At 42.2% G+C, this 72,089-nt stretch overlaps 1 long non-coding RNA gene across 1 annotated transcript; it reads right to left on the bottom strand.

Annotated features, from left to right (window-relative positions):
* Positions 1-43,615: 43,615 nt before the first annotated feature.
* On the bottom strand, positions 43,616-54,063 carry LOC309526816. Its single transcript, XR_014216954.1, has 3 exons — positions 54,002-54,063; positions 52,281-52,942; positions 43,616-43,882 (listed from the first exon to the last, which is right to left on the bottom strand). It is a non-coding gene; the product is annotated as an uncharacterized lncRNA (long non-coding RNA).
* Positions 54,064-72,089: the final 18,026 nt, after the last annotated feature.

The following is a 72,089-nucleotide window of genomic DNA, read 5'->3' as shown; positions in this document are numbered from 1 at the left end:
GCCTCACAACCTTCTTCTCACCACTGGCTCGTTCTAGCCAAGAGGACGGTGGGGTACGCAGGTTATATGTAAAACAACGATAGGGTGACAGTTGGCTGGCTTTCCTCTGATATATGGGAAGAGAAAAATTGATTATCCTGGAAGAGGAAGTGACAGGATGAAATATGAGTTTCTTTCATTCATGCTTAAGAAAAAGCTCCTTTCCCATTCCGAAAAGCACTCTAAAACTTCCAGCTTCTTTTAAAGCAGGGGATAGGTAGGGAAAACCAAAAGTCCCAAGTTGCAGGTCTAAGGAGCACGCCCGTGTGCCGACTGTACACTCTGTACTCAGCTAATCAGGACGTGCTGAATGCAAAGACCTCTACAGGAGCCTTTTGTTGAATAGCCAAAACATTCTGCTTTGAGGTGGAGCTCTGTCAGTGTTGGTGTATTGCAGCAGCATAAGGAGCAGCCGTGGAGTCAGTTGAGGTGAATTCTGTCAGGGACACAGGTATTGCGTTATCAGGGTAGAGCTTTCCTATTTATGAGCAACCTGTTGAAAGGGGACAGAAACCTATTGACCAATCTAGGCTTGGGAAATAGCCACTTCTTGAAGTGCTGTTCATCCACAGCAGGGGGCAATTTTATCTCAAGATGGTCCATTCTTTTCACTCCCTGAAAAAGTATGCAAAAGTGACATGATCCCGTCTTCCACAGTATTTATAGAAAGGAATAATATGTGATTGTCTTCAGTAGATGCTGTCAAGTAGAGTTAGGAGTGCTTTTGCACATGTGTGGAAGCTATTTGGGTGGGGAGGCGGTTTGCTGGCAATTAGATGGGATGCCTAATGCTAATATGAAAGATCACTGTAATCATAGGTGGAAAGAAACTAAGCGCACCAGTTCATGGACATAAATTGGATGGCATCTTTTCAAAAAAATTATTTGGGGAGCTACAGCAACTTCTGTTTTGTTGGAACTTATGAATCAGCGCACTTGAAAATCTTCTATGAGACCACACACTGTTATCCAGAAGCAGGGCTGGTCCTACCATTAGGCAAAGTGCAGTGATGGCCTCAGGTGGCAGATGGGGGCAGCCTCTTGGCTGCTTCTCCTAAGGACATAATTGTGCATGCTACCTGGCTTGTCTTGTGAGGCTACAAGCAGAGTAAGAGGAGTGTCAGAGCTAGGGTATTTGTAGTATGAATGACATTTTGGGCACTGAGAAGCTCTAGGTTTTCTAGCTGCATTGCTGCGATGGCACCGAGGTCAGCAGACTTTCTTGGCCTTGGAGAGGACTTTGTGGGAGTAAAACCAAGAGTTTTGTAGCTTTCCCTTCCCCTCCATGTAGCAAAGCACCTGTGATCACTTCCCAAGAGCCTGGCATCTCATGCAGTAAAACATTGTTGGTTCATATTTTTAAAATCACAAAAATATTTTAAAATGCACATATTGTGAGAGCTGTAGCATCACACAAGTCTTATTTTAATTTCTTGTACAAAAATAGCTCACATTTTCTAGAAACTTGAGAAGACTCATTTACCAGCCTCAGGATATTCTGCATTTTCTGTGGATGGTTTCTAAGATGGCATCTTTTTGTTTGTCTCTGATCTTAATAGATTCTTGATTTGGCCACCCGACACAGTGTGACTTCTGAAGATAGAGAGAGAAGTTCCCAGTGATGAAATTGATCCTCATTTTACACATAGTATTGGGAAAGTATCTAATGGGTGTGGTGGTGGCCTTGTTGAGGGCTGCATTCTCTTGGTGGTGCTCTGTTGGGATACCATCAGTGGGTGGGGCGAGAAGGTGGGGCCTTTCTTTTTCTGCCACCCCTTTCCTCTCTCTCTTTCTTCTCACCTAGTGGACTGTGTAAGGAGGAACGAGCCATTCTTTCTAGAAGTCTGAAGTTGATCCCTTGCAGGTCAAAACTGCATGAAATGGGGCCAAGGGCACCAGTGTGACCCTAGGTCCACAGGTTTCTCACCTCTCTTTTACATATGGACCTTTTGATGTTGTACAGGTGTGGAACAATGCAGAACAAGGGGCTTTGTTTCTCCAGGAATGTACGGTAATTAAGATTCTGCAGGAAGCCTATTGCTTCCTTACTGTCTGCGTGCACGTGCTCAGATCTAAGAGAATGTACTGCCAAGTCTAGTGAGAACTTCTTCCAGTGCAAACAAAGATGAACCACACACCAGGATGTCTCAACTAGAGACATGCACTGCATGCATACAATGTACTATACATCTGAGAACACTCAGGATTCTGATGGACAAATAATAGCAAAGCTGTTTTCAAAAGGACTGCTGTGGTAAAAGATGCAAGCAAATGTTATGTACTCTTGCTGTTTCTTAAGAGTCAGATAAACATGGCATGCCACTGTGTATGTAGAACTATTCATTAGTACCAACATCTGACCAAACAGAAAGGGTATGATGAATCAGATGTGAGCCCTAGTCCTTCTTTCTTTTCTGCAAGATTAGCAAGAGAAAGGTGCGTGTGCATGCTCAGGGCATATTTTCACAGTGTATATCACTAGAAGTATTTTAGGGAGTGGTGGGGCCACCCCAGCATCTATAGCTTGAGGACACTTCCATATCTGTCGCTTGAGGCTCAAGTGGCTTGGGAGGCGCAGTGTGCCTTCCATCAGCTTCAACGAGTGGCCCAGCTATGCTCCTATCTGGACAGGGATAGCCTAATTTCTGCTGTTTGTGCTCTGTTAGGTTAGAACATAGGTTAGATTACTGTGATGCGTTATATCTGGGGCTGCCTTTGAAGAAGGTTCAGAAACTGCAGCTCAGGACCTCAAGAGCCACCTCTTCTCACATGAACCAACTCAGATCTTGCATTTTTCATCTGAGGCCCTTCTCTGTGTTTCTCTTTGTAGGATGGTGGCACAAGAGTGGGCATTTTCATTAGTTGACCCCCGATTATGGAATGTTCTCCCTGGGGAGGCATGTCTGGCACCATCATGAGCTCTCCTTAGGCTCCAGGCAAAATGTAGTTGTTCACCCAGGACTTTGGATCTTAATTTTAGCAGGGGTCAGGGAGTGGGGTACAGCTGGATCTGTTTTAATATATATTGTTTGTGTATTTTAGGCTGTTATAGCCTTGCACTTAATGTTCATTTTTTTGTAAGTCATGATGAGTTTCATTTTTTTGGGGGGGGGCAGATTATTATTATTCTTATTAATAGATCACACTGCACTTGGGGGCCAGGGTGGAAGGTTGCCAGGTCACTGCACCAGCCTGGAGCTGACACAGCAAAGAGGCACAGATTGGCCCCAATACCATCACGTAATGACAGCACTCAGACCCCCCCACACTCTTGGAATACCCCATTTTGCCCAGTCTATACACAGGCAGTGGCTGATGGGAAGCCAGCAGAGGCCAGCAGCCTCAAGACATCATTTATCGCATAGTTCAGAAAAAGAAATTAAGCAGACTCTTTTCGGCTGCAGTCCCATACACACCTACTTGGGAATAAGCCCCACTGAACTTAGTACAGCTTACATTTGAGTAGACATGCATAGCCTTATGTTAAAACATTTCCCATATGTTCTTTAAAACTTCCGTTATTTTGTTTAATAAAAATAAAACTTCCAACTGTTTTTAAAGCTATTATCAGAAGTTCAAACGTATTGTTTGTTTGTTTTCTAGTTGTTGGGTACAGATGCAATGAAAGATAGAATCATAGAATCATAGAATCATAGAATCATAGAATCATAGAATCATAGAGTTGGAAGAGACCACAAGGGCCATCGAGTCCAACCCCCTGCCAAGCAGGAAACACCATCAGAGCACTCCTGACATATGGTTGTCAAGCCTCTGCTTAAAGACCTCCAAAGTAGGAGACTCCACCACACTCCTTGGCAGCAAATTCCACTGTCGAACAGCTCTTACTGTCAGGAAGTTCTTCCTAATGTTTAGGTGGAATCTTCTTTCTTGTAGTTTGGATCCATTGCTCCGTGTCCGCTTCTCCGGAGCAGCAGAAAACAACCTTTCTCCCTCCTCTATGTGACATCCTTTTATATATTTGAACATGGCTATCATATCACCCCTTAACCTCCTCTTCTCCAGGCTAAACATGCCCAGCTCCCTTAGCCGTTCCTCATAAGGCATCGTTTCCAGGCCTTTGACCATTTTGGTTGCCCTCCTCTGGACACGTTCCAGTTTGTCAGTGTCCTTCTTGAATTGTGGTGCCCAGAACTGGACACAGTACTCCAGGTGTGGTCTGACCAGAGCAGAATACAGTGGCACTATTACTTCCCTTGATCTAGATGCTATACTCCTATTGATGCAGCCCAGAATTGCATTGGCTTTTTTAGCTGCCGCGTCACACTGTTGGCTCATGTCAAGTTTGTGGTCAACCAAGACTCCTAGATCCTTTTCACATGTACTGCTCTCAAGCCAGGTGTCACCCATCTTGTATTTGTGCCTCTCATTTTTTTTGCCCAAGTGCAATACTTTACATTTCTCCCTGTTAAAATTCATCTTGTTTATTTTTGCCCAGTTCTCTAATCTGTCAAGGTCGTTTTGAAGTGTGATCCTGTCCTCTGGGGTGTTAGCCACCCCTCCCAGTTTGGTGTCATCTGCAAATTTGATCAGGATGCCCTTGAGTCCATCATCCAAGTCGTTGATAAAGATGTTGAATAAGACCGGGCCCAATACAGAACCCTGTGGCACCCCACTAGTCACTCTTCTCCAGGATGAAGAGGAACCATTGATGAGCACCCTTTGGGTTCGGTCAGTCAGCCAGTTACAAATCCACTGAGTGGTAGCATAGTCAAGACCGCATTTTACCAGCTTCTTTACAAGAATATCATGGGGCACCTTGTCAAATGCCTTGCTGAAATCAAGGTAGGCTACATCCACTGCGTTCCCTTCTGTACTGTAGGGGGGCTGCTGCCGTGTTTCTGTGATTCACACATTTCTTCCCCGCCACTTCCCAGAAGAATATTCCTCTGCTCTGCTTTGATCTGATGCTGCTTTCCATGCAAATCCCTCTTCTTTACTTAGGGAGGGTGTTAAGGTCCTGATACCATCCAGGATGGGAGCCAACACTTCTCATTGACGTAATATCTGACCCCTGCATGATGCCAAGTGTCAGTTTACAGTTCAGCAGCATTTTGCCTTATAGCTGCTCCACACTGTGCAGAGAAGCTTTTCAAGCTGAAGGAACCAGTGCTCTGGGAATATGCAGTAGTGGGTCTATCCAAAGGGACGAAACCATAGTTTTTAATTAAAGAAATCCAAGACTTCAGTGGCTACTAACAAGTACCTACCCTTTGGAAGCATGGAACTTCAATACTGAACTTGGTTCTCACTGGTTTCATTTTTATCTTAATGAGCTGACTTCAAGTCACAGGTTCAGGAGCTAATCTAGAAAAAAACCCCAAGAGGATTCTGAAACACAGCTTCAGACAATACTCAGGCCACATCTAACACTTCCAAGAACGTTGACCAACTACATTGTATATATTCAGCATATTGCTGGATACCAATCTGAATCTTCCTTTGTTTGCAATCCCGGCATCAAAATCATAAGAACATGCAACCATAGGAACAGCCTGCTGGGTCGGGCCAATAGTCCATCTAGTCTTGCACCCTGTGGCCAACCAGATGCCTGTGGGAAGCCCACAAGCAGGATTCGAGCACACGAGCACCCTCTCCTTCTGTGGTTTCCAGCAACTGGTTTTCAGAAGCATTACTGCCTCCCAACTTGCAGGCAGACTAGTTGCATTTTTTAAAATGTTTAAAAACTAAAATGAACTTTGCATATGAAATAATATCCAAGTGGAATCAGGGGCTCGGCCTTTGATGCTAACATTGTTTTTTTAACCCCCTCAGCCACTGGGAGAGTTATCTATCCTAATCACAGTACCTGGGTGTCTGAAATGTGTGAAAGTGGTTACGATAGGTTCAGAAGCATATTATCAGTCCTCCTCCTTTGGTCTTATATACAGTATGGGTTCTTTTGCAAAAGTCTGTGACAAAGAAAATTAGTGAGAGACAAGCTAGATCCACAGCCAGTAAGTTTCCCAGGGCTTATTTATATATAGATCACGGGCTGAAGTCTCTCTCCAAAACAACATTCTGCACTAAGTTCCCTAGGTAATACTGGGGGGTGGAGGGGAGAGAGAACTTTGGTGCCTGACTGTTCATCATATGCTGGTTTAATCTTTTACTCTAATCCAGATAGGTTCTCTTCCAACTTATGGTTATGGAACAGCTGCTATTTTGGTGGAGCATTTGATGTCTTTCCATATATGTATCAGCATCCTTTATTGGCTCTTGGGGCAAGTTTATGATAAGAGAGACTTTTATACCCACCAGCTGCCAACTAGGGATGGACAAGTCGGTTAGTTTGTTAAGGGTGCTGAGAGTTATCTGCCCAGATTGCTACAGTTCCCAAAGTTCCCAATCAATCCATGTTCCCAGAGCAGTCTGAGAGTGATGGCTTTCTGAGGGGGAATAGGGGTCTCCTAACAACTCTCAGTTGGGGGAAGCCATGACAGTTAAAATGGTATAATGCTGCTTTAAATGTACAGTTCAGATGGGACCCAAAATGCTTAGGAATGAGGTATGATACTCATCACTCATCACTCCCCCCCCCATAACATCTTGTTTGTGCTTATGTCTCTCTGCTCTGTTGGGGCCAGTGCTAAAAAGGTTCTGGCCCTAGTTGAGACCAATCTAACCTCCTTGAGGCTGTTGTTATTTATGGACCTTAAGGTCCTCCTTGGGGCATACCAAGAGAGGTGGTCCCGTAGGCATGTTGGTCCTAGGCCGCATAGGGCTTTAAAGGTCAAAACCAGCACCTTAAACCTGACCCTGTACTCCACCGGGAGCCAGTGCAGTTGGTAAAGCACTGGATGAACATGATCCCATGGCAAGGACCCCGTAAGGAGCCTCACTGCAGCATTCTGCACGCGCTGGAATTTCTGGGTCAGCTTCAAGGGCAGCCCCGCATAGAGTGAGTTACAATAGTCAAGCCTGGAGGTGACCATTGCATGGATCACTGTGGCCAGATCAGGGTGAGAAAGGTAATGGACCAACTGCTTGATACGGCTGAGATGGAAAAATGCCACCTTTGCTGTGGTTGCAATCTGCGCCTCCATAGAAAGGGACGTGTCAAAGGTCACACCCAAACTCTTGACGGAAGGCACTGGCACTAATTGAGCCCCCACAAGAGATGGGAGTTGGCCCCCCAACCCCATGTTGTCCCAACCCAGCCAGAGAACCTCTGTCTTTGAAGGATTTAGCTTCAACTGGCTCCCATGCAGCCATCCAGCCACAGCTAAGTCAGGGCGGCTGTCCATCAACAGATAAAGCTGGGTGTCATCAGCATATTGATGACAACCCAGCTCAAAACTCCGGACAATCTGGGAGACAGCAGAGACAAAGCAGAGTTGGCTGGGATGTGGACTAGAGAGAGAGAGAGAGAGAGAGAGAGAGAGAGAAAAGGCAGTTTGTTAAACACAGCAAGTTGAGCAGAGGGACAGAGAGCTATGTTTTGTTTCTTTTTGGATCCAAGGTTGCAGCAATGGGAAAAGCAGGACCCTACTGGAGTGTAATGCTGTGAACCCCTCCATCATAGGCTCAGGTTGTATATATGTGTAAAGAAAACCATATCTCATAAAGACACCACAGTCTCTGCTGTGCCTCATTTACAAAGGAAACATGAAACAGGAATCTCATGCCTCTCAGAGACTGGGGTAACATGTAACAATACATAAGGAAAGCCTATCCACTTGCACCCTATAGATTTGGGAAGGTATGTTGTGTTCCCTTGTCTTACAGCTCAATCCAAGCAACATAAGCATCTCATTACTTGCATATTGTTAGACACCCATGGTTCCTTTCAGCATCTCTTGTCAATATTTCTGAGAATTGTAGCATGACATTTGCATAACAGTACTGTATTTCTTTGAAACAGTTTCCATCTTTGACTGATTTAGGCAGATGTGCAGCTCCTAATGAGAGGACTTGACAAATGAGATGTCATCAAGAACTGTAAACTAGGTCCTGGGCTCATTGACAGCAAAAGAGAAAAAAAACTGCAAACTAATGTCTGGGCCTCTGGAATGAGTTGACTTTCAGAGAGACAACAAGGTGGCAAAGGTAGAAATTATCCTGTAACAGTGAATGGCTTCATTTAACACAAATGTTTATTGGCTCCAATGTCATCATTTTTCACTAGGATGTTCCAGAAGTGGAAACAGTCATATTCCTCAGAAATAAAAGACATGCAAATATGCCCTGTGACACAGGTAGGCAAAGGAAACTACAGTTTGATGTGACCTGGAACAGTGTGCTTTATTGATGGCCAAGCCAGAGACAGCCAGTTTGAGACCTGGTGGCTCCGGCGATTTCATCATCAGAACAATCATTCTTAATATGCTCTTTATTTATGCCAGTATAGCTGTGACTCGGTCCACATTGTCAGACAAGAAATTCATATTCTAAAAGACTTGCAGTCAAAAGAGCAGCACCAGCAGATGTATTTATTAACAATATTTATACAGCCCAGTAACAAAATTCTCTTCACGGCTTAGAGTAGCATTAGAAAACATAAATTTAAATGATAAACAATAAAATATAACCAAGAATAAACTGAACATATTTTAGATTTAAAAAATAAGAGTTTAAAAAGCCTTGGAAAATAAATGTCAAAAGTCTACTTGATACTGAAAAGCCCAAAAAGTAGGTGCTAGATGATTCTCTCTGGGATCAGTCACGAAGCCACCACTGAAAAGCCCTTTCACCTGTAGCATCTTACTTGGCAGGGACATCAGGAGATGGTCATTTCAAGATGACCCCAGGGTCTGGGTAGGAAGATATGTATGTGTGGGAATTAAAATAAAATAAGAGAACATTCTTCAGTAGCCTTGTCCTAAGCAGGTCAGGGTTTTGTAAGCTGATGCCTCCACTCTGAACTGTGGCTTCTTAGAAATGGATTGGAAGCCAGTGCCATACTATCACTGAAGTGCCCATACTCAGTTAGCAATTTTGCAGCCCTTTTCTATCAGTTCAAGCCATAGTGGGGCAGAAGGATGTGAACTGGGCAGATTGTCCTATTGGCTTGCACTGGCTGGGGACTTCCCTCATTTCAGCATGGATCCTTTTGTGTGTGTGTGTGTGGTAATTTCCTACCATTAATTCAAGATCTAACAATATTTTTAAGGTTAAAAGTTATTTTACAAAGTAAATTCCACTAACTTCAATGGTACTTGCTTTCTTGTTAGTGGGTTTAGGATTGCAGTCTTAGAGGGCTTCCACACTAGGCAGTTAGTGTGGAATTGCCATGCTTCATTTCCAGACTTTTTAGGGGGCAGCTACATGATGCTGTCATCCAGGTATTGGCATTGGGTATATTCCCTGCAGTTCTTCCATCTTTTCTCAGACCATAAAAGTTGGTCTTATTTCATAAGAATGGGAAAGTAGCATAAGCTCCACAGGTGCAGAGGCCTTTAGGCTACCCTTCCACCTTCTTAAAAGTGTAGGGTTTTTGACATGAGAAGTGATGTATCAGGAAAGTGAACCTATTATGACTCAGTCCATGTTCCTTATATAGAGAATGTGCCAGATTTACATATAAGCTAAACAAGCTATAGCTTAGGGCCCCACTTTCTTGGGGGGGGAGGAAATTTAAAGGAAAAAAACCTGGATGTACATTTCCAAAATATAAGATAAAAAACAAATAAAATAAAACCTACATACAGCAACAGTGTTATGTGTTGTGTAGGCTCCTGTGATGTAAATAATGGGTGCCACCTGCTATATAAAGGGCCCCATTACCTTCAGTAGCTTAGGGCCTCATCAAACCTAAATCCTGCCCTGTATAGAGGATGTGCTCTGCCACTCAGCTAAGTCCTCTCACTTCCATTTTAGCATTCCTTAGTTTCACCAGCTCTTTAGGAAAGACTGAATCTTTATTCAAAGAACCTCTTGATTCTTTCTCATTTGACATACCTTCCTAATACCCTAGTTAAATATAGCTTATTTCAAGCCTACCTAAATATTTTGTAAATTACATTTTCCAGTAGCAATGGTGCTAAAATTGGCATGCTCATTTCAGTGGATTTTTGTACTTTTCAAAAGTGGTGGTTCAATAAGTTTGCATTTCCCATGTCTGTAATTTGACGGAGGCTAGAAGATAAGTTTGATTTAAAAATATCTTTGCTCGGTTTTGTATAGACACATTTATCATTTTCATATGCGGTACAGTCTGAAAGTTGTATTGACTGTCATTCATGAAACAGCCTGTATAGTTAGGTTAGAGCTACCTCCCCACTTCTCCCTCTAAAAAGGACTACTATATTGGTACTATTGCTGTTAATCATTTAAATAGCACCCACAATGGTCTGTGTGAATGCATTATGTGAAAATTTGGGTCAGGAACTAAAAAAATAACCTCTGTTTTTACCCTTTTGGGTGAAGACTGTGGCTGATGAGGCGAGAAAAGTTCTTCCCTCAAAATGGAGATGCTGTGATTTTAACCTAACATCATCTCTGTTAGTTTTCAGTGATCATTAAGAAAACAATAATTTTCTTTCCAATGAGAAATCCTTTAGGATCTGGGTTTGCTCACATTGCTGTGTGTACTGAAAGAGGATGCTATAGGTATTGTTTTTAACCAATGACAAAAAAGAACCAGAATAAAGCAGAAAACAAGCTGTTAATCAATTAGGAAAGCCTGAGTCAAACTAACAAAACATGTTTGGCAGGCAAGATGTTTGAAAGAGGAGTAAACAGGTTGTATTGTGTTTATGGCACATCTGGCAGAAGGCAGTTTATATGTGAGATTTTACTTATAGTTGCGTTATTATTCCATAGACTTCTGCCAGCATGCATTTAAATGACTGGTGTGTGTGTGTGTGTGGGTGTGTGTGTGTGAGAGAGAGTACATGATTGGCTCCAACAAATATTGCCTTGCATGAAATACTTCTGTGAGGTTAAGTTGATTTAAAAGCATTCTTGCATTTGACAAAACATTTGCCACATTATGAAGCATGTTCATAAATCAACACAGCTGAGAAAAATTGGTCAGAAGGACTGAACACAATTCATTTTATGATGCACTGCCTGAGCCCTTTCCTTTCCCTTTTATTTACTGGTACTTGGTAATTTGCAAATTCATTCATTCGCAGTAAACAGTGTGACTTGCAGGTGTGTGTTCATATATAATCTCCCTGTAGAACATTTAGTCTGCCCGATTTCCCCCCTGAAATGATTAAGGACTGAAGATCTGTTGGCTGAGCCCCTATAAGATACAACAAGAGTAGGGACAGACAAATTTGTCAATTTTGTTTTTGAGCATTCTCATTTTTCCAATCTTAAGTTCAGTTCTTCACATTTCCATACCAGTTTGTGAATTTTTAAAAAGAAGAGTCCTCATGAAAATTCACCAGCATTTTAGTGTTAATTTCTCCCAATAATCACATTTCTTTGTATGTAGTTTTGCCCGATATACACATTTGCGTATCGAGGCCCCATGACCACCCTGTTCCCTAAGGTGCAAATAACTAGACACAACACAGGATATTGGTTTGGAATCAAATAAAGCTACAACTTTATTGGTTACAGATGTGAGATTTGGCATTGTGGTAAGCAACTGTGCATGTCACTCCCGCCTGTCCACTGGGAGTATTTCTAAGGGTGAAGTCGGTGTTGGGAGGGGACTAGCGTGGCAAGAGAAAGGCCGGACGGCCCCACTAGCTGGGCATTTAAACTTCCCCTGGGTGTGGTGCCAAGGGCCGCAGTTAGTTGGTTGGTCTTGTGCCCAGAGGAATGCCCATTAACTCTTGCCCCCATTGGTACATTTGGTGGTAGGGATGTGATCCAGCCTGCGACAGGCTGCTTTTCCAGGGAGGCCCGGGGCCCACTCACAAAGCTGCCCACCCAAAAAGGGGGCAAATGGACTTTTGCAAAGTGATTTCCCCTAATGCATATTTGCATGTCATTTTCAAAAATATATGCATTTTCCTTCACATTATTTGGCTGGAGGACTGCACTGCAAAATTCAGAGAAGTGTGAATTTCAAAGAATCAATGTGTTTCAGTTCATGTACTGTTTCAGAAACAGAAGATAAATTTGCCTTTAAATGGAAGCTGAATTTAATTTCTGCCCCATGTCTGTGTGAGGGTAGTTGAAGCTACCAATTTCTACAGCGTTCCCTACTTGGAATATCTTCTTGATTCTCCATCTCATGATCACCCTGAACATTTTGGGTAGAGCACTCCCCAAACCATCGTGGCACACCATGTTAGCTGTATGATCTGACAGTAACATGAAAGACTACCCTGAAACACCCTGTTATAAGGGGTATTCATGGTTGATGGATATGCCTGCTAAATGCATTGGGAGTCCACTTTCAGAAAAAAGTATTTTCATTTCTCCTTTAAAACCGTACTAACCTAATATTACCTATTGATGATAGCTGTGCAACTGTGTATTAAAACCTGAATTATTTTTTATTGTAAATAAGAAGGCACTATGAATTAGGACTGGGGGTAGAACAAGTGTGGCAACATCATGCTCTTTGGCACAGCATTGATAGGCCTTCTTCCTCAGAGGGAAAAGGTTCTTTGTTGTCAGAGGCTCTGATAAGATTAGACAAGGTGCTGTGGATCTTAATGCTCCATTGTTACTATAGAGCACTAGCTTGGCTGCTGCCAGAAGCAAATAGCAAGGTAGTTGCACTAGCGGAAAAGGCCACTATCACACAAGATGAAGATGAAGCAGGATTTAAAGTGAACTTGACTCCTGCTCAGTAGGCTGAACTTTTCAATAGCATGTGGCATGAAGTGGAAAATGGGGTTCTACCATTCATCAAAATCCACAGTATGAGCCAGTCTCAAGCCTGAGATATTTGATGATAGGGTGATTTGCTCATTTTACAGATTTGCACCACAGAATGCCATCTCGAGCCTAGCATCAAACTATCTGTTTTCATAATTTGGATCACTGATGTCTGGTGAGAGAGCCCAAAGCTCCCACTACTATCTTTTACATAATTGGGATATATCAAAACTCTTTTGTCAGGCTATGATAACTTGACCAAGATCCAAGAAAGAACAACATCACACACTGGGAGGAAAATAATGTGTAAATAAATAATACCGAATGTATACATTTCCCCCTCCACCCATGCTTATTTATTACATTTAAATCTCACCTCTTCTCCAAGGTGTCATTCATAATCTCCCTGCTCAATTTTATCCTTACAATAAACTGTGAGGTGGGTTAGAATAAGAAATAGTGACTGGCCCTCAGTCGCCCAGTAAGCACTGTGGCTCAGTGGACATTTGACTTTAGGTGTACTCAGTTTGAGCCCAGTCTTCTAGCCGCTAGAAGCACACTGGCTGTCAGTAGTGATACCTGATTTTCTATCATGTGTCTCTAATGACATCTATTTTTATGCCTTTTCAGACATTTGATTTAAGACCAGGTATTACCAACCATGAAGATATGTCTAGCTCTAGGTACTACTTTTTCTTTTTAAGTATATTGGGCATCAATCAGTGCTTGAGGGAAAATATGTAGCAGCAGTGACACTCTATTTCTTACATTTTGAGTCTGGCATAGCAAAAACTACAGTTAATAATAATAATAATAATAATAATAATAATAATAATAATAATTTATTACTTATACCCTGACCATCTGGTTGGGTTTCCCCAGCCACTCTGGGCGGCTTCCAACAGGAGATTAAAAATACATTAAGTTAGGGAGTTCCAACCCCCTGCAGTGCAGTGCAGGAAATCACAGCTACAGGATCCCTGAAAGGTTGCCATCCAAACTATGTTTAAAAACATCTAATGAAGGAGAGTTCAACACCCTCTGAGGTAGTCTGTTCCACTCTTGAGCAACTCTGTCATAAAGTTCTTCCTAATGTTTGTTGGAATCTCCTTTCTTGTAATTTGAATCCATTGGTTTGGGTCCTACTCTCTGGAGCAGCAGAAAGCAAGCTTGCTCCTTCTTCCACGTGACAGCCCTTTAGATATTTGAACATGGCTTTCAACCTTCTCTTCTCCAGACCAAACATACCCACTTCCTTCAACTTGATTTCCAAATGCTTCACCATCTTGGTCACCCTCCTCGGGATTTGTTCCAGCTTGTCAATATCCTTCTTCAACTGTATTTCAGTGTAAATAATTCTGCCCCAGTCCTTAAATACTCTCTCACTAGAGACCTGTAAGTTCATCATCATCTCCATAGCCCAGCACAAACATCTCATTCTGCTTCTTCCCTCGAGAGTGGCCACTTATGGATAACAAAAAAACAAGGACACTGGTTTGCATGACATTTGCACATGCTAATTTATATGTATAGATTCAGATTTAGAAACAATTAGTATAATTTAAACAGCAATATAATGTATCTTGCCACAATGAGGACTACTAAGGCCAGTTGACCTGTGTGTCTTCTTGGTTTGTTGCCCTGATGCTTTAAGGCAATTTTCCCCTATCTTCTGATTCTTTATATTTTAAGCAGGATTGGACTGGACAGCCTTCAAATAAATGAGTGGCAGTCCTTTGATAGACAGCTTTCCTTTGTAAAATATGACACTTGGCCACCCTGTTCATCTGGCCCAGATAGCATGGTAATATTAGCAGGGCATGGTGTACTCTTAGTTCCTGCTTTGCAAAGCACAATGAGGACATTTTTTGCGCTTTCCAGATAGGGTTGGTTCTTTTAATGTGATGCTGTGACTTCTTAGCCCCTTCTTTTAGCAACAAGCCTTGCAAGATGTGTCAAGAAGCCTTTTATAATTGGGAAGCCCTTGCTCTGGTAAAGCCAGTGCCAGAATTCTCAGAATTCACTGTGTTCAGGACTTGCCTGGTGTTCTGTACTTTATGCTGTGGCCAAGCACACACTACGTGATGAAACTCACATAGCCAGGTTCATCTGGAAATTGGCATCTGGGCTAAACAGCATGTGGCCTGAGCAAAACCATTGGCAGGTCCGGGAGCAGTCGCAGTGTGAGAGTGTGCCCAATCCTCTAATTGTTTGTACCCAAGCTTCCCTTTCTCAGTGGGACCACCCCGGAGTAAGCGGCTTGAGATTTGTAATCAGGACTAGAGTGTGTGTTCCATTGATTAATGGCTTGATTAATCTGCTTCAGCACAAACACAGCAAGGTTTGCCAGTGTTTACAAAGCTGGTGAGATTGATGTTGGCTTTTTATATCTTGCTAATTAGTATTTCAGCTGCTTATTGAATTAAAGAAAGATATATTGCTGAGCAAATCCAGAATCCAAATGCCAGGTTAGTCCCGGATACAAAATTGAGAGATTTAAGCCTTCCTTATAAACAGAGAACAAGGGAATTTCCCTTCAGTTGTGGAGGATTGGCAGCCCTTCGCTCTGCTAAATGAAGGATCGGTACTCTTCCAAAGCCATCTATTAGAGTATTGGCTGGAGGATGAGTTTCAGGATTAAGGACTGAGGAATAGCATTCTTAAACTGTAGACTCAGGCAGCTTCCACTGAAACTTTGAAAACTGCTGTAATGTAAACTCTACTTGTGTCTGCACCAGTCAACCCCACTGTTACCAGTTCAGCACAAACAGTTGGGCCTGGTGAGCATTTAAGGTCCCCAACCCTAATCTGCGGGTTGCCATCTGATTGGATTTTATTCTGATCCTGATCTGATTTGAGGACGTATTTTAATTGATTGTCTGATTTTATGTTAATGTGTTATACATTTGATGTTAGCCGCTCTGAGCCTGGCTTCAGCTGGGGAGGGCGGGATATAAATAAAATTTATTATTATTATTATTATTATTATTATTATTATTATTATTATTACTACTACCAACATTTTTTGACCACCTGCTGCTCCTATTTTTTTAAAAAAGCAATTTGATCTGCAGGCATTAACAGGCAGAAATGAGGGGGAAATGTTATATTATTTAGAAATAGAGTTAAAATGCAGACAGCACACACTAATGCAACAAGATAATGAAAGGAATAAAGAAATGCAGTGATAACAGGGTTTTTTTGTATATCATGCTTGTGTGTATAGCCTGTTCTTTTATATTCCTTTATTTAACAAAACTTCCATATCGCTTGATTGTAACAAAACCTCAAAGTGGTTTATGAAAATAATCATTCTATTTTATTGTGTTATTCTGCCTTGCCCTCACCCCAAGTGCCATCCAGGTATGCTAAGACAGTGTTGGTTTCAGGAAGCTGGCTCCCCAGGTCTGCTGCACCACACCAGCCACTACTGCTGATTTCAGCCAGGGTTCCCCATACTTGGTATTTACTTTAAAAACTGATTCACACAGTAGCCAATTGCAGGAATAGAATCACCTTGACACTTAAGAGAGGAAGCTCTGAGTCTGATGACATGACAGCACACATTCTCTATGGGACTTGGGGAGTGACACAGAGGCCCTGTTTTCAACAGCAATTGTACATCTTCCACAATGTGTAATTCAGCCATTGCACACAGTGATTTACTAAAGTTGCAATGGCCATCCCCAAACCCTCTGCTGCTGTAGAGCTGAACTGATGTAGCTGCTGTGTTGGCTTGGAGTTGAGGCGATGCTTCTCTGGAATGCGGAAAGCAAGCCAAAACAAACAAAGCTACAGGCAGCGGTCCTTTGATGGCCAATAACTGGTGTGAGGAGGACAGAGATTACACATCGGATGCACTCTGACGAAATGTTTCCATGTGTTCTAAAGAAAGCATTGGCTCACACACTCCTGAAGCATTCGGCAAACTTCTGCTTTCAGGGAGAGAGGTTGGAAAAGGCCCTAACGCTCCTCAGATCTTCTCAGCATCTGGGGGAAATGGGAGCCTGGATGGCTCACGCATTTGGAATGCAAAACCCCACCTAGAAGAATTCAGATGTAATTACTAAAGAATGAACCTCAAGGAGAAACTCACAAGTTTTGCCAGGTATAAACAATAGAAGTCTCTGACATGTTTGTATGGCATTTCTCCAGGATTCATACAGCAGTTAGTTTGTTTTGCGGGTCAAAACAACCTGTCAGAATTGAAGCCCACATTGGATCCTGAAGCTGGGGTCTGGTTGATGTCATGTAGCATCCAGATTAACCAGGGTTAATGCAGAATGAAACTAAAGAGAAACTCATAAACAAAACAGGATACTCCGAATCCGGCTCATTCTGGATCTGATTCAGAAAATTCAGTTGGGTAAATACTCTGCGAACTTTGAAGAATTAATGTTACTAATATTTTTGTAGCTGGAAGAATCTGAAAGTTTCAATTCTGTTGGTTAATCTTTTTTCATAGTCAAGTCCTGTAACATTACACTGTGTTTTTGGTAAACTAGTGAAGTGAGACAATGTAAATCAATGGGACATGAAACAAGGAATATTCAAAGTCTCTGAAAATTAGAATGTTGTTAAACTGAAGGAGGAATTAGATATTACAAGAGACACGGATACACCTGCTTTTTAATTTAGGTATTGTCCTTATCTGAGCATTATTTAGTTATTAATCTACTTTCCCCCTATTTGAATTAGACCAGCATAGTCCATACCCGCATATGTAGTTGTACCTTGGAAGTCAAACGGAATCTGTTTGGGAAGTCCGTTTGACTTCCAAAACATTTGGAAACCAAAGCACGGCTTCTGATTGGCTGCAGGAAGGTCCTGCAGCCAATTGGAAGCCATGGAAGCCCCATCTGATGTTCGGTTTCCAAAAATAGTTCACAAACTGGAAAATTCACTTCCGGGTTTGTGGCTTTTGGAAGCCAAAATGTTCGAGAACTAAGCTGTTTGAAAACCAAGGTACAGCCGTATTTGAATCTGTATATGAGGAGTAATTTGGTCTTTACATTTCATACCAGTAGGCACCTGCTTTTGTGTTTCTCTCTACCTTCTAATTTGTTGACTCTATTATACCACTTAAATACTTGACAGGGCATCCTTGCAGATATCTGTGCGCACACTTAATTAAAAAAATCTCCCTGGCCAATATTTTCCTGGACACATCCAGAATACTGCACTCAGCAGCAGTGTCTGGGCAGAAATTGGGAAAGTGTCTGGGAAAATCTGGACATATGGCAGCCCATGTTGAAAAAAAAAACCCTCAACAACTTTTGCCAAAAAAGAGAGAGCGACTTTTCTGTCCGGATTTTCACTGTTTGAAATATGGCAACCAAATAAGCATGCAAAAGCACACAGGCAATTGTAAATTTGCTCTTATAGTTTTCTGGCCTTGTGTAAATCTAAAGATAAAAAGAAAAGACATATAAAGCCAGTGCCATTTACTTCTGCAGTTTTCTGGTTTTGTGCAAATCTGAGGGATCAAAATGAGAGAAAAAATACTCATTCAGGAGTGCAAATAGTCTTTGCTGTTTTGAACAGACGGAGAATCTGAGAGACTGAGAGACAGAGGGCTGAAAGTTTCTTATGAAGGTAGAATTTCTTTCCCTGCTTCCAACTAATGAGAGATTGTGGATCTGCCACCTTGTAGCAGGACTGTCTGCTTTTGCCTTCTCTTCTTTAATATACTTTTATATTTGTAAATGAAACAATAGTAGAAAGACACTACTAAGTGCTGTCTCATCCAAAGGAAATCAGACTCCGGGCACGCTATCCCTGGAACTATTTAAGAACTGCTTATATATGGAATACTTACTCAACTGAAATTTGAGAGAGTTAGAGTGGGGCAGAGGATGTAATGGGAACTATTTCTCTTTCTTTTGGTTTTTAACACATAACCTTATAGGTTTGTTTTTTTAAAACTAACCAGCAATGCTGATTTATAGCAGAATAAAAGTTTGTTTCTAAAACAAGGGGAAGGAAGTTTGTGAATATCTGTAAGTATTCCCTAGTTCCTAATCTTCAGGTGCCTTGGGCTGCTGTAACATGCCTAAACTGCCTTCAAAATGATTGTTGAAATGCTCCCTTTGGAAAAGAACAGAGAGAGAAAGCAACTACAAAAAGCTGTGTAATAAACAGGAGTAATGGACAGGAGTCAAGACATTCACTCTCAGAAGTCATCATGGTGACTTCAGGAAGATGAAGAAAAGCTTGCAGCATCATGCAGGTTTTCTGTCATGCAAGATGACAAATATGTTTGTGAACAAAGCAACTGATAAAAAGGCAACCCTAAAAAAAACAGACCATCAAAATGCATCTACTGTATTCAAGCTGTAGCCCAACCAGCACGAGGAAATGCTAGTAAGTGATACAAATGAAAATAGAGAGACAATGAAAATGTTAGAAAAAGTGAAACTAGTCAATCAATCTAAGAACAATAATTCCATATGCACTTACACAATTCAGGACCAAAACCCTTTAATGAAGGAGCAGCCCAGCTTCTATGTTCAGGTCTACCATTTGGGTGGCTGTATATCTGTAAGATACTTTCTGGACCAATGCAGCTCACCCTTGCCCTTCTTTGGCTTGCTTGTTGAACTTGATGAGGAGCCAGCAGAGTGGAATGGTTTGACAGGATGCCATGTGGCATCAAAGGGACTACCCTGTTCCCTCAGTTTCATTTCTTAGGAAGTCCTCCTCATATAACAAGATAACTTCCAGAGCACAGCAAAGGCATGGGGTGCAGCTGTTTCCTGAGACACAACATTTATCACATGGTTGGCTAACCCGTGGCCTTGCTGATGTCGTCAGACTCCCATCAGCCCCAGACAGCATGATCAATAATCAGGGATTATGGTAGTTGTAGTACAGCAACTTTTGCAGGGTGACAAGGTTGGCCACTGGGCAGTGACTCTCACTTGAAAATGACTTCCAAGTATGTATAACCCTCATGCTGTTTTCAAACATGACAGTGTGTGCATGGGTGCACTTGTTTCTTTCCTACATAACTATTTGGGTCATATGTGAATCAGACTTAAGTGCCCTAAAATAGTGTAAACATAGGTTAAGCAAGAACAGTTTAAGGTAACACTAATTGGAGAAAAACAAAGAACCTCCCTTCTGACAAAAGAGTGCTTCACTTTTTACCCCATCTCCCCTTGATGAATATCTCTTTTGGATCAAAAGATGAGCATCAAGAAATGGATACTAGCTTTTCAGTTTCAAATGACACAGGAGTGTCCTTATATACTCATGCCTGTGACAGTTATGAGAAAACAACAAACATTTATGAATATTCCCTTAAGACATGTTTATACTTTCTCACAGCCATCTCTAACACCATGCAGAATTGTTTTGTGAGGGTGGCCATATTTCACATCCCTATGTCTATATTTCCCTTCTATTTGTGTATGACACTGAACGTAATATTGAGAGCTCACTGTTTAAAGCTAAGTAGGCTTTGCCTTTATTGCCTTTATTGAAATTGCAACATTCAGGAAAGAAAATGAATGAAATACATAGAACGTCCTGTATTCCTGTAATTTTCCCTCACTGAATCTCCCATTTGAATACCAAAGTGTAAGTGTATGGTAGCAAAGAGGACCCAACTCATGAAAATAATTCTGATAAGATTAAGTCACATTTAGGTAATTAGGAATTGGGCTGCATAGGTCCTATTGCAGGTGTGGGGGAATTTTGACCCTCCAGATGTTGTGGAACTGCAACTCCCATTGGCTATGGTTGCTGGAGCTAATGTCAATTCTAGTTCAGCAGCATCTGGAGGGCCAAATGTTTCCCATATCCTGTCCTATATCATCCCCATCATCATAATCATTTATTGGATTCATGATAACATAGCAGTGGAAAACAAAATGCAAATGGTTAAATAGTATTTTTTTAAAAAAGAAAACTGATTAAAATGGCAATGCACATTTTTATAAAGGAAAAATGAATTACCATTATCTCTATTCCTTCTTTAGACAGGCAGGGGTGAGGGAGTGGAATCAGTTTTCTGCAGTTCCTTGTTCAGTAGAATTTGGCACACTGACTTTGTATACAGGATGCTGTGATGAAGATCCCCTGCTCCGCCCCCCCAGTGCTAAAGTAATAAATAGTGACATCTGAAGTTCTGTTCTGTGTAACCAGAGCCTTATAAAAATCCACCCCAAAATGCCAGATAGAGATTCTTTCCATAGCTTTGCTTATTCATAACCCTCCCATCATTCTAATGGCTGAGGCAAACTCGAGGTGAACAGGAATTATCAGGAGAAGAAATCTGAATGCATGCATTAACTTGCAGTGGTCTCTCATCCCTCTTCTTTGACAGGGTTCTTTATTTTTAAAGAAGTGAGCCTGAACCGTAGAGAGTATTTTAACCCTGAATATGGTGCTTCTGACCTTCTTAAGGCAGTCATCTCAATATCAGTTCTTTTACTCCTTTGTATATTGCACATAACGATATAGGAGGCAATACCACAGGAATATGAGGAATGATAGGGCAAATATGCTCTCTCCCTCTTTTTTGTCAACCCACCTGCAGGTGGCAAGAATCCAGGGGTATTTCACTGATTTTCTGCGGGTGGAGGGAAAGCAAAATACCTAGAAAGCGGGAGGAGCTTGCTTTTGCTGGCATCAGTTCCTTTTGAACCATTTCTGCCACCATCCAGACACCCTTATCACTCCAATTTTCCTTGTTATTTGCCCATGTACACAAAGCTGATATGCATCCCTGGTATATGGTACAGGTGGCAAAACTGTGACTCCAATTCACACCAGCCTGAGCCACAGTGGCCAGTAGTTAGGGATGATGAGAGATGGAGTCCAGGAACATCTACCGGGCCATGGATTCGCCATCCCTGGTATGGCCTTCCTGCTGATGTGTGGAGTTCATTATTGATATGAGTGGGGAGGGGGAGGCAGACTTTCCATAATTCCTGGACGTAGTAAAAGTTAGAATTAATCAAGGTTTGATTTAATTGCGCCAAACGCTAAAACTCACTGGATTTAGTTTATGCTAACAACCCAGGCCAACTTGGCATAACCACTAAGATAGGCCATCAGCAGGGAACAAACCCTGGTTTCAGCAAAGAAACCACCAGAGGGCAAGACTGCCAGGCAAGAACGGGAGGAGCTGCTTCTCCAGGTGCGTGTGCTAGTGGGCAGGGAAAAGAAAAGGTTTAGGGTTTCAGCTTGATGTAGGCTGATGTAAAATTGTGGCATTTTACAAGAGGTTTTGGAAAGCAAGGGAAAAGTGGGCTAGCAGAACCCTTGGGGGCTGGCTGGATCAAGCTGTAACCAAGGGACAGGCAGCATGGATGGTTCCTCTGTTTGTAGCCCTTAGCCCACTGCTCCTAAGAAAGGAGCAAAGAATCATCTTGAGATGTGAATGCTGGAAATCCCTCCACTGTAGACTCAGATTGTATATATGTGTAAATAAACCATATATCATAAAGACACCACAGTCTCCACTGTGCCCAATTTTTGAAAGAATCTTAAACCGCGAGTAAGGACCAAGACCCCTGGCATCTCACACCACTTGGAAAGTGGGGTGGCATGTGAATAAGTAAAGTATATTCCCCCCCGGCCAAACCAATATATTCTTTGGGGGAAAACATCCTGTCAAAGCTCTCAAGCCACTAGAGACAGAAGAGTAATGATGAGGAAGTCATCTCACATTCTCCTTCCACTTTAGATTCCTTTGGCAAGGACGTTACTGCCTTTAAAGCACCAAACTATGTCTACAGCATCTCTTTCGCCTGACTCACATTATTCTGCACTATACCACAGCATATAAAGGGATGGCCACTCCCTCAACAATCCTGGCTTATTTCTCAACAGCTCATTTTTTTGAGAAACCCCACAGCTGGGACTCAGGATTCCTTCTTCAACTCATGCAAACATGAGTTTCCCTTTCACTCATTAAATCTTTCCCAATCTACTCATTAAATCTTTCCCAATTAAACTGAGAATTTGCCTTATGGCTTCTGAGACAGGCTTTGTAGTCGTGACAGTTCAGTCTGTCTTGGCGTGCTAACCACTGTGGAAGAGTTTAAAGGTCCCCTGTTCTCTAGGAAAAGCCAGATCTTATCCATGACTCCCTGTGCAAGAGTCTTAAGCTGGTATGTGTGCTTGGGCACAAGATGGGAGATTGCCTTTTCCACTGATGCAATTTGTTTACTTGGAAGCTTGTACCTCTGGTATGAAAAACCAATCCTTCTGTGCTATAAAAATGTTCAGAATGAACGGTTTCAGATCAGCCCCACATTTGGATGCAAACACTAATCTGGACTAAATAGTCAGCATGTCTTTCTATCGACGGAGCTGGAGTTCATGTCCTGTGTTGATACAACCAAAGCCCTTGGCATCTCCAAGACATTGCAGTGAAAAGGGTTGTATAACAGGATGCCAGCCAAAATTGTTGAAGCATCACCACTAATGTGGTCTGGTTCATTCCATGCTGACAAATCACTCTTATTTCATGAAGGATCAGCGGGTCTCTTTTGTTACGGAGTTCCATGTTGCAGCTTTGCTATCACACACCACTGCATCACTATTCAACCTGTTGTGTAACTAGAATGCATATGTCTATCATGGTCCTCCAAGGGCTAAGCTGAAGTGGTAGAAGTGTACGGGCAACAGTGCTCTATCATAGTCCATCAAATAGCTGTGCTGAATAATTTTTCAATAATTTGGGGCCTGACCAGTTGGGACACTAAACTCATCATATACAATCACATCAGTTTTGAATTTCTTTTTAATGTTTATTATTATTATTATTTCCATTTGTACACCACTTTCTCATATAAATATGCCCAATGCAACTCACGATACAACAGCAAAATACAAAGAGACAGTCCAAACCAACCATTACTATTCTAAAACTTAACAGCAGTTAGGGTGGATCCCTCCCTTTTTATTAAATTTTGTACATGTAAGCATGCATTCATAAAATGAAAGAATAGTGAACAATAACATCACAGGAAGTCATAACCCAGAACATACCAAGTCCTACGAGGTAGGTTTCATTGGGCCAGGATGACTTCTCTATCACCCCCGGCACCCTCCAGCTGAGCAGGGACTGCTATCTCTGTTTCTTAGATCAAAAATCTTTTTCTCTTCACCATTTTCAAAATAAAGGAGCTTCTTCAGGAGGCCACAACTCTTCCTTTCATTTCTATTTGCACTGGTGGCATTTTATTACTAAGGGAAAGCTTTCATTTAATATTAAAAGCTGCTTAAGCTGTGAAGAACAGCCCCTGTTATATATTTGACATAAGCTTTTGGCAAAGAAGCATCAGTGCTTTTGAAGACACAAAGTTCTCATCATATACACTTTTTCAACATTTGTTTTCTCCACTTTATTACCCCTTGGAAATACTCCCCCCTTTCCCCATCTTTAAAACCCAAGAATTCAATACTGCTTCCAGGGAAAGAGAATTGTTGGGATGGAAGGAATCTGACGGTTATTGAGTCCAGCTCTTGGTAGCTTCTTAATATTCCTGACACCCATCTGATAAACAGGTCCACCAATTATTGTCCATATTATGCCCCCAGTAAAAAGAGTGAACTAACAAAGTAAAATATAACAAATATGTTTAGTTTAACAGAACTGTCAAGCAAAGTTAAAAGCATTCCATGGGAGAGATGGAACCAAGAAGCACTCTTCTCCCTACAAAACTAACCCAGTCTAGCATTCCCCACTGATCAGATATATGCCGGCATCACTTTTATGGTATATTTCTGACTGTTACAAAATAGACAGTCTTACAATGCAAAGAAATACTCTGCACCTTCCTCTGCAGTTCCTTCACTTCACACTGGAGTGACATGGGAGGGCGCCAGGGAGGGGAAAATTCGGTACCAAAGAAACCCCCCTGGACATTTTGGCAAATTCAAGAAATCCACCCAGACAGAAATTTTACTACTGAAAAAGAGGACATGTCCTAGAAAAAGAGGATGTATGGCAACCCTAGGTATTATTCCTGCTCCCCAAACATTGGATGAAGGCTACTTGTACTTTAATAGACAGCTTATGTTCAGGAGGTAGGAGGGGTGACATTGTTCTCATCATGCCCATGTTCCCTAGAATGCACAAAAAGACTATCCAGAGTTTAGTGTCTTTTTCTTAATGTCTGACCTTTCTTGGCTGTTTCCCTAATGCTAACTGCTGCCTCCTTGCCAATAACGCAGCCTGCCAGTGAATAAACTTTCCCCAGCACATTTATAAGCAAGAGATGACATTGTTAATGGTCCTTCCCACTAGGCAGAGATACAATCCATTTTGGACAGGCTTCAAAAGGATGTTGGCCTGATTTTGGCTAATAAAGAGCAAGAGTAAAGTAACAAGATTACAACCAATCTGTTTATGCTTTCTGTTCTGGATAAGATGATGAAAGCAAAGTGGCATTTAGTGGGGCGTTTAGACAGCAGATGATTTTCCTGTAGCCCAGAAAGTGTGGACAAAGTCCTTTTTGGATAAGAGCAGATTAGGGGTGGCGGAGTCAGTCTACAAGGGTGGGGACTTCAAGCCTACCTTCGCAGAGATAGGCTGTGTGACTGAGTTTCCCATGTGGAACTTGTTCACACAGCCAATCCAGCCACATCTTTACCCACCTCATATTTGATGTCAGGAGTGCGGCAGGTGGGTGTGGTTTGGGGGTGGTGGCTTTCTAGGCCAAATTTGACCCATGAACTGGAGGTCCTCCATTCCATGTAAGAGAAGATTTGCTGAATGGTGGAAGAGCTGGGAGGGCAAAACATGTGAGAGGTCTTTTTTTGCTATACATGAGGCAGAAAAGCAATAGTACTTAGGATATCGAAAGAATAAGAGCAGTTCTTTGGATATAGACTTGGAAGTTACTACTTACATTTGCTGCTGCATCAGCTTTCTGAGTCTATCTTCATTGTCAGTGTTGAGTATTGACTGGAGAAGATAATCTGTGCTCCAGGATTCTCAAGCAGATCAATAAGAGTATTAAGTTCACCCCTATTTCTCCAAACAGTGGATTAGACTGGCTGTCAGCTGGCATGATATGTATCTCCAAAGCTCTCCTCAGGCAACCTCCTTCCCACCAGCCAATCCAATCTGCTCTTTCAAAGGCATCCTATGGGCCATTGATCCACCGGGGGGGGGGAATAACCATGGGGGCATCCTGATTGATTCCCCCCGCCCCCCCGGTGAATCACTGAAAAGAAAAACATTTTCCACCTCTGCCTTAAGGAAACCCACAGTGAGATTCCTATTCAGAAAAATATGGTAGAAAACTCATAACAATGGCTTCGTGCATCTTTCAGGCACAGTGATAATATTCTGTTGAGGAGATTTGATAAAATCTCTGGCCGTGGTGTGGCAGGAAGAGGCTGATCTAAACCCCAGCCATGTAAGTTAAGACTCCTACTATTTATTCACACACACACACACACACACGTCAGTCACATGTCTGGGACATGTGAAAATTAGGAGTTTGAACTGACCACATGATTCAGTTTGGATCCTGATTAATCATTTAAAAAACCTGCCCAATTTCTTTCTTTCTTTCTTTCTTTCTTTCTTTCTTTCTTTCTTTCAAAAACCACTGTCTGATTCAGCTTGGACTGATGTGGAGACTGCCCAATTCATCTTAGGTCCAAATCCAAATCCTGATTTAGGGAAACCGAAGCTTCATGTCTCCCTAATCACTACTATGGGGTTGCTGTTGTTGTTTTTAAAGCTACTTTTTGGGGGGCAGAATTAGATGAAATTTGCAGATAAGGCAGCTACTCCTTAGTGGACAAAACATGGTAGATTCCAGACAAATAGGTCCAGGGTTTTGTTTTGGAAATACTGATTTTTTAAAAAATGGAATAGTCTATAACTTCCTTTAAATTTTGGCAAACTGGGTGACATTTACAGGCATGGTAGCCCATTTAGAGGAGGTGAATGGGTGTTCATGCAAGGACAATATTTTCAGATTTTAGGAGGTAAAAATATTCACTTAATCTTCCTCCTTTTTTTACAGTTGATTTTTTCTGAAAACAGAGGTGACCCTCAGTCAGAAAGTTGACAAACTTTAGAATGATAGATACAGGTTATTTTGTGCTAGGTGCTTTTAAGATTGATTTTAAATCTTAAATGGAAGAAAGAAAAGACTTAAATGGAAGAAAGAAAAGATTGTATGATTTATACAATTTTCAATAGTATGATAATTGTATAAATCATAGAAGTGCACTTAGGAAACTAACCTGCAAAATTTCAGGCTAGGGAATTTTGATTCTATATTTTTTAAAGCTTCAGACCAGTGTTGTGTTCAGTTGGCACCAAAAGTCACAGGAATTACGTGCAAAGCTGATTTGACAGGAGAGGATGTGTGAGCATGTGAATCTGATGTATACCCTCTAGAGGAAAAAATGTAAACCACAAAATGCTGCTTTCTTACTGTATTTTCCCCTTCTGAGCCTTTACTGAGATTTCCATCTGAAATGAAGTTTCTGGCTGCTTGTTTGATGTTAGCTAAAAAGAAAGAGAGAGAGGGGGGGGGGCAGAGAGAGAGAGAGGGAGGGAAAGAAAGAAAGAAAGAAAGAAAGAAAGAAAGAAAGAAAGAAAGGGACACCTCTGCCTCATGCTAAACAACAAAGCACTAAGCAATCATAAAGCATTTTAAGCCCAATAGCAACATACCAATTTGTTATTTTGAATTATAGAACATGCACTAAGACACAGGGCTTTCTGGCACTTGAGAAATCAGAAGGAGAAAGGCAGGCATTCTGCTTCAAGGGACAGGAATGCCTTATCCTAGTTCTTCATTGTGAAGTCATATTTCTCACAGTTTTATGAGATCAGAAGTGAGGTAAGCGTAGCTTCCAAGGAGAAGATATATCCAGTGGCTCTGTAGGACTCAGTGCTGGCTGATGCACTGCCTTAAGGCTGCCTTAAAAGCACTGAGAAGTACAAGGGAAAGGAAAGGAGGGAAGGTAGAAAGATGGAATGCAGATGAAGGTCATCCGTAAGCTTATCAAAAGAGAAAAAGGAGATAGCAAGTATTTTGTTTACTATTATTATCATTATCATCATCATTTACAATCATTGATATCCTGCCTCTCAGGATGCAAATCCTTCAAATGCGGTTTATAAGTAACATAAATGAAAACACATTAATAAAATCAGAATGTTACAATATAACAGTGAGTCAGAATATGTACCAGAGAGCAATTGGTGTTAGGTAGATGGCTTTGGATGTGGAGTTTAGCTGCAACAAGCTCCTCTCTGGCCTAAAAACCCTGATTTATTTTTTCAAAACATTCCTATGATCCAGAGGGCCGTAGAAATATTTGAGGTTGTCTGCGAAGACTTTATCAAAAGTGGAAAGTGTTGTGCTGTTGTTAATGAGAAAGGGTTTGTGTCTCTTGTGCCTCTTTATCCTTTGGCACCTCATTCCTAATGTAAATTGGTGTGTGAAGTACTTCTTCCCCATGAAGGCACATAGATGCCCAGCACGTGCAATTCCCTGCATGCTTTGTCACAGAGGCTGTGACACTGTGTCACCTGGTGCTCCCCTCTGAACACATTCTTGGAGATACAACTATCACAGACTGTGTTTATTGGCAAGCTGGAGTGCTTAGTGCAACTAAATAATAGGCCAATGTCCTTAAATATATAGTTTCTGTAGGGGGGAGTCGGGGTTCTTTTGCCCTTGGTGAAGCCTCCAAAGGATGCTATTGAGGCTCCCAGCCTGTGTGTGTGTGTATATACAAATGTCTGTTGGGGGTGCCAAACTGGGTCTTTGACCTACATCCTTGTGCAAATTAATTGAAACAAATCATGTTTTCTATCTTACTCATAATCCTGTGCTCAAAACAAACACACAAAGTCAGTTGATCATTATGGTGTCGGATGCCTGCAGCCAATAGAAGGAATTATGTGCTTGCCACAATATACTAGGTTCTACAAAAGAGTTATTCCAGAGCTGGAAAAGAGGTATCCTGACGGTACTGGGATATTGCAGCAGGACCTAGCCCCCTGTCACACATCAAAAGTGGTGAAGAAATTCATGACAGAGCAGCAAATACAGGTACTTGATTGGCCAGGGAATTCCCTGGACATAAATCCCATTAAGAATTTGTGGTCTATATGCAAAAGTCGCCTCCGTGCTGTAGACTGTGTATGACTATGGAGAAGCTCATTCAGGCGCTGATTCAAGTGTGGTACAGGGACCCGAAAATCAACAGTGACTGTTCAAAACTAATAGACGTCATGACAAACCGTGTTCAAATGCTGCTTAAAAATAGCGGAGGTCATATCTGCTACTAATGTAAGTATATATGAGTTTTGTACATGTATATGTGAGTTTTGTACAATAAACTACATTGCTTGTTTCAATTAATTTGCACAAGGGTGTACTGTAAGTGAAATAAAGCCTAGTTTTACCTCTGTGATATGGAAAAGCTGTCTAAATAAGTCCAAGCTGGCTTTTCACTCTGACTATAGATGTGGTAATAGAATATGCATGGTGCTAACAACTGGGACTCACTAATCAATGAGTATTTTGATTTCAGAGTCTCCACCTTTGTCTAGTTCTCCACTTTCAAAGGGTCCAGAGGGGGCAACTCACTTAGCTTCTGTGAGGGACCTTCAACAGGAGGCTATGGGGTAGGTGGGTATTTGGCTAACATTGGAGGGAGTTGTGGGACTGGGGATTCAGGCATTGGTTCTGTCTATACCAGGGCTGAGGAAAAAACTTTCAGCCCAAGGTCTGCATTCTCTCATGGGTAACCTTCTGGGAAAATCAGGGCTCAGAGGCAAAGCTGCATGAAGCCAGAGGAACAAGTGGGTGCACTACCAGATGGGACTCCTACCTTTGCACAGCAGGCTACATTTCCAGCCATGTAAGTGTTAGTGTTTTTACATGCAACCACATCTCTCCAGCCACACAAGAAAGAGGCATTATCCGAATTCAAGGATAATTTCAGTCAGGCACTCAAGGATATTGTGGAGCAGGTCTGGGGTGGTTGTGGCCTGAGGGGAAGGGGTGACCCAAGGGTAGGGAGGTCTGGAGGACCACATTGGCACCTGGGACTGAAGTTCCCCACCCCTGGTTTAAACAAAGAACAAATGCCGGTAAAAGACTTCTGGGAGAAGATTTATAATGAATTGGAAAAAAAAACGTTGAAATACACATTTATTAATAAACCAGAGGCATTTCTTCTTGGAATAACAGGTCTGGAATTGCCCAAGAAAGATGTTAGATTGTTTTTTGTATGCCACAACTGCAGCTAGAATTTTGTTAGCTAAGAATTGGAAAACACAAGAAGTGCCAACAGTGGAGGAATGGCAGATGAAGATGATGGGCTTTTCGGAGCTAGCTGATCTGACCGGAAGAGTCCGCGACCAGAAGGAGGAGGAGTACCAGGAGGAAAGGATGAAATTCAAAGACTATTTAGCTAAATATGTTAAGATAATTTAAATAGAAAAACTTGCAAATACCAGATAGGCTTAGGATTTAAATATGTGATGTTAGAGAATAATATGTTTAAAGTTAAAATGAAAAGAAAGAAAGATCTTAAGTGATTAAGTTAATTTTATGAGAAAATAGGTTCTGGAAAACTGTTACAATGATATACACTGAAACTCAGTCAGAGGGATTCGAGGAAGTCACTTAACAATGTTACTAAGATTGGATTAAGTACAGTTAAGATTTATGTTTGTTTGTTTAAATTTTTTGGAAAATCAATAATTTTTTTGAAAAAAAAGAACAAATGCCACTTCACTGTCTTGTATGGAGAAAGCAGAAGGCCTTGAAATAACAGAACCCCATTAGTAGGAGGGGTATACTCCTCCTTCCCACCCATAGACTCTGCTTCCCCCACATCTGCCTCCATGTTTCAGAAATGCCATGCACGATAACACAGTCCCAGTCCCAACATCTATTTGACTGAGACATCCCACCAGGACATTCTGTTGGACTGGACTTCAGCCTCCTTAATTTATTTGACTCTGCTTGACAGAAGATATGTTCAGGCGTGCTTGATAAGAGGTTAACTGGCGTTCTCTAAAACATAACTCTTCTCTGTTCAGAGATATTTGGGTTGCCAGATCTCATGAATATGCATCATTTGGAAAGTTCAGCAATGACACATGCATGCCCAGAATTATACAACACATCAAATGAAAGAGTAAAAGGCCTGTTTCTCCTAACTTATTGCTTTGATTCTGGAATTTGTCCATCTTTGTGTGAAGGGGATATTTTGGAACTTTGGGTTGTATCCAGTGTAGTGGTAAGTTAAAGTCCTTTAATGTTGTACTTGTTTTGCACCAGTGGAACATTGTTGCAAAAGAGAATGCACAAACAGGTTGCACAGTAGATTGCGCAATCTCTTGCACAACAAGTTTCTGCTGGTGCCCTGGTTGTGTTGGCTTCCTCTGTTGTGCAGCGCTAAAACTCACCCATCTGCTGGCTCAAAGGCCCTTGGAGAGAATGCTGACTGCAGCCTTTTAAATTTTCAACCAATGAATTGAAACTTTGAGGAAGATTTTATGGAAACGAGATGGTTATTTTCTTTAGTGAATTACTGTGGCTGAGAGGAGACAGGTTCTGTACATTATAGGAATTACCACAGCAATAAATATTAAGTGCTTGCTATAGTGCTGCCTTTTAACTTCTTGGGCTTTACTCTTTACAGTAAGAGCTGTTCGACAGTGGAATTTGCTGCCAAGGAGTGTGGTGGAGTCTCCTACTTTGGAGGTCTTTAAGCAGAGGCTTGACAACCATATGTCAGGAGTGCTCTGATGGTGTTTCCTGCTTGGCAGGGGGTTGGACTCGATGGCCCTTGTGGTCTCTTCCAACTCTATGATTCTATGATTCTATGATTCTATGATTCTACTCTTGCACCAAGCAACAAGATATACATTCAAAGGGGCTGGCTGAAGACATTTTGCTACCTGAGGCACCTCACTTTGCCTAATGCAAAATGCCCTCCAGATGTTGCCAAACAACAACTTCTACCAGCCCTAGCAAGCACAGCCAGTTGTCAGGGATGATGGGACCTGTAGTTCAGCATGACACTGAGGACCAAACCTGGCGCATGGGAGGGCTGGGCCTGAATCACTAGGAATTGGTTGAAATGCCAACACCAAGGTTATCTGAGCTTCAACATTCCAAAAGAGAAACAGGCCAAAAGAACGTGCACAGAAGGCCAGTGATATAATAAGGTGTGGCGAATGACATTGTCTGACCTCACCTTACCTGGAGGGTCATCTGCTTATGTTTCATTCCATAGTGACACTGGATTTAACAGTGTTAAAGATAGCTCTGCCCCTGCCCAGCTGAGTCATTCTGCCCAGACGGAAAAACAACAGTGACTACTTGTAGGCATCTAGATGTTTGTGAAACATTCATTAAAGAGACACACACCTAGCAGTTGACTTAATATTTCCAGTGCTGGCATGCAGTGTGAAAAACAAACACACATGGAAATAGCGTTTTGGCCTCTGGTCTAAGAACAGATTCCAAAACTGTGGGAAAATATATTTATAGAGAAGGCTACCTGATAACCAAAAAGACATAAAAATAGTGTTCTTTGTGGGTTAGGATCCGCAAACTATTATTTATCCATTGCAACGAACAAGCTGATTTTGAAGGCTAGTTTATGGAAGTTTGCTTTTGGAAGGTTGTCTGCTCTTTCCCTGCTCTAGTTCAGAGTATTCCTTTTATCTTCCTCATGCTGCTTTTGAAGGATATATGTGTGTGTGTATAATTAACGATTTAAAGATGTACAGGATGGTTAGAAATGTGGGCAGAACTCCCAGGATATGAGAAAGAGGAAGAGAGTTGCTGAAAGTAGCTGTATTTATTGACCATGGCTACGTAGATAGTCGGTGAAAATAGTACTTTAAATCAGGATTGATGCAGTGTGTGTCATGCCTGGTCTGAGTTTGAGTGAGGACAGCTCCTCATCAGATGAACAGCCCAAGGGCATTTACAAAGGGTTTATAGGGGTTCCTGTCTCCAACCAGAAGCCTCTAGCACCTTGGAAGAAGCAATGCAATATTAATCTGCAGCTGAGAGCCCTTGGACAGGGTTTCTGACTTGCCCGTGGAATTGGACAGCGCCTGGCTGTGTGTTGCTGCACCAAACTGGGATTAGGGCAGAGACATTGTTAGAGAGTGGTCTAGGCAGATCAAGCTCGAGATCTTTTGCATCAAACTCTAGATCGACTATACCTTTCCATCACTATTTTTTTAAAAACTTGCTTATAGGACAGCTGGGCCCACTGCAAAGTGCAATGCTGGTGACACGCCAACCATCTTTCCCACTTAACTTGCCCAGAAGTATGCCAGCTTTACAAATCAATTAGCATTTGCAACTTTTTTTGTGCCAGGGACCTGTGCTGTGAGTCCTTTAGGTACCTAGCAATGTCCTCAGAGTATGGCTGGGTGAGCCTCTTGGCCCCTAGAAATGAAAATGTAGAAGGGAGTGAAGAAAACACTTGCATTAAGCCTTAATGAAGGCATCCTTTCACTTATTCTTCAGTATTTTCCCCCAAGAGTTGGCAACCAGTTCCCCTCCTTCTTTGTTGCTGTGCATAGCTAAACAAGTTACATAGGCAACCGGCCATTAGCTAATGAGGTGCTGGAGCCTATCAGCCCAGAGAACCTTCAGTGGTGGAATATTCATGCATCAGTCAACGGAAAGGGAAAGGGGAGGCACCTGGGGGAAGCAGAGGCAGCCACTCATCCAGAGCTATCTACCAGGAGGCAGCTTGGATAAGATGACAAGCTGCAACCAATTTATCAGTTGTGCCTTAAGGAGAACTGAGCTGCTTCCCTCCCTAATAGTGAGTGCTTTATAACTTATGCACGACATTTATGCAGATCTAGGAATGTGGGAGTAACTAGATTTGCCCATGATTTACCAGCAGATGTTTTTCCATTTCTCTCTCTCTCTCTCCTTCCATCTTCAACCCCATTATTCATCATCTGGTCTGACAAAGAGTTCTGGGGAGCTTCAAAGCTTGCATGGTCTTTTGCAATGACCTGATAATGGTATTGCCCTCATATGGATTTTTGGAATTGATTCAGCCTGTAGCTGGACATGATTTCCTTTAAAAAAACAACACAAAAAAACCCTACCATAGCTAAATACTGGTTTGCACACAGCCATGTTATGTATGTTCACCAGGTGGTAGGGTGCTTGAATTAAACTTGGTTTTCTGGCACCTGTACCTCCACCATGTGGTGGGGCTTGTGCACCTACGTTTGTGAGTAAGTTAAGAAGAGCCAGGCTGGATCAGGCTAATAGACCACCTAGCCCAATATCCTATTCTCACGATGGCTGAAAGCTGCCCCTACTCCACTCACAAGAATAAAACCCAGGCATTCTAGGATTCAATTTAGATTAAACAGCACTGTGGTGTGATAGGTGAGCCAAGACTTTGTTTCTGTGCCACATCATGGGTGCTATTCTTTTAAGTTATTGCACAAGCAGCACTGGGGGTTGTCTTATACATGGGTAGTGCATAGGGTGAACGTTTGATGCCGTGGCTGCCAGTGGCTATTGTGTGTTTTATTGTTTGCTGCGTCAATGGGTGGTGTTGATTGGCTGACACTCTGGCAGTTGGGTGGGCAATTTGCAGCTTCTGCTGGTGATGGGACAGATGGGAGGCAGATTTTGCGACACATGCGGGTGAGTGATTTTTGGCAATCCTCCACAAAAAAAGCTCAACAACTCTGTGCCATCTCCCCCCATTTTCTTAAATTTTTTTTGTCCCCCACAATAGGGGGCGTCTTATACATTGGGGCGTCTTGTAGATGGAAAAGTAAGATAGTAGATAGCAAAATGGCTAACATAGTATTTGGCAGAAACTGAACTGCAGTGGAATGGATATGTGATGGGATGATGAGCTGCTTGTGCGTAAAATCCAAGTCCCTCAGAGTTTGGTCAAGTTTGCAAACCTCTGTCTGTAACAGAGCCCCTTAAACATGGCTCCGTCAGTCGCTGGCAGATTCCGACAGTGGCTGCTTTCGGAATCGTTTCCAACATAAAAGCTCCTTAACGGAAACACGTCTTCTGGACTCTATGCGTGACAGTTTCCGGCGAGGAGTGGGTGTCCCTACAGGAGGTCCTGAAACCTCCCCACTGTTTTCGCTGGAAGTGTCTCGGAGCCATCCCTCCTGCTCACTTCCCCTCAGCTCACCTCCTCTCCCCCTGCTGGTTCCCTCTTCAGCTGCTGAGTCTCTCCCAACCTGTGTGAGCCCTTCCACCTCCCTTCCTTCCGATGGCAGTTCCCTGACAGGATATAACACTGATTGTGACAAAGACAGGTCAAAGCCTTCTTGCCTTCTTCTATCCCTCACCAGAGTCCCTGTGTGAACCAGTCGTAGGCCTCTCTACAAACTTACTTCTCTTGTTTAGAGGAAATTGCATTTTTAGTTTATTTTCAAGGAAAATTCAAGTTAAAACAAATCCACATCAGCATATTGAAATTATTCTGTGGAGTTTAGCAGCTTAAAAGAAGATGAAGCTATAAAGGCTGAGTAAAGAGTTTATTTAGGTAGCTTCTGGAAGGGGGCCAGGAAATGGTAAAAAAAAGTGTGAGAGAGGACAGCTGTCACACCTGAAACACGTGGGCCCTGAATTGATTGTAGCTTTCCCTAACAAGGACTATGCACACTTTTCCTTTGTATATAGTTATGAAATGTTCTACTGTGTTCATTTAGCCCTGTTTCCTATCTTCAGCAATGACTATTTTAACAGATAGTGCAAGTGTGTGAGTGATGTTTTTTGTTTCCCAAAGGTACTTTTCTGTGGGCCTACCGGTCCCAATTGTGGAACATCCTGATTCCTTACATTTTCCTTTGGTCCTGTGACTCTTCAAGCTGAAATAACTGTTTGTTTGTTTGTTTGTTTGTTTGTTTGTTTTTACATGGTTGACATTACATGGTTGTTATTACTTTCAAAAATTCTGGCATTCTGTACATATCCAGACAGAGTGCTGAAAAACATTTAGATTTTGAAAAATGGTCTTAAAAGCAAACATCCTCTGAGGATGTGTCTCTTCCCTTTGCGTGAAATGAACTTTTGTTTTTAGAAGCAGACATGAGGATATGCAAAAGGATTACCTCGCCACCGCCGCCCCCCCAACTCAAGAATACGCCTCTGAAAAACAGAAATGCTCAGTTTGGCTGCAGGCAATTTAGACTCCAAGCCCAACTGAACCATTTTGCCAACTGTAACCAGGGCCAGATTTAGGTTTGATGAGGTCCTAAGCTACTGAAGGTAATGGGGCCCTTTATATGTCCAGCTGTCCTTTGTCAACAACATATTGTCACTGTTTTTTGCTATATGGTAATTTATGGACCTAATAGGTATCTAAAGCCATTTGCTGTATGTAGGTTTTATTTTATTTGTTTTTTACCTTATATTTTGGAAATGTACATCCAGTTTCCCCCCCTTTACAGTGGTACCTTGGGTTAAGAACTTAATTCGTTCTGGAGGTCCGTTCTTTACCTGAAACTGTTCTTAACCTGAAGTACCACTTTAGCTAATGAGGCCTCCCACTGCTGCCGCGCCACCACTGCACGATTTCTGTTCTCATCCTGAAGCAATGTCCTTAACCCGAGGTACTATTTCTGGGTTAGTGGAGTCTGTAACATGAAGCATCTGTAACCTGAAGCGTCTGTAACCCGAGGTACTACTGTAATTTTTTAGGGGCCCCCCAAGAGAATGGGACCCTAAGCCATTGCTGTCAACTTACAGATTTGAAAATAAGGGACCAGCAGCCTCGAAAATAAGGGATTTTCTGAGCACAGATATGTTCAACTTCTGAGCCCCTTCAAGCCAAAGGCAGAAAGCCCAGCCAGCAGCCAAATGAAGCCTCAAGCTTCGTGGTTCCCACAGCGCAGCAACCCAGCAAAGGGGAGGCAGCAAGGAAAATCACCGTCACCTCTCCGCTGGGAAGTGCTGAGCAAAGGCGAGTCCCCAGGCAGCGCGGCTGATTTGATCGGCACACGGCATGCAAGCTCCACCCCCCGGTCATTCTTAGACTGCTTATTGGGTGAGCAACGCAGCCAAGCATCACAGTTGGAGCCTCCCTCCTCCCTGGCTGGCAGGGAGGGAGGGAGGGAGAGGAGCTGCTTCCTTTGAAACCTGGGAAATTTCAGGGACATCATCAATAAGGGACAGCAGCGGGACACAGCGCTGGGATAAGGGACTTTCCCGCCAAATAAGGGACAGTTGACAGCTATGCCCTAAGGTATAGCTTGTTTAGCTTATACATAAATCCTGCACTGACTGTGACTGCCCTCCATGGACCAGCTATAGTCACTGAGGATACTTCATTTCCTGGACTGTCACTTTTAAAACTTTTCCCATAATTTGAAAGCTTCTTCCCCTTCCAGTGTTCAGGCATTAGACACTGCATCAAATTGACAAATGAAAGGAAAAGAATTCTGACTTATTTGAGCACATCCTGTGACTATTCCAGCTGTCTCTACAGTGTCATTCTTCAAATGAGAGCTATGTCATTATTATAACCCTATGCAGAATTTTCAACCCTATGCAGAATTTTTCCTCCACACATATTGACTAAACAGCCTGAATGTCTAGATGGCTGTCACCTTAATGTTAGTTGTGATGAGGGAATCTGGATGATGCTGGGATAGTGTAAGACTGTGTCATTACGCCCAATGTGCAAAAGGATCACAAACTGAAGCATTCTGCTGGCAGGTGAGGGGCACTATGCTGATGCAACTGTGTGGAGTTCATTTGCTATGATGTGTGCATTGATCATATAACTGTAAAACAAAATCCTTCATTGATTTGCAGCACAATCTTATGTATGGTTATCTCCAAATCCTACACAGTTCAATGAGATCCTCTTACAACTAGGGATGTACAAATCAGTCTCTGTTCAGTCTCTCTGTTTCTTACTTTTCCAATCTTCAGCTCAGCTTATTCCATTACCACATCAGTTTGTGAATTGAAAATAAAGTGTGAATGAAAATTTTCATCCACATTGCTCTTAACAAGCACATTTTTTTGCATGCAGTTTTGCATAATATACACTTGTTTGCATGTCATTCATGCATTTTTAAAATGTCACTTCCATATATATATTTATGCACACTATCCCCAAAATTTGGAGAAGTGCAAGTTTTGAAGAATAGCCACATTTTGGTTTGTGTATTAGTTTGGAATGTGAAAATGTGAACCAAACAAATTTCTTCTCCATTCCTACTGCCAAGAAGAAGTGAGATTTGACTGCAGTCTTTATGTTCCCAATTGTTCCTTTGAAGTCCTGCCACATACCTGACACCATGTATCATGTCAGGTGCAGGGTGTGTGTGTGTGTGTTTTCTCTGAAATGGCCATGCAGGCCAAATGGGGATGCCTGGTGAGGTGAGTCTGGCCCACAGGCTAGAAATTTCCCACCCTTGGGCTATTCTATCCATCCTCAGAAAACCATCAAATTTAGAACTATCATAATTCATTCAGCTCTAGTAAGGTAAAGGGACCCCTGACCATTAGGTCCAGTCGTGACCGACTCTGGGGTTGCGGCGCTCATCTCGCTTTATTGGCCGAGGGAGCCGGCGTACAGCTTCCGGGTCATGTGGCCAGCATGACTAAGCTGCTGCTGGCGAACCAGAGCAGCGCACGGAAATGCTGTTTACCTTCCTGCCAGAGCGGTACCTATTTATCTACTTGCACTTTGACGTGCTTTCGAACTGCTAGGTTGGCAGGAGCAGGGACTGAGCAAAGGGAGCTCACCCCGTCGCGGGGATTCGAACCACCGACTTTCTGATCGGCAAGCCCTAGGCTCTGTGGTTTAATCCACAGCGCCACCCGCGTTCAGCTCAAGTACATGAACATCATTTATCTTTTAGTTTTAGTAAACATACAGTTTTCAGTGCAAGAAAGTTCAGCTTCTTTTAAATATTACTGCCACCATGAGCATGGAATATCATTATCATAGAATCATAGAATCATAGAGTTGGAAGAGACCACAAGGGCCATCGAGTCCAACCCCCTGCCAAGCAGGAAACACCATCAGAGCACTCCTGACATATGGTTGTCAAGCTTCTGCTTAAAGACCTCCAAAGCAGGAGACTCCACCACACTCCTTGGCAGCAAATTCCACTGTCGAACAGCTCTTACTGTCAGGAAGTTCTTCCTAATGTTTAGGTGGAATCTTCTTTCTTGTAGTTTGGATCCATTGCTCCGTGTCCGCTTCTCTGGAGCAAGAAAGTAAACATACAGTTTTCAGTGCAAGAAAGTTCAGCTTCTTTTAAATATTACTGCCACCATGAGCATGGAATATCATTATCTTCAAGATGCAAAAAAATTCTTCTCATTCCAGTTGAGCAAACAAAAACCTAATATCTTGTGTACAGAACTACAAACTGACTTGTCTATTCTCAGGTCTATGAAGCTGGGTTACATAAATGATCTCAACAGTCTCATGACTGCTAGCAAACATTCCCCTTGGTGTTCATCAGAGATGAGAATGGACAGTCTCCAAGGTGGCTGCTCTATGATATATCAGAAGTCCACAGCAATTTTTCTGCAAACTCACATATCGCACATTGCCAGGTCCTCCTTTGTAGAATCCCTTATTGCATCCTTTGCTTTCTATTCCAGTCTTATCAGAGAACCTGATGTTCTTTAGCCCAACCATCCAATTATGCGGGTTTGACTCAAGATATTGCTTGAAACTAACTCTCTTTGGACCATGGAATACTATAGTGTGCAGCATTATTAGTGGGAGACAATATTTGATCCCAGCAAAGAAATCCTGCTTTCAGCTTCTTCCAAAACAAATAGCCCTTGTGATGGATGGGACACGATGATTAATCTTGCAAGTGTCACTGCCTACAGGCAGCAAGAAATGATTATTTTATATCTTAGAGTGAATCAGCTGGGAACACTTCCCCATTCCTCTTCACCTCTCTTGCAATGTTGCATCCATACCAGAACTTCCTTTAAAGTGACAAAAGGAACTTGCTTACTACAAATATTTGGCCTTTGTAGTCACATGGCCGGGCACCTTGTGGAGCTTCTGCAACAGCAGATAATGAAGAATGAGACTCCATTCTCTAAGTATCATTTAAATAAAGGACAACAGAGGCAGGCTTCTTCTTAGTGGGACTCTCCAGCTCCTTGGCTCTGTCTGGCTATGTAAATAATGAGTATACAATTGATGCTAAAACCAACAGACCATGCTCATTATGCCCTTAGCTCTTCAAACATCACTGAGTTCTTGGAAAAGTAGCATGCAGGGTACATTAAATTCACTCCCATCGCCTCTGTGTTTTCTCTCTCTTTCTCATCCTTTCTTACTGCTGCCAGGATTGACATATTGTAGATACGGTTCAGGCTCTGCAGTGATGGCTTGTACCCTGTAAACATCAAGTAACTGCCTGCAAGTGCTAGAGACCTGTTGAACAAGGAATTAAAGATCCGGCACATCTCCATTCTTTGTGGCAGTGTGCATTGCAATTTTTTTTTTGTTACACAGTTCTGCTCAAACGGTATGTCAAGGGAATGCCCTGACTTCCTTTTGTTAGTGCCAATCCAGCCTTTACAAGCAAGCAGTGTCTCCCCTCCTCCGCCCCAGTTATATACTGGGATTTTCCATGCCAGGCTCCATAAATTGTTTTCTTACTTTCAATTGCCCAGTTTTCATGCTTAATATTAGCATGGCATCTTGTGCAAATGTGTGCAAGTATGAAGGGAAATGCATGCCTTCAAACTATCTGCGGCACAACATGGATAGACCTCGGACTCCCTAGGATGTCCCCACTACATGCTTCTGCCCATTTGGAGATATTAGTCCTGCTCTTTTACTCTTCAGTAACTGCTCCTGCTAATAGCAATGGAAATGCAGAAACTCAGAGTCCTTTGACACATTACATGTGGTAGGTGCATCTTTGAACTGCTTTTTGTATACACCCACAAGTGTAAAGCATGAACATGTCAAATGCAGTTGCAAACATGCATGCAAATCATGTTCGATTGCAACTCTTTGGGGAGTAGATACTTTCTGGCATATCAGGCTTCTGTGTAATTTGTGAAATAGCCCACACATACCACTTAAAATGGGGAATAAATGATGCTGAATAAATGATGCCACTCCATGGCCTTTGGTCTGTGTGGTGACACAAGGGTCCATTTTGCCCACCATCCTATCAAACTTCTACATGAAACTACTGGAGGGAACTGTCCAGAGTAGATAACCTTTATCTCCCCTTTCTTTTGAATTTTTGGGAGGCTAGATTAACTGATAGAGGGTGAACAAATCAGAAATTAATCCAGATCCCAGAAAGAACTTGTGTGGACTGGCAGTTTTTCTGAACCTGAGTCACATTCCCTCCATATAATCAAAGCAGTCTTACACCACTTTAACAGTCATGGCTTTCCATGTTCATTTAGTTTATTGGTTTATTGGCTTTTATTCAGTATATATGTTTATTGTTTTTTTGAAAATACAGCTGCAAAAAGTCAATAGGATGCACAGATCAATAAAAAGAGAATAAAAAAAACCCATAACTGTAACCGTGACTAAGTACAGAGGTTTTTTTTATGGGAGCTTCAGTATTAAGAAGTAAATATGGAGTGATAGGTCAGAGCTTACATTAGAGTGAATTCAGACCAGTACTAAGGTTATTTATGTTTCATAATCCAGCTGAGTGGTTAACCATTTGTCAGATCAATTGTTTTATCTCTATCCTTAATGTGTTACAGCCATTGTGGTTGTCACAGGTGAGCAAAGGTGACCATGCTCTTCAATAACCAATTAGCAAGTTTGTTGCTTGCTCACAATCAGAGCTGCGGGTGTGTGTTTTGTACTACAGGAATCCAAATTCTTAGGCCAAGGTACTCACATTCTGCATTGAATAACAGACTACAAACAGTCTTGGTTATAATGTTCTGTCATTATAGCTCATACTATGCACACACACACACACACACACACACACACACACACACACACTGACATGTTTGTCTGGGGCTGGGCAGAGGAGGAAAAATAAATACACAATGGGCAAAGCAACATAGGAAGATGCACATGGCACTGGGCAAAGGAGCTCCATCCTTTACCAGCTGTTTTCTGTTGCTCTTGGCTGAATGATTGTTTAGCCACCTTGAATGCCATTTAGCTGAAGGGCTTCTAATAAATAAGCAAGCCGCAATTCAGAAAACGTAAATTGAAATGACACAAAATATAATCAGGATATCCTGGCAGGTAAATATAGCCCTAGTTATGAAAGCAAATCCCTGTTGCAACATTCCACCACAGCAAGAGATTACATTATACATAACACAACAATAGATTACATTTCGAAATAGAAAAAAAAAACTTCCTACACAAACTTGTGCAACATCTCAAGGATTTGTCTGTTCTAAAGGCACATTTTTCAATATATGCTTTCTTTGATCAAGGTGGCTAGTGCATTGTAAGCATATTCCTCTCTCAGACTTCTAATAATCTAGTAATATCTATCTAATCTATCTGTCTGTCTGTCTGTCTGATTGACTATGGCCTATATTGTATTGCCTGAACTCACTCCTGCTTTAAGTGTGAAAAAGGCAGTGCAGAGCAATCTTTTGGCTGATTACCATATTTTTTGCTCTATAAGACTCACTTTTTCCCTCCTAAAAAGTAAGGGGAAATGTGTGTGCGTCTTAGGGAGCGAATGCAGGCTGCGCAGCTATCCCAGAAGCCAAAACAGCAAGAGGGATCGCTGCTTTCACTGCACAGCGATCCCTCTTGTTGTTCTGGCTTCTGAGATTCAGAATATTTTTTTCTTGTTTTTCCTCCTCCAAAAACTAGGTGCGTCTTATGGTCTGGTGCGTCTTATATGCGGTAGTTGCCAAAAGATGTCTTTCTAGTGTAACTTATTTGGCTATGTAGAATAATGACTAATATAAAAGGGAACTGGTGTCAGGGGTGGTGAGACAACAATGCATATCTTCAGCTAATTCTATCCTCCATAGGCGCCAACGCTTAGGGGTCAAGGTCCCTTTGCCCCCCAATAAAATATTTGAGGTAGCCAAGCCCCCCAAAGTTGATGGGCATTGCCATTCAAATGGTGTGCGTGCGTGCCATATCATGTAATCAATTATGCAGGCGAGGCTTCCCTAAGGCCCCCAATATTTTATTCAAGTTGGCACCCCTGCTATCCACCCATTCGGTGATACAGGGCACTTCCAGTCTGTCACTATTTTGGGGTGGCATTCAATCAAATGCTGGCAATTAAAGCTGAAGAAACCTACTTCCCCCCCAAAAAACCCTCCCAGACTTCTTGAAACGTAGGGGGTTTGATGTGATGTTGTATAACTTCCGTAAAAACAAACCAGAGGGAATACTCAATAAATTGCCAGCATCATCTAATCTCCCCACAAACTTTGTGCAAAAAGGCTGAATGCTTAATAACAAGGTCATATGGAAGTGACAATAAGAATCTGCATCCTATACTATAGATAACTGGTGCTGCACTGATTCTAGAGAAGATCTCAGCTCCTTGTATTGTTCTCCCAAGTAGCCAGTCACAGCTTATGCTTAGTATTCTCCTTCTCCTATATAACAGAATTAGATCCAAATAATTGTGTTGCAGCTAACCAACCAGCTCACTGTCATTTTAAAAACAATAGTCCAATGTCCCCTCCATGATTATTTTAGTCCAAGTTCCTTATGCTCTAAAGGAGAAAACACCCCCCAACCTTAAAATAGCAGAATGTTTAATTGGTTTGCTCAGAAGCAGCAACATCTAATTTACTCATGGCACTAAGTGCCCCACTACTGAGGAATGAATGCTTTTGAACTTCCATTTTATTATAAGTGGAGAGCTTCAAGAGAACATTGTGCCAGTTTCCCTTACAATGAACACTACGCCAAACACGTCTTAATTGTGCTTGGTGTTTTGTCAGTCTCTGCGAAGTGACTTCATGCTTCCAGTAGCTGGAAATGTGGACAGGGAACGTTCGTAGAAATGGGCCAGGCACACAGCAAGAGAGCCATGCCAGAGCCAAATTCCTTAGTCACAGGCTGTGCTCTCTTATCAGAAGAAGGTACTTCATTCCTGCTGCTATAAAGATTCCATGACTCATGACAAGTGCAGTTTCTGTAATGCGAGAAGACGGAAGAAGGAAATGCTTGAGCACAGTATGGAAAGGATGATTTTCCTGTGATTTGAGCATGTAGAGTGTTTGAAAACGGGAATTGACATTTTTAATTTTAAAAATAGACTCAAACCGGTTGACTGTCAGTTAGCAAGATACTTGAAAATTGATAATGATGGGGGGTCATTTTGAGATTTCCAAGCTGAATGTGCTCACTCAGAAGTTAATACCATTGAACTTAAATTGAACCTACTTCCAAGTCAATGGACTAAGGTTTGGGGCTAGCTCACTTCTAGCCAGTAATATTGCTACATCAATTTGTGGTATTTTGAAATTAAAAAAGCTCATGAAAATTCATCAGCATTCAGTATGAATTTCCCCCTAATATACACATCTTTTTATATTATTTTCATAGCTGTTAACTCTTCACTTTTTTTAAGGGGAATCCTATTTGGAATAAGGGAATTTCCCTTAAAAAAAGGGAAACGTTGACAGCTATGATTATTTTGCCTAATACTATGCATTTTTGTATAGTCATATTTTGGCACATTTTACCCCAGTGTATTTTTGTACACTTTACTTGGCTGGAGAACTGCAGTGCAAAATTAAGGTATCTGTGAATTTTGAATGATGCCTGTGTTTCGGATTGTGAATTATTGTGGAAAGTGCAAATCAGGTAAATTCACATTTATGAAGTCCCACAGATTACAAGTGGGGCTAATTTTATAGATAGAAAAGAGCCTCTTTGAGTCCTCAATGGTAAAGTGGTTGCATAAGTCTTTGTGAATCAATGCTTTGGCTGGTACCAGCATTTAGAGAGGATAATAGGGAACCTGTGGTCCTCTGGATATTGTTGGAGTCCAACTCTCATTAGCCGCAGCCAATGTGGCCAATTTCTTGGGCTTCAACTTGTTTGTACTAAGCCCCAACTGGTCTATGCGCTGCACAATTGTGTGTGTGTGTGTGTGTGTGTGTGTGTGTACATACATAAACATGATAAATGACTTTAAAAATTGATTTAATGCCTTGGCTCTCCTCTGGTCATTAATCAGCTCACAGTGGTGATTTACTGTTTCTAATACCAGAGACCAATAAAGATTATCCTGTAATTAATTCACACCTAGCATGTTGGTGGGCACAAGGCCAAGAGCCCCTTGCTATCGAAGTGTGGAAACACTCAGGATTTTTTGCCAGCTAGTGAATCTTTAATAGGCTCATTAAAAACATTGCCTTCTTCTAATAAAATACACTGGATTGAAATGATGAAGTCTGTAAAATGTATATTAAGTCAGATACTAGGAAAGTTGGATCCCATAAGCTGTGTTTTGCATTCTAAATTGCACTGGACTGTAGGCTGAAAATGTCTAAATAAAGTAAAAAGTAAAAAGGCCACACAAGTTGCAACTCTATACATGGTTATCTACAGAAAGTCCCATTGAACTCAGTGGGGCTTACTTTTGAGTAGACATGTACTGGATGGCACCTACAGTGGCTCATGTGGAAGTGCAATCCTAGGCATATGCAATTCTATGGATTAGTTCTTAGAATCACTGAACTGTAGAGCTGGAAAGAGCCCAAAGGATCATTTATTCCATCCCCCTGCAATGCAGGAATCACTGCTAAAGCATCCCTGACAGCAGTGGCAGACCTTGAGGTCTCAAATTTCGGTGGCACCCTGTGAGACACCAAAATTCAGCTCCCACTGCCTCTCCACACTCCATTCTAAAACATAGTTGCGGTGTCTCCTGCAGGGCCACGGAGGCTCTGTGCCCAGTGCGACTGAACATGTAGTGCTTCCCTAAATCCACCTCTGCTGACAGATGGTTTCAACATACGTGGTTCTAGTTAATTAACCCATGAATCAGTTAAATCTGTAAAGACCTGCACACAAGACAGAAATCATTCTAAAGAGGTGGGGGACCACTTCCTCTGCTTGTACAGAGAAAAGTCTCGTTCCTGGTCAGTCCCGATGTATATCACATTACAGTTACTTACATGTAAAGGGCACTTGTCCATTCTACTGCCCATGCACGCCATTTGGAGACGTTATTTTGGAGATTCTTGCAATCCTAATTTAACCACCCTAAGCAATTTGGAAACAAATAAACATAGCCACCTCGCCACAGCTGACCTGGCACAACCATATATACGTGCCTGGTGGTAAGGTGCACTTTGCTCTCAGTATTCTCCTAAACTGCTGCCAACAAGAAGGTGTCTGTCAGTGAGCTTCTGAGACCTCAGTCCCCTCTTTCTCCATGGTCTGCACACACAGGCACACCCATTACTGGAGGTTCGAGGCAATCAGAACTAGCCCATAAACCATGTCATGTGAATCAGCAAAGAGCTCCAGCTAGAACACTGATGGAAGGTTATGATCTCAGAATATAACACTCCAGGAGATAACATGTAAATCTTAATGCTGTAAACAGGCCCGTGTTCGATTTCCAATCATGTAAGCAGTGTAGCCACATATGGCAATCTTGGGAGCAGAGAAATGAGACGCAAAGGGCCCTCCCAGGTGGTACTTGTGTCAACACAGCTCAACTGAACCTGAGAACTGTATTCTATCCAAAATTATTTTGTCTGTGCTTCCAATCACCTGTTCCAAAGTGAGCTAAAAATAACTTTCCCCTGAACACCATCACACTAAGAATACCTTTCTTTCTCTGTCTGACAGCCAGAGAACTGACAGCAATTTGCTACGGCTTTGCCAATTGACTTATCTGTTCCTGTTGTTTAGACAATAGTTTCAAATATTGATCGTTGTTCTCTGTGAAGTGCAGATCATACTCAGTGGGCAGAAGGAAACAAATGAAAATTTAAACTTTTTCATTGCTGCATTTTGCTTTCAGTTGATGATGCTTTTAGTTGAAAGAAAATGTCAGCATGCCCATATTGCTGGGCTACCTACCAGGGAGTTTTTAAGGTCTCTCCAAATATTAAATTTGTAGTACAACACACACATGCTTTCTATGGGATCCAGGCATCCTCTTTAAAGGACTATTTCAGGGGGGTTGCATTTTCTCAATGCACAATTTACAAGATGCAGTCACAGGGGGAATGAAATGCTTTCCCCAGCTGGCCAAGCTGTGGCCATGATGCCTATGTGTAGCTACATCACAGTTGGTGTGTGGTATGACATCCTTTGTATGACACCATATTGGAGGAGGCCAAGTACATACGAAATTACACCTAAAATGATTGTGTCCAATACATTCCTAGACCCAAATAAAGAATTAAAGATGTAATTTCATATCAACAACAGTCATAACAACATACTGTTTTGGGACACTCTTGCCCCTTCCATTGGGTGGCTGAGCCTATGAGCTTCCCACCATTCAAATGCCCTTGAGAGCCAGTGCGGTGTAGTGGTTAAGAGCAGTGGACTCGTAATCTGGTGAACTGGGTTTGATTCTCTGCTCCTCCACATGCAGCTGCTGGGTGACCTTGGGCCAGTCACACTTATCTGAAGTCTCTCAGCCCCACTCACCTCACAGAGTGTTTGTTGTGGGGGAGGAAGGGAAAGGAGATTGTTAGCCGCTTTGAGACTCCTTTGGGTAGTGATAAAGCGGGATAGCAAGTCCAAACTCCTCCTCCTCTTCTTCTTCTAAAATCCTGGTGCCCATCCGCAGTGACATATTATTCTTATTATTCAAAAAGTGAACTCCTATTCAAATAGAGGAAGCCTAAAAGGCCATTAAGCTGTTAATAACACATTCTTGAATTGCCCCTCTTAAAAATCTAATTGCCCCCTGTGGGGTGTGTGCTCCACGTTGGGAACCACGATGCTACAGTGCTCATGCAACAGGGGGGCTGCTTCAGATTTCACCTCCCTGATAAATGTTTCTGTATGATAAATGTATTTTCAAGCATCAATTCATCATATTCACAGGGCTTATATTTTTTTAATGTATGCTATTTTGGGGGAAAAATAACTTTAAAATATGTTAGTTTGACATTTACAATCATGTGTGGAAAGATGTCAAATGAAGGGAAGTGTGCAACAGAATGCGGGGAATCCAGATTTGGAGACTGACAGAAATACAATCTAACATTGTTATATGCACCTCAGCCTCCGTATGTACTATTTCAGATTCTCTTTTTCTTCTTTCATAGACCCGATGCTAAAGTTTAAACAGCATTAAGTATCTAACTTCTGCTAACTCAACGTGATAAAAAATGAATGTCACCCATTAAATGCTTCCCACAGAAGACATCTCATTTCAAAAAAATCAAAACCTCCAGAACGAATTAAGTTCTTAACCCCAGGTATCACTGTAGCCGTGTATCGCAGGCCAATATATGTGTGTTTTAGCAACTTTGCATGGACTGAATGTGAAGTAAGGAAACTAATTTAGCAGGGTATTCAGGACTTTTTCCATTTCATGAGCCACTGATTATTAACAGTCCAAGCTGATGTCTTGTGGATCTACCTATGCAGTTACACCACTGAAAAATTTCCTACTAAATCCACAGGGATCCTATTTTGAAAGAGCAACTTGGCGGGGTGTGTGTGTGTTTTGACAATTGACAGTATAATAAACCCACGCCAGTACAAATCAATTGTCAATAATAGAGGATTATACAATACATACAAAGCACAGGAATTAATACTGTTCGAAATGTGCTGCCACAAACTGTGCTAAAGCTGAACAAGCAATTGAAACAAAAGGCTTAATTTAATCATATTTCCCTTGAATATTTTGCTGTCACAGTATTAAATTCATTAAACAGCTACTGCCTGGTTTCCTAAGACTGAAATCCTACGCATATTTGCCCTGGAGTGTGGGTTAAACCACAGAGCCTGGGACTTGCCGATCAGAAGGTCGGCGGTTCGAATCCCCATAACGGGGTGAGCTCCTGTTGCTTGGTCCCTGCTCCTGCCAACCTAGCAGTTCGAAAGCATGTCAAAGTGCAAGTAGATAAATAGATACCGCTCCGGCGGGAAGGTAAATGGCATTTCCGTGCACTGCTCTGGTTCGCCAGAAGTGGCTTAGTCATGCTGGCCACATGACCTGGAAGCTGTACGCTGGCTCCCTTGGCCAATAAAGTGAGATGAGTGCTGCAACCCCAGAGTCGGTCACGAATGGACCTAATGCTTTACTTTATCTTTAAGTCCTATTGGACACAATTGACCTTCCATCTATGACAGCTATTAAGGTATAAATTGATTATCTTTTTCAAATTAATTTTCGTGAACATCTACTGATCATCAAAGACATAAATACTGAGATTGGCTCAGTTTATGACTGTGTTGGAGATAGAAGTGAAGTCCACTTCTGAAATAACTGTGCACTGAGGCACCCATCAACTGCCCTCCCCCCAAATCAGTTAATCAAATTTCAAGACTTGGGATCAGTGCCTCTTGTGTTTATGTTACTTTTAAAAGTGACAGAAGTGATATTGTCCAAACAAAGGATTGACTTGGTTGGGCTTAGTTAGGACCAGACAGGTCAGCCTTCTATATTTTCAAATCTCTCATGTCTTTGCCTACATCTTTTATATTGCAATAATAATAAAAAATCAAGTTCCTCTGCCTCTGATGTATGTCTTGGCATATTTTCAGTGGGACTAACCAAACTTTTTTAAAATGGTGGTGTTTTTTTCCATTTATTGTTAAGTGGAATATAGTTCTGAGGACATTGCAGAGCATTCCAGGGATCAGCTAACATGAAAAGTGCCATTTATTTTCCTTTTTGTGATTAACAACATACCGCCTTTCCGCTTATCACTCTGATTCATTGACTGGTACCATCCTGCTCTCAGAGTTATTGTTAATTCAGGCAGGCCAGTCTTTTTCTATCCCATAAATATGAATGTTTAAGATTTTCAAAGGAATCATTAAAATAAAACTCTGGGAGTAATAAAACACTAATTAGACAAGGAGATTTGGACTCAGCGTAGGATCTAATGAAAGCCATAAAAGTTGTGGCATGGGCAGTTAACAGAGGTTTGAACAAGTGTGTAGCATAATGGCTAAAAGCCTAAGCTACAAACCAAGATAAAGCTTGCTTTTGCCATGAATGTAGGGCATGCACTAGGTCTCAGAGCAGTGCAACCAGTTTCACCATACTGGGAGATGAGCTTAGGCGGTGCCATAGGGCACCACAACTATGACGCAAGGAATTGAGCATAATGGAAGGTGAGTGGAGGGTGGGGTGAATTTTGGGCTCGCACAGGGTGCCGCTGAAAGTTGAAAGACCAAAGTCCACCCTGTCAGGTGCTTCCAGCAAAGCATCTGCACGTGATTGGCTTACCAGCTGGTTGTATCAAGGAGTAGTTCTATGATCTACAGCAGGTGGGTATTGGTCACCTACCATTTTAATTTCTCACAATACTCCCTACACAACACTGCTCAAGAAGAGTTTGAAGAAGAGTTTGGATTTGATATCCTGCTTTATCCTTTAAGGAGTCTCAAAGTGGCTAACAATCTCCTTTCCCTTCCTCCCCCACAACAAACACTCTGTGAGGTGAGTGGGGCTGAGAGACTTCAGAGAAGTGTGACTGGCCCAAGGTCACCCAGCAGCTGCATGTGTAGGAGCAGGGAAGCGAACCTGGTTCACCAGATTACAAGTCCACCACTCTTAACCACTACACTAGAGATGTTTAGGTGGGGCATGGCCAAAAAAAGGTTGGGAACCACTGCTCTCGGGGAAATCCAAGCTTGTTGCTATGTACTGGTCATGCTTGGATGCTTGGATGTAACACTAAGCCATTGTTTAGATGTTATAACAATTTTTTCTTACAAAAAAGTCGGGTGCAACCATTAGGTGAAGCAAAAATTTACAAGTTAATGTGTCATTGTACAGTCTAGCTATCATGGGAAGATGCAAATCTTACTGTAACATGGAACTGGGGAGAGAGGGCATCATTTTGTCCTTGGAGTCAGGCAGCAAAATGTCCTCTTGGGCCAGTCCTGGCTGTGCTCCTCATTCTGTCTCACCAGCAGGGTTGGAAAAGCACTTACACATTATGTCCTTCAGTATCTGTGTTCATTTGCAGGGTCTTTTTCTCAACTTAAGGTTCTTTTTAGTACAGCTTACCATAAGAACTTTGGGCAACTCATTCAGTCCTAGCACAAAATCCATTGCATGATAATAATAAGAAGGATTTGTTTGCTGCCAGCCTTTGCAACAAGAAGAATGTTACTTATCCACAAATGTCTCCAGGGCAAATGCAAATTGAGTGGTGGTGGTGGTGGGGAAAGAGAGAGAAAAGTAAACAATATTTTCAGTGTTTCTGCTGAAAACAAAAGAAAAAAACTTTAGGATGAGCTGTGACCTGGGGCCATGAGTGATTGTGATTCACCTCAGGTCTTACTAAATAAATTAGAAGTGTAACTGGATTGGCATCTTCTAAGAATAGCTGGAGTGGAACTATAGATAATTGTATTAAGCTATCTTTCACCCTGGGAGTCAGAAGGCATTTGGAAGCATTTTGAATGTTCAAAGCACCACTTGAGATCTCTTAGCCAACACGGCGGTTGTCTCTTTTTCCCTCCTAACAAAAACCCCCACACATATGCTTCAAATGTTACATATTTCCTATATGAAAACACTTCTGTGTGAGAAAAGGTATGAAACCAATGTTCAGGTTGTCATGTACAATATAGGCTTACTGCTATATTGGTATAGAATAGCAGTCGCTGAGCCATATTTTCTTTCATTCCTTCCCTAGTCCTGTAGGAAATTGGTGTAGGTTTATCTACTTTTCCTCACAAAACTTGGCACAAAGATTCCCAAGGTGGGTATAGCAGATTTTGTTACTGTTTGGACGCTGGATGCCATTTTGAATCAAGAAGATAATACGTGACGGATTTATGTATAAGCTAAACAAGCTATAGCTTAGGGTCCCACTCTCTTGGGGCCCTCCCCAAAATTTAAAGGAAAAAACACTGGGTGTACATTTCTAAAATATAAGATGAAAAACAAATAAAACAAAACTTACATAAAGCAACAGAGGCAAATGGCTTTAGATACCTATTAGGTCCATAAATTACCACATAGCACATATTCAACACAAAAAACAACGACAATTTGTTGTTGACAAAGGAGAGCTGGACATATAAAGGACCCCATTGCCTTCAGTAGCTTAGGGCCTCATCAAACCTAAATCCTGCCCTGAGATAATATACGAGCTGGTCTTGAAATTCAAGTCAGCTTTTTAAATATCTCTGTTTTAAAAACAAAATTAAATTGTTATTATTAATTCATTGAGTTACAAAGTCATAACATGCAAATAAATAACACAACCAACATTAAAAAACCATGTTTGTGTATGAACAATAGACAAAATACCCCTAAACGGCTCATTCATTAGGACATATGTTACCCACTTCACTTACAAGATGAGCACTGTTAGAATAAGCCAAAAATCATAACTCAGTACAATCCAGTATACCTCAGTACAATCCAGTGCATGTTGCATGCAGGTATGTATATATATAGTCCAATGGCCCTTTTAAAGATGGAAAGCAACTTCTGGAAGCCATTGAAGTTATTCTGATTCCTGCTGCTTCTAGCTTTCAGGGAAGACCCATTGCAAAGTTTCCTCACACAGTGAGTATCCTCCCGCAAGCCATGGGATACTACCCGGCCAATTTCCATCTCCTTGCTGCAAATTACCCCTCTTAGAGGGTGCATGTTTCAAATGCACATTTGTTTCTGTTTTCTGAGTAGGATAAGAGCAAAGCTTATAAATGGATCTTTATTGCAATTCACACCAAAAATGGATCTCTGTCAACATAGAGAATATGACAGAGCAGGAAGGAGAATTTATGTGCTAAACTGTGAATTCAGTCCAAGTATTTCCTCACACACTGTATCCCGGTGTATAGCTCCCTTGTTTCATATCATCAGTGAGAGGGAAAATGGTTTCTTTATATTGTTGCCTGGAAAAACAATTATGGCTATTAATTTCACTAAATGGGAAGGTGGGGTAAGAACTGGAAGTTAAGCACCTTTCTTTTCTCATAAACAGGAAGACTCAACCTTTCCCGCCATTCTCCATGATTTGCGGATGGAAGCACCGTGTGGAACTCTAGGTCTTCAAAAACAGGAGCCCTGTGGGAAAACAAAGCAAGTTGACAAGCATAAAGGAAAAAGATCACTGATAATCCTAGGACAGTCAGGATCTTAATTCCATAATGTTGCAATTGTGTCATGCAAAACTTCAGTGGTTCCATTCAGCACTTTGGAATTTTCCTTGAACTCTTTATAACCTAGTGGCCTGTGTTGAGACATGCATAAATATCCAGCTCCCTATTCTATTAGTAAATCACAAAGATCGCATACGTACAATCCCCCAAGTTCTTATTGGAGTATTCTGTCACACACAATTCCACAGCAACATATTGATGGAGAGCCTGACATAAAAAGATGTCAGAGATGTAGCATGGGCTGTTAACATACTCAAGAACCTTGCTGAAATTATACCAAGAAAGGAAGAGGGGAGGGTGTGACTACGAAACGAGACGTTGGTTCATGCTTCTATGTCTTTTTTTTAATGCTTCAGGGAAACCAGGAACTGGAGCCAAAGCTCAAACATAAGGTATTTGGGGTTATTACTGCTACATATTTATTACAGCCAGGGCTTTCCATGAGCAAAGATGTGACGTTAGTTTTGCTCATAAAAATGTGTAGTCTGCATCACCTAGACAAGCCTGTTCCAGAACTTCAATTCACTCTAACATTTTGAGACTTTTGCACCTATGTGTGTAATGAAACTAGCTGTTATAGAATAATTAAGTACCATCCTTAGCAAAATAAAGGTTATATGTGTTTGATCTTTTTCACATTCTTTCATTTGAACTAAATGCAATTTATAATATTCTAAGAAAAGATGTTGCCCTTTTAATATTAAATGTGATTTAATTTTGCCACTCAGCCTAACCCCTCTGAATCTCAAAATCATTTCTCAAACCGCATACATTTATGCTTTTATAAAAAAATCCAGAATTAACCCCCTTCACAATGACTCAGTTTTTGCCTTTAGAATATAAAACACAGCAAGGTTGTTCATTTCTCCATTCAGATCAAAACTGATTTGGGGTGAAACACATCAAAATGCAGTGTTTCATAAGAAATGACAAGATTTATACAAGATAGATATGGATTAAGTACCTTTGAAGCTGATTCAGATGGGACAAAAGGAATAGAAGTCCCACAGCCCAGCATTCTGTTCCAGTTATGGTGTGACAATGGACATGCTTTGGTCAAGAACTTTGGTCTATATAAAGAACCTGAGTGCAATTGTGCCTCCTCACTTTGGATTCCTACTCACTGGTTCTCAGAGGCATACAATGAAGAAAGTGGAGGCACAACATAACCACTGTGAGTTGTAGCCATTGGTGGCTTTGTTTATTCAACAGGATTTACTATATTTTTCCTTGTATAAGACTAGGTTCCCCCCCTAAAAAATAATGTCCAAACTTTGGGGGCGTCTTATACATGGCTAGATCTCCCCCCATTTTCTTAAATTGGAGTCCCCCAAAATAGGGGGCGTCTTATACATGGGGGCTACTTTTAGATGGAAAAATACAGTACATAGTACTTGATCATTAAAGCCTCTAAGGCTTCTAAGCAGTTTACATAACATATTAAAAATACATTTAAAAGCCATCCAAGTTAGTGGTCCTCACTGCATCTTGTGGTAGGGAATTTATATAACCAGGTACTGTGTGAAGAAGTACTGCTCCCTGAGAGTCCTGAATCTCCCAGCATTCAGTTTCCTTGAATAAATAGGTTAATAGGTGCACTCACATTTGAATTTCTCTGCAGGCAACTGTGCCCAACACACAGTTGTTGCAGAAAGAAGATCAAATGCACCTTAGCAACAAAAGGAACTAGGGTGGACTGAGTAAAGGAAAAATGGATAAAAAAACTTATGGAATATGCAGAAATGGCGAAACTTACCGGAGGAATAAGAAATCAAGACAACATACTTTTATATAAGAATGGAAATGGTTTATTGAATATTTACAGATAAATTGTAAACAGATAAAAAACATTGGCAGGATTATTGTATTAACCTACAGTTTCATAAGAGTATATATTTAAAGTAGATAATTAAATGAGCAAGTTAAATAAATTTGGATATGCAGAAGATATTATAAAATGAATTTAAGGAACTGCAGAAAGAGGGGGAAGGAAGTCAAATTTTGCAATGTTAAATTGATTGTAAGACTAATGAAAATGTATAAATTTGAAAAGTATAAATGGACTGAGTTAGATTTCCATTTTATTATTCTGCTGGCTTGTGGACATTGATGGGCAATGCTTAAGGCAAGATTCTGTTTACGTGCGGGGTTTGCCAAGCCTTAAACTGCTTGTCTTGTCCAGATTCTATATGCCACCATAAGCCTGGCATGCTGCCATATGTGTTTCTTTTAATCAAGCTTCTATTAAACTTTTGCTGAAAGGGATTTCTCTCCCCAATGGAATAGCTGCCAGGCTTCTCCACCCCTTTGCCTTTTGAGCACTGGCACAAAAGCCAGCTGCCAGACAGAAACGGGACAGAAAAAGCACTGGCACCCGGTAAACTGGCTGAATGGATGTTGTTTGTGCCTCCCTGGGAAGAAAAGGAGATCCGTTAGTTTCCTGGGAGAGATGCCACTTGAGAGGCAAGAGATTTAAAGTAATTAAACTGAGCATATAGCATTTCTCTGCCAGAGTTCATGTATGAACTCCTTTTCTTCCCAGAATCACACATTTTTAGTCCAGATTAATAGTTGCTTCTATCTCTATGCCCTATTAAAACCATTCCTATACAAAACCCCACCCATGAATCCCTAACCATAGAATGGTTAGGTGGGCTATTTAGCTGGGCCCAAAGTTAACATTTCTCCCTGTGGTGAATATGTCTGTATGAATGATAGATATAGGAAAGCCTGTCTCAAAGATGCTTATGGAAGAAGCCCAGGCAGGAAGATGAATAAGGCCATTCTTGCCTCTGTGCCCGGCAACCATGACAGGAGTAGCCCTCTAGTGCAAACTGGTAATGAAAAGTGCTTGGGGAAGTATGAGGGATGGAGGAAGAAGTTTTTGCAGGTAGTTTAATCTACAATGTGAGAAGATTACCTTTCCATCTGATGGTAGCCCAATGGAGTCAGTCTCTATCCTGGTCCCAGTTAATGACCAGTCCACCATAAGCTACTGTCATCTTCCTGCTGGCTTGAATAGATGCACTAAACTCACTATCCACTCATTTGGAGATGGTGCAAGAGACTCAGTGTTCAGTTGTTGTTTCTTCTTTCCCCCTGCTGTTTGAATAAAATATCATCTTGGCAACTGACATGTTGTCCTGTTGTGGAGAAACTGGCACAATCACAGTGGTTTTAACCGAGTTTCAGCTGCATACTACTTAGGCGATGAAAATAGGACTGTGCTGATGACACTTCAGACACCACTCCTTTGATAAAGCAAGGAGAATGCTACTACGCTGTCTCTGTATCAGGATAGATGAAGATAACTACAGGTGGTTTTTTTTATTCCAACACATGATCCCTCTATATTCAGTTTGAACCGGTTCAGCCCAGGAACAGATTGTAAAAGCAAAGAAATGCAATGAATTGTGGGTAAATGACAGAAGTAACTATGGTGTTCTCCTCTCAGAGGCATCCCCAGTTACTGCCTTGTAATTGTGCTGTTAGCACACATCCTTCTTTACATTTGCATAGAACTACACACATAAACCCTAAAGTTCTCTCTCACCCAGAGTCCCTGGATGCCACAAAGGAATTAAGATTCCCAAAAGGAGGAATAAATAAGGAGAGAATAACCAGAAAATAGGGCACCCAAATACACTGTGGCAAAGGCACATAGGTAAAAAACAGATAATGATTGGGTTAGCACAATAGTAGGGTTGCCATATTTCAAAGAGTGACAATCCAGACAGAAAAGTTTTTTTTAAGGGAAATCCCCATATCCTGATTTTCACAAATATTTAAGCCTACTAGTGGTGAGCATTTTGGAAGATTGGGCTGTTGTAGAATTGTGGAATTGTAGAGTTGGAAGGGATCCTGAGGGACATCTAGTCCAACCCCCTGAAATGCAGGAATCTCAACACACAGTCCCTCATCCAATGTGAAACCATACTGGACCCTGCTTTGCAAATGCACTAATAATTTTCTTGCTACACCACTAGGATGTGAGAAGCGCTGTGGAAGACCTGATACAGAGTTACAACTATCACTAAATAAGGAAGAAAAGGGAGGAAAGATGTAAAGTAGACAGAAGATGAAATAGGTTAAGGAATGGATCCAAATTAACCATTGATACCTAACCCAATGTGACACAGGTAGTTTTTTTGCAAGTTAGGCAGGCAAGAAGAGAAACAAGCAAGGAGGAGGGTGAGGAGAACACAGCTATTACTCACACTCACTTCATCTTGGAAGAGGTATGTTTTCCCTCAAAGGTTCACTGTAAAACAGGCACAGCTAAGCTGCTCGGCCCTTCTGAAGCCTGGTATGGTATGGAACTCTCTGGAATGAAAGGCGTGGGGAGGGTATACAGGCAGGCTAAGCCATGGGTTCTCCGGGAGCCCTCATAAAACAGGTACTAAAATAGAATAAGATAGGAAAGAAAAAGCCACCAAAGCTAGATGGAAACTCTTCTTAAAGGCTCAATTTCCCAAGGGAGGGGTTTCATGAAAGAAAAAAGGAAAAGGAAAGAAATATATATGGTGCTAGTGGGAAATGTCTACTCAGGCCTGTCCAGCTTCTGGCCTCTCAGTCACTTTATCAATGGCTGCTAGTCATATGCCATCTCCAGGATTATTCTCATGCCCTGCCTATGGGCTTCTAGAGGCATCTGGTTGGTCACTGCAAGGACCAGGGTGCTGGACTAGATATGCATTTGGTCTAACTCCAGCAGTGCATCACAAGAGTGATAATCTATGTTGGAAATTTAAAGAAAAAGAAGGTACCTTTTATCACATGTGGTGGACTTGCCCCAAGTTCAAAGACTTCTGGGAGAAGATTTATAAGGAATTGAAAAAAATGTTGAAATATACATTTATTAAGAAACCAGAGGCCTTTCTTCTTGGAATAATAGGTTTGGAATTGCCCAAGAAAGATAAAAAAATTCCTTCCAGTAGCACCTTAAAGACCAACTAAGTTAGTTCTTGGTATGAGCTTTCGTGTGCATGCAGAAGTGTGCATGAAGAAGTGTGCATGCACACGAAAGCTCATACCAAGAACTAACTTAGTTGGTCTTTAAGGTGCTACTGGAAGGAATTTTTTTATTTTGACTATGGCAGACCAACACGGCTACCTATCTGTAACCTGAACCCAAGAAAGATGTTAGATTGTTTTTGTATGCCACAACTGCTGCTAGGATTTTGTTGGCTAAAAATTGGAAAACACAAGAAGTGCCAACAGTGGAGGAATGGCAGATGAAGATGATGGACTTTTGGGAGCTAGCCGACCTGACCGGAAGAGTCCGCGACCAGAAGGAGGAGGAGTACCAGGAGGAATGGATGAAATTTAAAGACTATTTAGCTAAATATGCTAAGGTAACGTAAATAGAAATACTTGCAAGTACCAGATTGGCTTAGGATTTAAATATGTGATGTTATAGAATAATATATCTAAAGTTAATATGAAAAGAAAGAAAGATGTTAATTGACTAAGTAAATTTTATGAGAAATTAGTTTTTGAAAACTGTTACAATGATATACATTAAAACTCAGCCAGGGGGATTCGAGGAAGTCACCAAACAATGTTAACAAAAGTGGAACTATTATAGTTAGGATTTATGTTTGTTTGTTTATGTTTGTTATAAATTTGGAAAATCAATACTTTTTAAAATAATAATAATAATAATAATAATAATAATAATAATCCAGCACTGCATTTTTTTAAAGCAGATGCTTGCTTTGACCCAGCTTTTGGAGGCGCATCTCCTAAGACATGATTTCTTCTAATATCAGTAAAATAGCCACTGGCATGCATTAGATCCAGGTCGACTGCATATTGTCCCCCAACATCTGCCTGCCAGCCCCCATGTAGCAAATTGGCATGGCTTGCATTGTGCAAGAGGGCTTTTGCACGTGTCCCCGCTGCACACACTGGAAATTGGCTCAGGGTGGGGTGGGCAAACCAAGGAGCAGCAGACATGGGAGGGAAGAACAAATGTCCCATCTAGCAAGCTGAAACGCTGATACCAACAGAATGTTGGAAATGGTATGATGTTGAATTCCACCCTTTGTGTCTGCCTCCCCCACTTCCTAACTGGGGGAGCTTCCATTTGAAGGCAATGTGACCAGCCTGGTCCTCCAGATGTTTGGGTCTACAATCTCATCAGCCCCAGCCATCAACTACCCTCTCCTTTTTTTTCTTGAGAAGTGCTGGCATGTTGAATTGGAGGATGGTATTTGGTTTTGTTCCCTATATTTGTTCTCTATGTGAACTATGCCTGGGAGACACCAACTAACTTCTCTGGAGGAAATGAGATTGGAAACACTGGTTTGAAGTGATCTGAAAACAATTACTTGATTCAGGTTGATGCTTCTTATCTTGCACAACACTGATAAAATCATACAACAACATCCATTTTTGTGTCTAGCTTCGGAGTAAAGTGACTGCCTCTTTGGTTATATAACTTTGCACTTTTTTTCTTGGCTGGGCTAATTTAAGAATCCAAGTCCAGCATAGAAATTGTATACACTTTCTCTGATAGATAAATGTCACGACTGCAGGAAGCAATTCCAATGCTATTTATAGGTTAAGTCCAGAAAGTATGGACATCCAGAGGCTTGTAAAAAACAAACAAGTCTTTCTGATCTTTGGAGAAAGGACAACACACAAGAGATAGTATGTTAGGATGCCGATTTTAGAGGGTGCAGGTGGAAAACTCTTCCTTGCATAATTTTGTCAACTTCCTTTGCTGTCAGAAGTAAGGAACTGAAAGAGTTTACAGCTTTCTAAAAACCAAAGAGTGAAAAAAGAGGAAGGGGAAGTCCATGAAATGACTGGAGCTGGTGTGAGCAAGGTAGTTTTGCTTGTGTTCACAATATTTAAAACCATTAGATAAATGATCTCATGCATCTGATACAGCACTTGGACCCTCTGCTTTTAAAGTCAATATCTATTTTTACATGCATTAAGGGCCCACACAATCATGCAGGTGTTGGGGAAAGATTTACACCACTCATAGGCGGAGATGTGGTGAGTGATTTCCTATAGGTTTCCCTACCAATTGTGTAAATGCTTTTCGAAACAGCATTTACAGTTCCAAATGAAGTGCTAGATAGAAGAGAATTGCAATTTTGCAGGCTAAAAACACTGCTATTCCAGTGCTGAGGTGGAAATGTAATTTCCCTCCATTATTTATTTTATCTAAAGGAGAGATGTTTAGATCCCCTAGAATGGATCTCGGCTAAGCCTCATGTAATTGGAAGATTAAGTCCCAAACAGGCAGGCATCTTTCAAGGGACAGTAAAGACATAATAAATGGCAGCTGTTACAAGCATCTTAAGTCCATAGCAGAAGAATGGATGAGTCTCCAGAGACTTTCAGCCGGGATATAAAGGCAAAAACTCAATATACCTTCAACATCATTTGAAAAGGCCAGTAACATAGTCTAGATGGCTTATAATTTAAGAGGATAGCATACATAGTACAAAAGAGAAAGGAAAGCAGAAAGAAAGAGGGACATTAGTAAAAGTAGGCACTAGCTCTTAAATGCTGCTGCTGCTTTCTCCACTCTGCATCTCTCTCCCCCCCCCCCCATCCAACATTCATTTGAGTCTTCCTGTGCTCAGGTTTTTGTAGCCAAAGCCACAGCACCTTGCAAAAGAGGCTGGGTCCCTGAATGGCTGTTTTGGTGGTGGTGTTAGCACTGCTTTTGCACAAGAACCAAGCTTGATTTCCATCTGTGCCTGCCCAAAATTTTAAGATTAAAAGGTCAATGGGACAGAACATTATATTATATGTAATTTATTGATTTCATAGATCTGTAGGCTGGGCAGGACACACACACACACACACACACACACACACACACACACACACAGTAGGGAGAACCATTTCATTTTATGAACCACTCCCTGGTTCACATTGAGAAGTTATTTTTAAATGTCCTCCAGGGATGGAATTGAGAGCTGCCCATAGAGATTAAGGGAGAAATCAAATATTTAATGTCACTGGGATTGTTCACAGTCAGTGCATCTAACCATCTGCAGCCCCCCCCCAAAAAAAGATAGGGAAAGGCTAAAATGTGGAGGGGGAAACCCAAACAGACCATTGAGCACTCAACAGGCTCAGTGGGCATGGAAAGATTTCTGAAAGTTGGAGAGGGAGTAAAACCAGGGGGCAGAATGAAATGGGTTGTTGAGAACCCTAATCATTGTTATACACATCACCAGGTAAATTGTCTGAGTGAAAGACAGTTCTTGGAAGGAAGAAACCACATGGCAGCTGGTTCTAGTTGAGCCCATAGAGTAGATCTGCTGTCTTTTGTACATTTATAACTACATAGTCCTTCCTTGTATCCTTCCATCCTTGTTATAAGCCTGCTGTTCCTCCTTTTTCTCCTTCATTACCAGAAGGAGAAAAATCTTCGTGAAACAGACTGTTGAGAAATCTTAGACCCCTGAGTCAGATAAGGAGGCTCGAGCATGAAACAGTAACACAGCAGACAGCAAGCAAAGGCAGAGCAAAATGAAAGTGTGTATTGTTCGACTGACCTCCAAAATATTGGTTTTGGCGGAATCTGGGTGGCTGTTCCAGTTGAGCAAAGAAAAGCTTACAGGGGACAAAGGTCTGGGAGACTACTAATCTTGACCTGGCTTTTTGGCTTTGATATTCAATTGGTGCTTTGTACACTGAGTGCGTTCAAGAGAGAGAAAACGGGATTTTCTTTCCTTCCAACGAGGGAGGATGGCAGAGGCTTTCCATGAATGTGCTCCAAATGTAGACTTTTGCAAATGAGGATTTTGGCAGTCCACACTCTGGGACCTGGCATACCACACTCTGGGACCTGGAAAACCTTGCTGCACACAACGAGGGATGAGTGAATCTGTCAGTTTCAGTTTCTCTCATTTTTCTCCAGTCTTCAGCTCAGTTTTTCAGTCTTAAACTCAGTCTGCCATATTTCCACACCAGCTTGCAACTATTATTATTTTTACAAAACCCTCATGAAAATTCACCAACGTTTTAGTGTCAATTTCTTCTAATATGCACAGTTCTTCTATGCAATTTTGTATAATACCATATTTTTCGCTCCATAGGGCACATCGGACCATAGGGCGCACCCAGTTTTTAGGGGGGGAAATCAAGAAAAATAATCTTATTTTCCCCCAGCCCCAAAGAGCAGCGTACAGGATGTGCGCAACCTCTCCCTGCCGGAGGGGTTGCGCGCGGCTATGTCACAAGCCAAGGCAGCCAGCGGGATGGATCCCGCTGGCTGCTATGGCTTCCTCTTTAGCCACACGCAACCTCTCCCTCCCGGGAGAAGCTGCATGGGGCTAAAGAAGCCATAGCCACGTGCAGCCTCTCCCTGCCGGAGGGAATGCGCGCAGCTATCCCTGAAGCCTGGAGAGTGAGAGGGGTCGGTGTGCACTGATGCCTCTCGCTCTCCAGTCTTCAGCGAAAGCAACGTGAAGCCTTTGGAGCACGGAGGGAGTGCTCCCTCTGCGCTTCGGAGGCTTAGCGTTGCTATCGCTGAAGCCTGCATTCGCTCCATAGGACGCACACACATTTCCCCTCAATTTTTGGAGGGGAAAAAGTGCGTCCTATAGAGTGAAAAATACAGTATATGCTTTCACTTTGCAGAGCGGTTTTCCCCAATAGAATGGACCTTAGCATGTTATTTTCACTAATGTATGCATTCTAATGTACACTTTACCCTAGAATACAGTGGTACCTCTGGTTAAGAACTTAATTTGTTCTGGAGGTCCATTCTTAACCTGAAACTGTTCTTAACCTGAAGCACCACTTTAGCTAATGGGGCCTCCTGCCACTGCCGCACAATTTCTGTTCTCACCCTGAAGCAAAGTTCTTAACCCAAGGTACTATTTCTGGGTTAGTGGAGTCTGTAACCTGAAGCGTCTGTAATTCGAGCTACCACTGTATGCATTTTTGTACACGTTACTTGGATGAAGAACTGAACTGCCACATTTGGAGAAGTGCGAAAGGATGGCTGTGTTTCCATTTGTGTGTGGGTTTGGAAAGTGTGAATTCAGTAGGTTTGCTTTGGAATGCAAACTGAGTCAGATTCCTTCTCCATTCCTGCACACAACTGGCTGATCTTGGAGGTTTCCCAGATGACAAAAAGAACCATAGAACTGTAGAGCTGGAAGGGATGACACGGGTCACCCAGTCCAACATCCTGCAATGCAGGAATCTTTTTGCCCAATGTGGCATTTGAACCCACAACCCTGAGATTAAGAGTCTCAAGCTCTATCAAGCAGGATAAACCATGCTATAAATCATAGGACAGGTTATTAGCAAAACATATATAGAAAGTAGAAAACGTCACAGAACATCAAGTTTTAAAGCCTGCGCCAAACTGGCCAAGGAGAAGATTTTCAGGAAAACTCTGGACAAGTACTAACATTAGCATTAACATGGGATGCCGGAGTGAATTTGCTTTTTCACCCTTTGTTCCGGACCGCTGATGGGGATATCTCAGCTACGTGCCAAGATATGTAAGATTCAGATGTGTGAATAACTCACAATTCCCTCTTCCCCTTGAGTCATTCACACATGTTCTTTTGCCTTTACTTTCCAACGTGTAAAGCAATTCTAAATATCCTCTTGAACATGGGCTGACATAATCACCAGCCCTTGCACAGAAAAGTCCTTGATTCAGCTCTTATCGCACCATCTAATGCGTATTTGTTTTTCCTGATCTGTGGCTTGATATTCTAATTCCCCTTGGCTGCTGGTGCTGCTTTATCTTTTAATAAGCAGGAATATTCTCTCTTGTGAGTGGGTGAGAAGAGCCTGAAGTGGTGCTAGCTAGTCATCCATCTCTGGCTTTTATGTCGGGCCAATTCTGCTGATACCGGGAGGAAGCCGAGTACTTCTGACACCACCACAAAGACTTACAAGATGATCTCATCTTCTAAGAGGTTCTGTATGTAATAATAAATACATGTTTATTTCCAAAACATGATGTGCCCATAGGCACTCCTTGCTTATAAATCTCCTTGCTGTGAGTAATCTGCTCTCACACTGCTTTTGAGAGGGAAATGTCATAACAGAATCTCCCATCTGGTAAGAGAGTCAATTTCCCCACTCCTAGTCAGCCAAAAGGCAAAAGAGATTAGATTGCAAGTTTACGCCAGTCAGGTGCTTCAAATGGTTGGATATTCAAATTGAGTAGCAAATTTGAATTGGAAATTAAGAGAAAGTTTTAATTGTTAAATGAAACCCATTCTTGTAATTTCTCTCCTGCTTCCTCAGTTGTGAATCCCAAGTGTCATGTCTGCCCATCCCCTTTGCATTTGGTTTGTTTCTTCCCCCCTGACTCCTCCTCTGAAGTACTGAGGTGCCACCAGGGTGGGACTTAGAGGGCAAAAGTCCAGGGTTTCACTCAGTGGTGCAGAAGAGTCATTGCTCAGTGGCAGAACATCTGCTTTGCATACAGAAGGTCCCAGTTTCCAGCACCTATGGCTAAAGTGGGGGGTTGCAGTCATGTACTGGTTGGTACTTTCTTCCGTGTGGTGTCTTTGCATAAACTTGGTTCATTTTGATTCACAGCTCATAAAATGTGCGTCACTGCAGCCCACTCTTGCATTTTGAGAAATGATGTCATTGACTTTGATTTGCCCAGCTGCATTGCAAGAACTCCCAGCACAATGGGCTCCTGCTACTGCTTCTGCCACTATTAGTCATGGCCCACCAACACCAAGTATCCACTTGCATGCCCCGCCTAGGGTTTTGTAGTTTGTCTTGCAGTGTCGTTGTTCTCATCTTTGCACAATACCAACAGAGCATTTTCTGCTCCTGTCCCTTTTAAATTACACACACATTTTTTAAAAAAAAAGTTTTCCAAATTCAATAATAAAATGGCAGGGAGGATTGGAGAGAAGAGATGGCTGAATTTTTCTGTGATATTTACCGTATTTTTCGCCCTATAGGAAGCACCGTCCCATAAGGCACACCTAGTTTTTTTTGGGGGGGAAAATAAAGGGGAAAAACATTATTCCCCCCCCAGGCGCGGGGCTGGGGTGGGGGAAGCCCGAGCTTCCCCCGACCCCAGCCCCCAGAACAGGCAACTCTCTGCAAGCTGCGGGAGCCCAGCGCCGGGCTCCCGCGCCTTGCGGAGAGCCGTGCAAAGTCTGGGCACACTGAGCTCAGCGCACCCAGCCTTCGGCATGCAGGCAACTCTCCGCAAGCCGCAGGAGCCTGGTGTGGGCTCCCACGGCTTGCGGAGATCTGCGCGAAGCCTGGAGAGCGAGAGGGGTCGGTGCGCACCGACCCCTCTCGCTCTCCAGGCTTCAGCGAAAGCCTGCATTCACCCCATAGGACGCACACACATTTCCCCTTCATTTTTGGAGGGGGAAAAGTGCATCCTATGGGGCGAAAAGTACGGTACTTAGTGGAAGTAAAAAAGCAACAAAGCAGCAAGGGTGGAATCCTAACCTGATTTACTTCGAAGTAAGCACCATTGATTAAAATGGGACTTATTGTTGAGTAGACATGGTTAGGAATTGATTTCTGCCTAACCTGATAAGGTACATAATTTTGTTATTATTTTTAATACCAGCTGTTAGTGAAAGCAGTGCCACTGTCGTAGCAATGGCATCTTGTACTGCATGATGAACTCTGCCTTCATTATACTCATGATTCTGCCATTTTTTAGAATCCCCAGTTTTTCTCTCTCAGATTCTTTTATTCAAACCTCTGTTTTGTTAAAACTTCTGCTATTGATTTCAGCCACCATTTAAAAGCCTGGCTTCTCCATTTTTCGTCTCCTCCCACTTCCTTCATGCATATCCAGGATTGTGATGCAGCACTATGAATCCTCCAATGGGGGTTGTGCGATGACATCCTTAAATTTTTATGTCTATAGGAAGACAAGAGACTTACAGAGAAAAATCCCTATAGCCAACTAAACTGAAAGCACAGTGCCTAAGGCCTGAACTTCCTGCACTATCTGATATGGCAAACCAGGAGGGCCAATATTCTACAGGTAAAACATATTGCTTTAGTGTGCTGGTGAGAGCTTGGTACTCAACATAATAGTCAACCTCCTATATCATGATATTCCCAATGTGGGAATATAAAAAGAGTTTTCCTTTTTAATGAAGCAATTTGCATTTCCTTTTTAAAAAGCTGTTTTGGACCTTTACCTCCATATTCCAGTCATCAAGGAACGACAATAGTTTCTAGCCATTAACCTGGTTTGGTGTTACTATTCCAAATAGAAACAGAGAAAAGCATTGACAATGGAGCCTTCTGGCTTGTCTCTCATGGAAAACCTGGATCGCATACTAGGTGGAATAAATAAACAGATCCGTTGTTTATTCTTGGTGCATAAAATGGAAATGAAGAAATATTTATTGCTACTCCACCGTAAATCATTTAAGACACTGTGCCTTTGTTTAGGCAGCACAGAAGCCTTATTTAGTGACATTCATTCTTTCAATCTTCATCTAGAATTCTTAATCACTGCTGTTTTCTTCATCAGATACGATGACTTAGAGCAAATAATCTGTTTCATGAAATACTTGCTTTGAAGTCTCAGTTTACAGCTAGCACATCTACAGCAGACCTGCCCAATTTGTGACTGGCCAAGTTGAGCACACCACTTGAGGCATGTATTGTGGTTCACCAAGGACTTGATAAAGTACCTGGTACTCCTGTCTGCCCGGAACTGCAAAAACAAGTGGATAAGCAAGCAGGGGTGTTTTTAGGTACCCAAAAGACATACAAATATACACAAAACTGGCATAGGCTTATTTATATGTACAAATGCACATTTAGGTCTCTGAGCAAATTGAGATGGTAGCTGGTTGTGGTTTCTTTTTTGAAAAGTTTAAAAATAGAGGGCAAGTCTCAGGAGATCCCAGGGCCCAGCACCAAAGGTCTGCAGCTCATGCCCATGGACCACTCTCATAACATTGTCCCTGTTGCCAAGCACTAGGTTGATGGGCTGTCTGTGGCTTGGTGTGGCAGGTCACCTGTTGAGGAGTCCTGATCCACTAGAAGGGAATTCAGTTGCTCAGGGTGCTCTGAACCATCTGATCCAGTCTGCACACTCTTCATTTAAACTGTAGATAATCACCCAAAGATACAATTCCCTGCACCCTTAATAAACTACAGTTCCCAGGATTCCTTGGGGGAAGCCTTGTGTTTAAATGTGCTTTAAATGAGTAGTGGTGTGCGTGCGTGACCTAATTCTGGTCTTAATTTAATCTTTAAGGCAGGCAAATGCACAGCTGCTTGTGCAACTGCAAACTAGAAGTGCAAACAAACTGTTGTTTGTTTTGTACTGCATTCACAGAGTTTCATAGATCACAGCTTCTATCCCTTGTCTTTTATGGGTCTAACTCTCTTTGTTTATCCTGATGTCCACCCTTTCCGTGCAAGTGGATTAATTAAGCTTTACATATCTAGTTAAACTTCATGTTTACATTTTTTTATTCTGAAGCAGAGCAACCAGTATTGGGAAACAGGGGACTAAGTACAAATTAAAGGCGATGTGTAGGTGCCGCCGACCAGCATCATACACCTCATGCCAAGTAAGCTTTGATAAAAGAAGTGTGTGATGTGACACATTGTCACATCTGCATCTTGACTCCCTGCAGGTGACAGCAAACGAGTTGGAGTGAAAACATGGGAATGATGGGCAAGATGGCTGACGTCTCTACCAAACATTAATCAGAAGAAATACAGTAGAGGAGGGGCCTGGTCCGGAATGTATCCCCCCTTACCTTTACTTAGTTGCCAGACTAAACAGGTCTGACACACTCCTCCTGCATGAGCGTCAAAGGCAAAAAGCAGCAGCTTGCTTTTTCTTAAATATTTGAATATGTCTAAATGAATCTGCAGTTATGTTTCCCTAAGTAAATTTGGCGTTTGTGTTTATGTCTGCCTTGGAGCTATGTATGTGATTACCAGCAAATGCCTTACACCCTTCTGTAATAACTGTGATGTGACAGTGACACTCTGTTTTTGTTTGTATAAGTTATCCTTTAGTGTTGTTGGTTGATATTTTTGTTCATTGGCTCACTTTATCTAGAACAGAGCTTTCCAGACTTTTCATGTTGGTGACACACTTTTTAGACATGCGTCATTTTGTGACACAGTAATTCAGTTTTATTAGCAAACTAGAGATTAAACCCCTTTCCAACCCCAGGAGGAGCACAGGAAGTGTTTGTGCAACACACTTACACACAGCAGCCAACATATTAATATATCACAACAAACACCTTGGAAAGCTCTGATCTAGAGGATGAAGGTTTTCCATGTTATATAACAGAAGTAGAGGCTAAAGAAATAAGCATGGTCCCACCCAATCCCATAATGAACTGTGAGTGGGCTTGTCAGCTACAGAACAGGCAGAAGGCTCACCTGTTGGTTTTCCATCTGTGAGGCAGCTGTTAAAGGCAAAAGAACTGTTCCTGAAAAGAAAAGCAGGCAGAGGGAAAGAAGAAACAAACTCTAAAAATGAGTCAGGGCAAAACACGGAAATTCTTTTGTAGACTTATATTTAAAAGGTTAACGGTTAACTTTAAAAGTCTTCAGACACCATCTGGCAAGAGCCTAGTTTGCTAGCTATGTGTCTTGATGGTGTTTACATTCAGCAGCATTGTGAAGCCTCTTGAATTAGGGAAGGAAACCACAGAGAGAAAATTATGACATTTCCCAGGAGCAGTAACCTGAGTATTCAAAACCTGAGAAATTGTCTTGAGCCAGTCAAATGTCCGAATCTGACCGGACACAGGTTAGAGCTCAACGTCGAGCCTACCAAGTGGCGATAGCGACGGCGAAGAAGACTTTCTTCACCGCCTCTATTGCATCTGCAGAAAATAGTAGCAGGAGACTCTTTCAGGTGGTCCGCAACTTAACGGAACCACCTTTACCATCGGGGCCTTGTAAAGACCCCAAGATCTCCTGCAACGATTTTGCAACGTTTTTTGCAGATAAAATCACTCATATTCGGAAGGAGCTAGACACCACCGTGGGAGCAGGGCTGGGGCGGGAGAGTGCTAGAGCCCTGTCTGGTCAAGTTGCATGGAATCAATTTCAATCCGTTACCCCCGAGGATGTGGACAGGCTGCTTGGACGAGTGAAACCAACCACCTGTCTCCTTGATCCTTGCCCATCCTGGCTTATAAAAGCTAGCCGGGAAGGGCTGGGCGATGGGCTCTGCGGGGTGGTGAATGCTTCCCTCTGTGAGGGAACATTCCCAGATCCGCTGAAAGAGGCGGTCATTAAACCGCTTCTTAAAAAACCATCTTTAGACCCGGCCAGTATGGCCAACTATCGCCCAGTCTCAAATCTTCCATTCTTGGGCAAGGTGATTGAGCGTGTGGTTGCTGAACAACTCCAGGCACGCCTGGAGGATGCGGACCATTTGGATCCCTTCCAATCAGGGTTCAGGCCTCATCATGGGACTGAAACTGCCTTGGTCGCACTGGTTGATGATCTCCGGCGAGCTAGGGACAAAGGTGAGAGTTGTTTCCTAGTTCTGCTGGATCTCTCAGCGGCCTTTGATACAATCGACCATAACATCCTTCTGGACCGTCTAGAGGGGTTGGGAGCTGGGGGCACTGTTATACAGTGGTTTCGCTCCTTTCTCCTGGGCCGTGTTCAGAAAGTGGTGGTGGGGGATGAGTGTTCAGACCCTTGGGCCCTCACTTGTGGGGTGCCTCAGGGTTCCGTCCTCTCCCCCATGCTTTTTAACATCTATATGAAGCCGCTGGGAGAGATCATCAGGGGGTTTGGACTGGGTGTCCATCAATATGCAGATGATACCCAGCTCTACCTTTCTTTCAAATCAGAACCAGTGAAGGCGGTGAAGGTCCTGTGTGAGTGCCTGGAGGCGGTTGGAGGATGGATGGCGGCTAATGGATTGAAGTTGAATCCTGACAAGACAGAAGTACTGTTTTTGGGGGACAGGGGGCGGGCTGGTGTGGAGGACTCCCTGGTCCTGAATGGGGTAACTGTGCCCCTGAAGGACCAGGTGCGTAGCCTGGGAGTCATTTTGGACTCACAGCTGTCCATGGAGGCACAGGTCAATTCTGTATCCAGGGCAGCTGTCTACCAACTCCACCTGGTACGCAGGCTGAGACCCTACCTGCCCGCTGACTGTCTGGCCAGAGTGGTGCATGCTCTAGTTATCTCCCGCTTGGACTACTGCAATGCGCTCTACGTGGGGCTACCTTTGAAGGTGACTCGGAAACTACAACTAATCCAGAATGCGGCAGCTAGACTGGTGACTGGGGGCGGCCGCCGAGACCACATAACACCGGTCTTGAAAGACCTACATTGGCTCCCAGTACGTTTCCGAGCACAATTCAAAGTGTTGGTGTTGACCTTTAAAGCCCTAAACGGCTTCGGCCCAGTATACCTGAAGGAGCGTCTCCACCCCCATCGTTCTGCCCGGACACTGAGGTCCAGCGCCGAGGGCCTTCTGGCGGTTCCCTCATTGCGAGAAGCGAAGCTACAGGGAACCAGGCAGAGGGCCTTTTCGGTGGTGGCGCCCGCCCTGTGGAATGCCCTCCCATCGGATGTCAAGGTGATGGAAAACTACCTGACATTCAGAAAACATCTTAAGGCGGCCCTATTCAGGGAAGCTTTTAATGTATGATATTTTAATGTTTTTTTGGTTTCTGTGGAAGCCGCCCAGAGTGGCTGGGGAAACCCAGCCAGATGGGCGGGGTACAAATAATAAATTATTATTATTATTATTATTATATGACCTACCCTTTTGAACTCTCTCCCATGACATATCAGCCACATGCCATCTCTAGTTTGGTTTCATCACCAACTGAAGACCTTTCTTCAACAACGCTGAACAGATGCCGGTTTGACAACAGCCACATTCACAGCCGCTCACAGAGGTGCTAAAAACTATAGCAAGCTATCTCCCTAGCTCAGGCATGATCAAACTTGGCCCTCCAGCTGTTTTGGGACTACAACTCCCATCATCCCTAGCTAACAGGACCAGTGGTCAGGGATGATGGGAATTGTAGTTCCACAACAGCTGGAGGACCAAGTTTGGCCATGCCTGCCCTAGCTGGTTTGGGGGTTGCCCCTGGTTCTAAGCCAGGTCAAATCAATGTGCCCCTGCCTCCCTTGTTCTCTTAGATTCAGGCAGGTGGCTAGGGCAGCTCTGAAGGGCCGTTGTGCAAACCTGTGTGTGTGCAATTGTAGAGATCTGGTTGGAAAGCTTAAAGCCCACCACTGCTACACAGGAAGGATTGAAGAAAAGGAAATATGAATTGCCCCCACCCTGTAGCATGACCAATTGTGGCTAGGAGTGGCTAAGAGCTAGGTCTAAAAAACAGTGTAGATTCACACATGCTGGTCAGCTTACATTTTGACTTGAAATATTCGTTTTGGGCTTCTCAGAAGTATGTAAAGACAAGCAAAAGCTGTTGAGGGGGGGGAGAGAGGAGCACCAGCCTGCAATGGCACCCACCAGAGAGCGCTCCAGCTGAAAAAAAGCTCTATCTCTGACTTGGGAATTATGGAGAATTAGCCCAACATTCATATAGCATAGATTTCCCATGTGCACCAGGCTCCCTCTCTTAGTGCGTTTCTTTACCCCATGACTAAAGTCCGTGTTTTCCATTGTAAAGCAGAAGAGGGCTGCAGAAGAGGTTGCCAAAGTGCAAAGGCCTCCATAAATGTCAGACTGCTGTGCTTGCTGGTCCTTGAACTCTTGCACTGTTGGAAATCTCTGAACTGTCCCATCTTGATAGCTAAAGTCAAAGCACTTGGAAATGCAGAGAATACAGTGAATTAGCAAGAAAATGGGGTGGGGTAGGGTAGGTTGTTGTTGTTGTCATCCTCGTAGGGTAGGGTAGTCAAATGACCTTTTCAACCAGTTGGTTTTTTTGCATCATAATCTGTCTCAAAAGGAAAGGAATGTCTCTTTTGAAATAGAAAGACGACAGGTAAGAAAAGTTATGCAGTATACACAAGCTTTTGCCAACCTTGTGCCTTCAATGTGTTTTAGACTACAACTCCTGTCAGTCCCAGGGCAGTAGTGCTGACTGGGGCTAATGGGAGTTGTAGTTCAAAACATT

Source organism: Podarcis vaucheri (assembly GCF_965113315.1).
Source record: "Podarcis vaucheri genome assembly, chromosome: 2".
NCBI lineage: Eukaryota > Metazoa > Chordata > Lepidosauria > Squamata > Lacertidae > Podarcis > Podarcis vaucheri.
Note: the sequence above shows the minus strand (reverse complement) of the source record. Positions and strands in the feature narration are given on the sequence as shown.